Source organism: Esox lucius, chromosome 5, assembly GCF_011004845.1.
Source record: "Esox lucius isolate fEsoLuc1 chromosome 5, fEsoLuc1.pri, whole genome shotgun sequence".
In the NCBI taxonomy this organism is placed as follows: domain Eukaryota; kingdom Metazoa; phylum Chordata; class Actinopteri; order Esociformes; family Esocidae; genus Esox; species Esox lucius.
This window is the reverse complement of record NC_047573.1, coordinates 33,963,703-34,029,184: the sequence shown is the minus strand read 5'-3', so window position 1 is coordinate 34,029,184 and position 65,482 is coordinate 33,963,703. Positions and strand designations below refer to the sequence as shown.

The 65,482-nt window shown below is 40.1% G+C and overlaps 2 protein-coding genes across 4 annotated transcripts; both read right to left on the bottom strand.

Moving 5' to 3' along the window:
- Positions 1-691: 691 nt before the first annotated feature.
- Positions 692-28,844, bottom strand: LOC105007721 (dnaJ homolog subfamily C member 7). Its single transcript, XM_010866738.4, has 14 exons — positions 28,711-28,844; positions 21,282-21,370; positions 20,463-20,587; positions 14,949-15,062; positions 12,395-12,469; positions 12,168-12,286; positions 9,367-9,520; positions 6,230-6,394; positions 5,446-5,537; positions 5,263-5,336; positions 4,930-5,076; positions 4,386-4,538; positions 2,813-2,887; positions 692-2,692 (listed from the first exon to the last, which is right to left on the bottom strand). The coding sequence occupies exons 1-14, from the start codon at positions 28,779-28,781 to the stop codon at positions 2,655-2,657; spliced, it is 1,491 nt and encodes a 496-aa protein (XP_010865040.2). The 5' UTR covers positions 28,782-28,844; the 3' UTR covers positions 692-2,654.
- A 9,666-nt stretch (positions 28,845-38,510) lies between these two features.
- On the bottom strand, positions 38,511-58,193 carry si:ch211-126c2.4. Of its 3 annotated transcripts, XM_020046249.2 has the most exons (9): positions 58,049-58,193; positions 56,636-56,874; positions 49,366-51,441; positions 49,073-49,118; positions 44,671-44,811; positions 44,255-44,356; positions 44,022-44,129; positions 39,809-39,896; positions 38,512-39,293 (listed from the first exon to the last, which is right to left on the bottom strand). In XM_020046249.2, the coding sequence occupies exons 3-9, from the start codon at positions 51,259-51,261 to the stop codon at positions 39,281-39,283; spliced, it is 2,394 nt and encodes a 797-aa protein (XP_019901808.2). In that variant the 5' UTR covers positions 51,262-51,441; positions 56,636-56,874; positions 58,049-58,193; the 3' UTR covers positions 38,512-39,280. The 3 variants fall into 3 exon arrangements, with proteins under 3 accessions (XP_019901807.2, XP_019901808.2, XP_010865041.2); XM_020046248.2 differs by lacking the exon at positions 56,636-56,874 and having other exon boundaries at positions 38,511-39,338; XM_010866739.4 differs by lacking the exon at positions 56,636-56,874.
- Positions 58,194-65,482: the final 7,289 nt, after the last annotated feature.

Genomic DNA, 65,482 nt, shown 5'->3' with positions numbered 1-65,482 from the left:
TTTGCAATTTTTCTCTGAGAAACTCCTTTCTGATATTGCTCCACTATTTTTCGCCGCAGCATTGGGGGAATTGGTGATCCTCTGCCCATCTTGACTTCTGAGAGACACTGCCACTCTGAGAGGCTCTTTTTATACCCAATCATGCTGTCAATTGACATAAGTTACAAATTGGTCCTCCAGCTGTTCCTTATCTGTACATTTAACTTTTCCAGCCTCTTATTGCTACCTGTCCCAACTTTTTTGGAATGTGTAGCTCTCATGAAATCCAAAATGAGCCAATATTTGGCATGACATTACAAAATGTCTCACTTTCAACATTCGATATGTTATCTATATTCTATTGTGAATTAAATATAAGTTTATGAGACTTGTAAATTATTCCATTCCTTTTTTACTCACAATTTGTAGTGTCCTGACTTTTTTGGAATCGGGTTTGTATATCCCAACCACTGACAGGTGCCATGATAACGAGTAAATAGATGTTATTGCCAAATTGCGCTTTGCAATTATACCCTTCTCCTAAAAAGGGTTGCAGGCGAAGTGGCGTATTGCAAAGGTTCCTATAGAAAAAATAATAGCCTTCCATTAATCAATATCTCTACTACCCCCCATTTTATGGTGATGTTGTAAGCACACCCCTCTGCATCAAATCCAGTTTTTACACAATCATCCTATGATAGAGCAAAAAGACTACAGTAAAAGACAAGTCTTTATTTTGTTTAAATAAAACATTGTAGACCTACTAGAGTGCAATGATCATTGTTAAAATAGCTCACAGGACAGTGTTCATTTCATCACCTATTTTAGTCTCAGTAGGAGTTTATAATCAGTATACCAAACTCTGGATAACAGTCTTAATGAAGTTTTTATAATCTGCACACTATAAAAGTAGCCTAAAAATGCAGTATATCATAGAACCAAAACAACTAAAACGAGATGAAGTCTTTCATCTTTGTCTACAGTTTTTGCATTTAATTAATATATATCTCTTCCATCATGAGCACAACCAGATACTATATATACACACTATAACCTGCTGTCCAGAGTTATAGTAGACTGATGAAATGACTGAACTAAAAAGTAGCCAAAATGAACACAGTACTGTAGGATGAGGAAAATGTACATTGTTTCTGTTCACATACAGTATTTTCTACTTGCCACTGGCTGCCTCACCGGTAGAAGGGACTTACTAAACAAACATGGTACACTGTGTGATGACAATCTCTGACAAAAAAGCCTCTCCATGCCTGCGTTTACAAAGGCAGCCCAATTCTGATAATTGTTCAAAAGACAATTCTGGAAATAAAATATTAGAATATGACTGCCTGTCGCCACCCAGCAAATTAGAGCAGATTCTAAGTGCAAAAAAGGGATCTACTTTGTCAAGGGTCTACTTCCAAGATCCTTGACTTGCCTTGCCTTGCCTGGCCAACTGAGAATTAGATTTTTCCTTAAACTGAACATAAACCCTTTGCCAGCAAGTCAATTAATCTTGTTTCTTTACATTACAATTTAGAAAAGTTACACGTTACAAAGGAGTTTTTCAACTTTGCTCTGTGAGCAATGTCAATAGGAGCTCATAAGGCACCACTTAACACAAAATTAGTGACTAATGTTTGTCCATCTATTTTGAAGTTTTTTCATATTGGAACACGCAAAAACTCAGGATCAGATCTAGGCACTAAACTATAAGAATTAATGCTATAATAAGTGCTGACTAGAGTTGAAACCGGATAAATCAAAATAAAGGGCCAAAGGAAAAAATAAACGTATATACATACATTTTTCCTTTTTGGGTGCAACAATAGCTGCATTCCGAAGGAGGCTGTGAGTCAAGGTGAAAATGTTTAACAGACACTACAAGTCAAAGGGAAGACCACCAACACTGTCATTGAAATGGATACAGTTTGAATATACAATAAATATGAATATATCTAGGGGAAACTGGAAAAAAAATCGAATCAGAAACACAATAAGACACATTAGATTCCATCAAAATGTACAACGAGCAAAATGGAGACAATCATGAACCGGAAGGAATTCCGAGGTGTTGCCCTGAGGTCAATTTTCATATATTTAAAAAAAAAAAAGATCCATGTGATTCCGGGTCCAGCTGCGTGTTTTTGGAGTGACCTCTAAGTATGTGAAGCAAATGAAAAACAATATAATGACAAAATAACAATGGAGTTGAACTGCTAAATGTGTCTATACATTTTTAGATTTTTTTTTGCCAAACACAATAATCCTATTTCAGATCTTTAAATCATGTGGCGACAAATGCTCAGGAAAGAATCAAGCTGATTCCCTGTGGATTAATGTTTTTCCCCAAAACCCCAGTGTCAACTAATACAAATTGTCAGACGGCTAATAAACCTACCAAACACTGAAATGCATACAGCAGATATTGTAATTATGAATTTAGAAGAGGATGTCCAAATAAATATGGGGGCAATAACAAAAGGATTTCAGGAAAATGCTAATAATGGAGATCACAATCTCTCTCGCTAAGGTAATAACGCCAACTTTCTTGTATGCACGTGAAAGCAAAATTAGCAAAAAAACATGTTGGGGGAATATAAAAACATAGGTGTTAGGGTGTGCTTGACTTAATATTGTCCACTGCAGCATTGCATTCCCATTGCAGCATGCTTCATTTAGCCAAACTGGAAAAATAAATTTCCAGGTGCTTGGTCTAGGGGGTTGAGGAAGAAAAAAGTATTAGACACGTTGAAATCTATGACAAACTGAAATAATTTCTCTCCATATCTTTTAGAAAGGTTAAATGTAAGTGTTGTCATATCCAACCACACACTTTGGTTAGATTCAAAACTAAATCTTCCAGTTGGGCCTCCGAAGAATGTCCTGAAGATGTTGTTGGCATCGAAATCTGAAAAAAATTAAAACATCAATGTGTCCAAGTGTGAATATGAGATATTAATACACATTCATTTAAGTCATATCAAATACATACTGACTATTTATATTTGTTTCAAAGGCTGCACTGGGAATAAATGTGTATATTATTTTATTGGGAAGTCTTTAGCATTTCAACCAACAAATTATTAGAATCAAATTAAACTTGGAGAGCAAATCTACAGGGAAGTAGATCTCCAGAAACAGGGTTGGGCAGTCCTGACATTTTGATTCCAGGGGTGGTGAATAGGCCGAAGCAGACAATACACTGAAGTGTCAGAAAAACTGGTACAGTCGAGCCCAAACAAAATGCATAGCAACGCTATGTATGCACGTCACTGGTTGTCTGTCAGTGCATAAATAAAGCAATAGAGATCAGCAGAAGCATCTAGAGTGGTTTCCGCCATTGAGAATGGCAAGTAATGACAATTTAAGCAATGTTAATAGTTGGAACTCATGAGATAGGTCATAGCATTTCAGAGGTAGAAGAGAAGTTCGGATTTTCACCGTGGGAGTACGTGACCATTGTCGGCTGGCAAGAATTGTTTCACGTGACAGGCGTGCAACACTGCCTCAAATAACATCAGTATTCAATGCTGGGCCCTCAACAAACATCAGCGTGAGGACAATGCAACGTTCCCTCCAGGATATGGGCTGTAGGAGCCGACGCCCAACTCGAGCACCCCTGATGAATACTCGACACACAGCGATGCGCCTCGCCTGGGCTCGGGAACACCGCCACTGGACACTTGATGACTGGAAACGAGTAGTCTGGTCTAATGAGTCGCGTTTCCAACTGTTTCAGGCAGATGGAAGGATACGTGTGTAGAGAAAACCCCATGAAGTCATGGATCCCGCATGTCAACAGGGCATTATGCAGGCTGGTGGTGGCTCCGTCATGGTATGGGGTTGGTTTAGCTGGCATTCAATGGGACCCCTGGTATGCCTACAAACGTCTCTGACAGGTGAACGCTGTGTGCGCATCCTTTCTGACGAGTTCATGTCCTGCGTTCATTCTGATGGGTTTGCCTCTTCCAACAGGACAATGTGCCGCCACAAGTCTAGACACGCCAAATTATGGTTAGAGGAACACTCATCAGAGTTTGCCATCTTGTCATTCCCACCTAAGTCACCAGATCTCAACGTTATTGAATACATCTGGGATGCCATGCAACGAGCTGTGGAGCACAGAAATCCAACACCTCGGAATAAAACAGAATTGTGGCCCACTCTGCAGGAAGTGTGGTGTTTATTGCCTACAGAATACATCCACAAGCTTGTGGAGTCCATGCCCCGTCGTATTTCTGCCGTTCCGTGCTCCCATGGGAGGCCTGCCATGTATTAGACTGGTGTACGAGTTTTTCTGGCAATTCAGTGTATATTTGTAATGCTTTAATCTTTTGGGAAAGTAATATTAACCTGTGGTCACAGGAAGGTAAATGCAATCAGAATCCATATTGGTGCCAACTTACCTCCCATGTTATTGCTGTCGTCTTCAAGGTCATGGCCACAGTCATAGCGAGTCTTCTTTTTAGGGTCAGACAGCACGGTGAAGGCCTCGCCCACCTCTTTAAACTTTTTCTCCTCTTCCTTCTGAACTTCTGACGTGGCAGCACTGTGTCGATCTTACCGGCAAATAGGAAAAATATATATTTTTAATACAAGTAGGACGTTTTTACTTCAATCATTGCTTTGCAGCTTGTATTTTCCAGGGACACAAAAGTGGAAATAACCACCGGTCTTTGATTCCATGTTAAGTCTCCAAACATTGTCCCCTTGAGCAAGGCAACTCAACCCCCCTAAAATCTCCATCCTGGAATGAGCCAATGGGCCTCATTGTGTGTCTATATCTGTGGGTGTTGGGAAAAGCAAGATGATGGATGGTTCTATTCTATTGTTGGGTTAAATAAACATGGACGTTGGAAAAAACAAGTATCACTGAAACCATGTCAACTTGGACCTACATTTTCAGACAGGGAAAACCTTGAATGTAAGTGGTGTTGCCTGTGTGTTTACCTGGGTGGTGCATAAGGGCTCGTTTCCGATAGGCCTTCTTAATCTCATCTTCTGTGGCATTCTTTCCCACCCCTAGCACTTTGTAGTAATCTTTTCGCTTGCTCTTCTTGAGTTCCAACTGAGCAGTCTTCAAGAGATGTTTGTGTTCTTGTGAGAGAGGAAGGGAAAGCAAGAGTTGGAGAAAGAACGACAGAAAGAAAACAAATTCACCTTAATGAACAAATGCAGCAATTAATTAAAGAATAACCCACCACTAAGTAAAAGACAAGTACTTTTCAAAAATGACATTCTCTCTGGTGACTTAAGTAAACACTGGTTACTGTATCTGCTCACCTTTTGTTTTCTCTGTCTGGTAGACCTTTTCATAGTCCCGCACAGCTTCTTCATACTGCTCAATATCCATATAGCTACAAAAAGGATAGGTAGCATTTGTCTCAATTTCAAATGTAGCAGTCAAGAGGCAATGAGTCTCAGCGGATCACTGGTCACTCATAATGGTACTTTTTAATAGCTCACCACTGGGCTCGTCTTAAATAGGCCTTGATATATGTGCTGTCAAGCTTTATTGCACTGGTGCAGTCTTCTATAGCTTGATCAGGTTTCTTCAGCTGAAGGAGAGGAAGGACAGATGACATGCTAATCAAACAAAAAAACTAAACTTCCAGACTCTAGCTTGGATTGCAGACAAATCTTAGAGAATGACATGCTGCTCATTCGAGAAAATGAGCAGAACATCAGCCCAGTTAAATTTTTTGCAATTTCTTTGCCTGTATACTGCACATTCCTCATTCATCTACATTGCAGTAGTTTAATAGGCTCTTTAATCCAGTGGGTGCTTGCTGTGTCAAACTTTTACAGGCCCACCTGGGAGCTGAACACACTAAAACTGAGCTCTCTCAGCCCTGTTCCTCATGTTTATGCATTGAAGAAATGGGGAGAACAGAGCACGATGAGATCTCTTCTAATTCTGCAATACGTTTTCAAGTACAAAAAGCATTATGCATTCACAACTTCAAGCTACTTTTTGCATCCGCTAAATGACAAAGAATTGCACATGCAAATTCTCACGTTATTTGCTCCTGAATTACTTTGTTCTAGAGAAGGCCTCTCCAACCCGGTTCCCTGAGACCTAGCATTTGTCCTGTAGGTTTTAGCACCAAACCTAATAAAACAATTTTAAAAATTGTCTGGATGATTAACTGAATCACAATTTCTGTTCCATTCAATATTGAAAACCTTTAGGAAGGTTATTCTCTAAGAACAGGTTGGACAGTCTGTTTTAGAGAATCCACATTCTCACCTTAGCCCCTACGGTACCCCTATTGCAGTAAAGCTTGGCATTGGTTTTGATGTTGTTGGGGTCTATCATCAGAGCCTCCGAGTAGAGCTTGTAGGCTGCCTCAAAGTTGTTGTCCTTGAACGCTTGGTTGCCCTCCTCCTTCTTAGCTTTCAAAGCTTTGGCATTCTGATTAGAATTGGAGTGAGAAATATATTAACTAAGGATGTGCATCTTTCCCATTCACAACAACTTGACACACATCTAGACATAGAATTAAACATTGTAATAAAAAAATAAATCCTAAACTAATCTGTTGCTAATGCAACTCATGAGCAGGGCCCTCAGAGGGATGTCTAAGCCTCTCTCTGCGTTTGCGTATGTATATTGTCTAAAGTGTATAGTATATGCTGGTGTCAAAGCTGGGCCACATAAGGGAGACTGGGCATCCATTACCCCACTATCGCGTTTCTTTTGTCACTCACCACTTACTAGTCAAAATACTATTTGACATCTTCGAATGGTAGAATACTATTGATTTTTTTACATTTCAGTTTGAGATGAATAGTGAGATGGTTGTGAAAGTAGCACTTTTGAGTAAAAACAGGTCCCAGAAAATGGTGTACCTATGTCATATACACTACCGTTCAAAAGGTTTAGAACACCTCATTTTCCTAATTATTATTGAAATGTAAGCAGTTTAAGCCCAGTGAATAACGTGAAATGGTACAAAGGTAAGTGGTAAACTGCCAGAGGTTAAAAAAATTAAAATGTTTAAAAAAAAGTGTACAAAAGTATGTTCAACTTACAGAATATTTATAGCGAGATGCATATTTTCAGGGTGTTTTTCCATTTCCCTTTCCTCTACCTGCACTTTGCCCATCTAGCGCCAAACACACGTGTCATCTGCTACAGTGTGCCAGGCCAGAGTGGCTGAAGTAACAGGCTAACTGTAAGTGGAAATTAGCGATGAATCGATGGCTGAAACACTGTTGGGTAACACTGTGGGTAAGACTGCTGAATGTTTCCACAGAAAGCTTTCTGAACTTAAAGGAAGTCAAGAGAAATTAAAGAAAGCAACTGCAGTTTCAGTGAAAGCATTGGAGGCAGCATATGCTGTTTCGTTACTTGTGGCTAAATCAAGAAAGTCATTCACTATTGCCAAAGAGCTCATTTTGCCTGCTGCAGTTATTCTTGCAGAAACAATGACTGATAAGAAAGAATCTGACGCACTAAAGACTGTACCACTGTCAAATAACTGTGCCATAGGATTGATGACATGGGCGTTGATATAACTGATCAAGTGGTTGAAAAGGTAAAGCATTCCAGTTAATTTGCTCTGCAGTTGGATGAATTGAACGATATCAATGGGGAAGCCCAACTTATTGTGTTTGTCAGATACAGGGACATTTCTGAAATGAGTGAGCATATTTTGTTAGCAAGAAATTATTTGAGAAAACAAAGGGTTTATAGCGTTATTGATGCTTTCTTGTTCCGAGTACAATCTTGTCTTCACATGTGCATGGATGGCGCGGCATCAATGATTGATCGCACAAATAAAGATGATAAACCCTGAGAATAAATGAAATCACTGTATAGTTAACAGGGAGACAATGCAAGAGGATGAGTCCCAAATTGCATGCTTTAACACTAGGACCGCCAAATCCCTATGGGAATTGGCTTTTGAATATATAATTAAAACTTCCACTTTGAAAGCGATGCCCTCCTCCTTCCATGACTTTTCATACATTGTTCCGTTGCCAGAATTGTAAACTGACAAACAGAAAACATAAATGGTACCCTATTTTCTGACTTAACCGGCCAACAGCACACGGCACTTAACATTGGTAGGCAGGCAGCCCGACAATGGTACCCTAATGGCACTAATAACCCCTCATTGAATGCATGACATCAATGGATCAATGTGCGAGACTCCTAGAAGAATGATAGAGCCTTGGTTGAATTTGAATGAATTTTCAAATGAAATACAAGATTTCCATGACCATGCACCAATTTAATTAAGCTATTATTGAAACATAATACAAACAATATAGGCTACTTGACAAATCAACATATGTATCACAGGTTACCCTTTTTCAATAGGAGATTCAGCTTCTTGTGTAGGTCCTTTCTTCCTAAAATTCGACCTTCTTAGGGAGTTTTTCCTAGCCACTGAATTTCAACACTAGTGTTGTTTGCTCCTTGGGGTTTAAGCCCGGGTGTCTCTGTAAAGCACTTTGTGACAACTGCTGTTGTAAAAAGGGCTTTAGAAATAAATTTGATTGATCAAATGTAAATCAAAAATTTTAATCTACGACATTGTGTTTTCCAGAAAACTCCTCTCAGTTTCTCAAAACATTATTAATGTCACCTATGCAAAAATTATGCAAGTGCTTAAACTAGGAATAGTGATTGGCAAAATGGGGATGCGCCAAGGATCTAAAACAGAACGCACAATGTGGGTTGGTAAGGTCTGGTAAAACTTATTTATGCAACTTAATATCTTGCCAGAGAAGATTACATTTGCATTTACCAGGCATTTTAATTACACACAGAATACACAAGGCTCCACCAAGTTCTACAAACACACCACAGCATCACAGCTATCTGCTCTCATCTTGCAACCAGTGAAACAGCAGAGTGGCAAAAAAAGAAAAAGTAGCCTACTGTATATATTTTTTTGAATATAATTTATAATAGATTTGGAATTAGTCATTTGATATACTTCTCTTATTTTAATTCAATAACTTTTTAAGCACCAACTTGAGAAAACATCTGATTTTCAAGTTGTTCCATTACATAATTTTCAGAGTGCCAATTTCAAGCACTTTAAGCATCTTGTACAAACCCTGGTAGTTGTTCAAAAACATTTGAACGGAAGTCTATGTGCCCCTTGCTATCAAAACCTTTTTGACATATTCATGGCTAAGGTATGATAGTGACTCTACTATAGATTTTGCAGATATAAAAAAAGATATCTAGCCCAAAATGGGGAAAAAAGGCATCCTTTACAAAGGTCAGACTGCAACTTAAGGTGAGGTCCTGCAAATCAATGCACAGGTATCTTAAATAGTTGAACGAGCCTACCCAGTGAAATAACTCACATTTTTACAAAAACATTATTTTTTTTAAAGAACAGGTTGAAGTTAAGTTGCACTCACTCTGCAAGCTAGTCGAGCCTTCTCGTGGTCTGGGGCCATGCGCAGTGCCTGGACAAAGAACTGCACAGCTTTGTCGATGCAATCCTCGTAGTACAGACACAGGCCACGCACATACAGAGCGTCTCCATTAGTTGAGTCCATCCGTAATATATCACTGGGAGAGATTTATTTTTTTAAATTCTAAACCTAAAATGAAGTTCAAGTTCATAACACATTATAGCAGAAGAAAAAATGTATAACACCTACATAAAATCTGTCATATATTGATATGTATTCAGTTGCAGGCACTCTTTCCTAAAGCAGCTAACAGATAATGGGTCCAATGTAATTTGAGACAACCACTTAATCGTAGTAAGGACATTTCCCCCTCTCTAAAAGTTAGTTCAGTCACAAAAAGTAATTAAAGCAAAGAAGTATGTTAGTGCAACTTTATTTTGGATTATTTCATGTAGGACACTATGGAGGAATAAATAAATGTATCAATTAATATATTTATACATAAAAATGTAATAATAAATGTTATCAATTCCTTGGTCATTCATTTCTGTATTGATTTTTATAAACATTTGCATAATCTTTTATTTCCCTACTCATTTGTTTTTGTATTTCCTTGTCCTTAAGCTTATGGGGGCCGGACTAACTCAGACATAGCAATCAAACCCAGAGCAGCAGAGAGAATCAGACTGTGAAGACCCTGAGTGCTGTTTTAGATCCTTGGCCCGTCCCCATGCTGCCAATCACTATTTCTCGTTTAAGCACATAAATCGTGAATAGGCTACGAGACCGGCGCATCTTTGCGGGTCTGTCCCCAGAGTCCTTGCATTGAAATGGGTTCATCTCAGTGTCAGTGCATAGGACCAGACTCATAATTTAAGCGATTGTATTTTTTGTAGCCTATTCACTTCGCAAAAACCCCTCGTGGTCTTTCTATAGGCTAACTGGCATACATTTGCACTGGACAAAGTAGTATCCACTCGCAAAATAACCATCCATTATACAACTTTGGGGATGGTCTTATTCTAAAGGGGAGACCTTAAGATTCTAAAGGGGAGTGTTCCATGATTTCAATGGTCTCATTTGGAAGTTCCAACAAATATAGATCTACATATTCTGGGTTTGCTTTAATTTCATGCCTGTCTCACGGCTCAGTGATTGAACCTTTTGTTTTCCTGCAGTTTGACTGAGGTCTCTTCATAGTTTTGAACTGAAGTCATGCCTTCTAATTAAGCTGTTAGACATTAGCTCAGCAGTGAGCAGTGAGGGTCGAATACTTATTTCACTCATTAAAATGCAAATCAATTTATAAAACTTTTGACATGTGTTATTCTGTTTCTTTTTTTTTAATTCTGTCTCTCACTGTTCAAATAAACCTACCAATAAAATTATAGACTAATAATTTCTTTGTCAATGGGCAAATTTACAAAATCAGCAGGGGATAAAAAAATTTCCCCTCACAGTATGTCCGGTAGCTATTGTATATGGCCGAAATCTCTAACTTTAACAGCCATATTGGCTGACAAAAAAATTATAGCGTAAACCGCTGATAATAAATAACCACACTGGCCTTAACCAACTTTTGAAAGCGATTTCAAATGGTTTTTTTGTTTTTTTACCTAGGGCTTAGTATATACCTCCATGGCTTAGATATGTTAGATTACATTCAGCCTGACATTTAAACTGATAGCTAAATTATTTAGTTTGATGTCGAAAGTAATAATTAGTGCAAAATCTCTGCCTTCCAATATTGTAGTGGGCAATGTCATCTCAGCCTAAGACGAGATAAGCCTAATGAAAAAGTATTATGTTCACAAGAGCAAACAGATAACTTTTAAAGTAGATAGCTATCACCCACACTTCGCACTGTGATTTATAACTGGATGTCTTATCATGTACAGGAAAAGGTGGTGTTCCTCAAACTGTCACATTCACATTTGTTATTAAAAACTTAACTGAATGAAATCTTGTTCTTGAGATAAATGCAGATTGCGTCTTATACTAGACTGATGCATAGATATTACATAGAATGTAATTATTAAGTAACAACAATCCCAGAGAGCAATGAGCACTGGTAAAAGTACTACTTTGACCAGTGCAAATGTATGCCAGTTAGCCTATAGAAAAAATGTGAGGGGTTTTTGGAAAGTGAATAGGCTACAAAAATGGCGCTTCTTTGCGGGTCTCTCGCGGGGGTTCTGATGTGGGTAATGAGCTGATTTCAACACCAGTGCATAAGTCCAAACCAAGAGGGGTTTGGGGAAAATACGATAGCTTAAATTATGAGTCTGGTCCTATCCACTGGCACTGAAAGTAACCCATTTCAATGTAAGGACTCCTGGGACAGACCTGCAATGATGTGCCATTCTTATAGCCTATTCACTTGGCGAAAACGACATTGTGTTTTTCCTGAAAACTCCTCTCAGTTTCAAGACACATTATTAACGTCACCTATGCACAAACAATGCATGTACTTAAAATAGGAATAGTGATTGTCAACATGGGGATGCGTCATGGATCTAAAACAGCATGCACCATCTTCACAGTTGGATTCTATCTGCTGCTCTGGGCTTATACATATACAGAACTATGAGATTATGGGAATGAATATAAAATAAATAAATTAAATGAATTAATACATTTATTATTATATTCTAATGTATAAATATATTTATTGATACATTTATTTCTAATTTTGGCAGGTTAGGTCCTTTGGCATAGGACATAGATGTGCTATGACAAGGATGGTTGGATTATAATCAATCGCTTTCCATCAACCTCCTCCTTTACTCCTGATTGTTCTTTACCTGGCCACAGACTGGGCTTCCGGGTAGCGGCCCAACAGGGCCAAACACTCAGCCTTAAGGATTTTAAAGCGATGACAAGCTGATGCCAATCCCAGGGCCCGGTCCATACAGTACACCACCTGCAGCAGACTATACATCAGCTTACCATCTCACAACAGGGCTGACTGTTAATATATTTCTGTATGTGTATGTGAGTGGGGGGGGGTCGTGTAGAATGTGTAACATGCCTTCCTGAAATCCCTCTTATCGAAGCCAAATTCAGCCATTCTTTCGAACTCCAGTACGGCTGCTGCATTTTTGTGCTGCAAATGACAAAAAAGAAACAAACATGAAAATCATTGATGGACATAGACACACAAGACTATGACAAATGTAGGCAGCATAAAATGTGCATAGCACACGCAGGCACGACTCACTTGCTCCCATTGGTATAACATACATACACAGTATAGAGCTGGACATTTCAAAAAGATATGGAACAACCACAAGGTAACATACTTAAAACCAGAAAACTAATTTAAAAAACCCAATAGGTTTTTCTAGGCCCTATGGACTTGAAAGCTTCTGCGAGTGTGTGGATCACGTTGTGCGCAGGTATTCCTTGTCTTTTCAAGTGGCTAGGAAAAGGTTGTACTCAGCCTCCCTTTATTTTTCGTACATACCTGCTGCTGAACCTCCCCCTTCACATTTCATTTTTTAACTCATCATTTGATTGTGATGATTGTAGCCTACATCTCTGCCACAGTCATGAACAGCAGAAATAAAACAAAGCAGCTATTGGAATGAACAAGAAAAATAATGGATAAACGTTTAGTAGGATGAATGCAGCTGCAACTTCAGAAATACACAGCTCAAAAAAATGTAAGGAAAACTTAAATCACACATCGGGTCTCGAAAAACAATATATTAAAGATCAAGATGTTTACTGTACACAGTGTAATTCGTTGAGAACAAAATGACGTAACAGTCAACGGAAAACCATAATCACCAACCGATTGAGGAAAGGATTTAAACTCAAACTGAAAATCAAAGTAAACAATTGAAATCCTAAACTGTTCCAACATCATAACGACAACTCATTGTGACTCAGTAGTGTGTATGGCCCCCACATGCCTGTATGCACTCCCAACAAAGTCTGGGCATGCTCCTGATGAGACGGTGGATGGAATGCTGGAGGATCTCCTCCAAGACCTGGATCAGGGCATCAGTGTCTCCTGGACTGTCTGTGAAGCTTGGTGGCATCTGATGCACTGATACATAACCTCCCAGAGGTTCTCAATTGGTTTCAGGTCTTGGGAATGTGAGGTCCATGGCATCAGTGCCTTCATCATCCAGGAACTGCCTACACACTGGCCACATGAGGCCGGGTATTGTCCTGCACCAGCAGGAACTCGGGGCCCACTCCACCAGCGTATGGTCTGAAGATGGGTCTGAGGATTTCATCCTAGTACCTAACAGCAGTCAGGGTACTGTTGGCTAGCACGTAGGTCTGTGCAACCCTCAAAGAATACGCCTTCCTGGACCATCACTGACCCACCGCCAAACCGGTCATCCTGGATGATGTTGCAGGCAACACAACATTCACCACGGCGTCTCCAGACGCTTTCAAGTCTGTCACATGTGCTTAGTGTGAACCTGCTCTCCTCTGTAAAAAGATTGGAGCGCTAGTGGCGGACCAGCCAATTCTTGTGTTCTTTGGCGAATGCCAATCGAGCTCCACAGTGCTGGTGTCCCACTAGAGGATATCAGGCCCTAATGCCACCGTCATGGAGTCTGTTTCTGACAATTTGGTCACAAACATGCACACTGGCAGTAGAACGCTGGATGTCATTTTGTAGGGCTCTGGCAGTGCTCCTCCTGTTCCTCCTCACACAAAGGAGCAGATACCGGTCCTGCTGCTGGGTTGATGCCCTTCTCCTTGTGTAACGGCCTGTCTCCTTGTATCTCCTCCATGCTCTTGAGACTGTACTGAAGGACACAGCAAACCTTCTTGCGACAGTACATATGGATTTGCCATCCTGAAGGAGCTGGACTACCTGGACAGATTGATATCCTTGAAGTTTAATTTGCTTGGTGTTATACTGTGATGATTACGTGTTCCCTTAATTTGTTTGAGCAGTGTATATTGTAAAGGGGAAAAAATGCAGAATACACACAATGGGACAAAACTGAGTTTAGTTTTAACTCCACATAGATCTATATTTGTACCTGTGTAACCTCATGGATACACTGCAATATTGTAGCCTGAGTTACAACACTTTGACCAATTGGCTGTACCCTGCTTTACCAAAATGTACAGTGATTGCGCAGCAGGCTACCACAAAATGTTTATGCATTATTTGCAATAGTTCCACTTCTGGGTAGCCTCTCAGTGCCTGAAGGTAACCAGAGTTTGCCTGTGGGGATGTATGTTTTAGATGGCTCAATCTAACTCCTAATAAAAAATAATATTACTATGTTACTACAACTGCTTGTCTGCATCTTATTTTTGTAACAGAATGCCATTACAGTTTACATCAAGTTAAAGTTGTACTACAGGGAAGAAGCAGCAGTAGACATTTATATAGGAAATGTTTGATTAAGGAGCTGCAGGATTTTTATTTTTGCTGCTCAACATTATGTAAAGATGTACATTATTCCAATCAAAGTAAGGAGCAACGTGAAGCATAAAATGACAAACATTAATAGTGATGCACAGGCTCAGGAGGTCAGTAAAAAAGCCTGTTCAACATCCACTCTGCATAAATTTCACTTTGCTCATCTAAGGTCTGTAGTACCCACCTCCTGCTGTGCCTGGCTGTTGCTGGGCTCCAGTTGAAGAACTTTCTGAAAGCAGCGGCTGGCTGCCATAGCATTGCCCAGCGACAGGTGACACTTGCCCTCTCGTAGATGGCCCTGTATTGCAGAAGGAAAACAAAATTTTCTAGTTAAAACTGATGGTTGTAGTTGGGGTGCAGTCACACTTGTAGCTGCACAAAATAATGGAAACACCACATGGAAAAGGACCGTTACTTTGAAGCAACTTAATCAAAATTACAAATGCAGGGGGAGAGGTAGATACGGAGCCATGGGGAGCAGAAAAGAACGGTCACAAGACCTGTGTAGCAAGATAATGGAACTTTATAAAAATGGAAAGGGATATAAAAAGATATCCAAAGCCTTGCAAATGCCAGTCAGTACTGTTCAATCACTTAAGAAGTGGAATATTTGTTTCTTTGTTGACATATTTTGTTTTATGATTGTGCCACCTACAGGTGAATATGAACCCCATAAGAAATAAAATATGTTTTGCCTGCTCACTAATGTTTTCTTTACAAATGGTACATATATTACCAATTCTTCAAGGGTACGCAAACTTTTGAGCACAACTGTGTAACCTAGCAACTGGTCTGTGGGTAAATTAATGTTAACTACCCAGCGTGCTGTAATCTTTCTTTAAAACTAGAAAGCCTGCTTATCTCAGTAACATAGCAAGACAACGTTATGTATCCCTCTGCTCCATTCTTTGTTCTCTCTCCATTCTCTAACACAGATGAGCAGACATTTGCCTTTCATATTGCAGGTAAAGGAATGATGCCTGCAAATGTATCTAATATATTTCTTAGATACAAGTTCAGAGAGCACCACTACACCTCCGGTTCAACCACACTGAGCCCCCTCTAGTATAGAAACACCTTTCCCTTTAGCCATGAAGGTGAAGATGAGCAAGGAACAAGCGGAAGATTTGTGTTGAAGGGGTTACTGTATATCCGTTAGCGACGGTTGAGTCTCCATCATTTAGTAGATATTTTTCTATCATCGACATCCCAGGGGGAACAGGGGGGACACGACCCCCCCATCCTGAGAAAACTATGATTTGTCCCTAATATATCACTGTGAACATAACTATGTAATTTCAATAATATTATTAATATTAAAACACGCAATGAAAGCACTGATTATAGACAATTAATAGCGTGTTTAAATTTCAAAAGACTGCAACCCCCCCGCCCTTTGCCTCACAGTGGCTGGATCCACTACCTCCCAGCCCTCAGCAACAGCAAATCATGCAGGTACAGTGCGTGTGTGGGAATCTATGGGAGTCTGTGGTTGGCGGCTGAATTCAGTAACTAGTTCAAACAAAGGCTGTTAGACATTTCTTTTGAAGGGTATTATAAATGAATAAAACTGAACCCTGTCACCATTGACAGTTGACTGATTATAGCCTAAACATGCAAAGAATCAAAGTTTGGCACATTTTCCTTCTTAAAATATGTTGTACAGTAAACCCCCAGCTATCCGCGGTTCCACATTCGCGAACTCCTGCTAATTTCAGCCATCCAAGCGTCGATCCGGTTAATTGCATGAAGATTTTTTTTATATAAAAACATAAAAACACATTGTTTTATGCATATTTAATGTATTTATAAGTGTTTTATATATTCTATATGCTAATCAAAAAAGTAAAAGTGAAAAATAAAGAAAATATAAATTAAACTGTCCATTACATAAAGATTATGCACATAAATGGTCACTCGCACGATATGTTGTTTTCCTAGATGCGATTGTGTTATCCACGATTTTTGCTCACCATTCTTGTGATCATTTTGACCCCACAGGGTGAAATCTTGCGTGGAGCCCCGGATCGAGGGAGATTATCAGTGGTCTTGTATGTCTTCCATTTTCTTATAATTGCTCCCACAGTTGATTTCTTCACACCAAGCTGCTTACCTATTGCAGATTCAGTCTTCCCAGCCTGGTGCAGGTCTACAATTTTATTTCTGGTGTCCTTTGACAGTTCTTTGGTCTTAGCCATAGTGGAGTTTGGAGTGTGACTGAGGTTGTGGACAGGTGTCTTTTATACTGATAACAAGTTCAAACAGGTGCCATTAATACAGGTAACAAGTGGAGGACAGAGGAGCCTCTAAAATAAGTTGTTACAGGTCTGTGAGAGACAGAAATCTTGCTTGTTTGAAGGTGACCAAATACTTATTTTCCACCATAATTTACCAATAAATTCATAAAAGATTAGATTTTCTGGAGAGAAAAAAATCCGTAAGATTAGATTTTCTGGAGAGAAAAAAAAATCTCATTTTGTCTCTCTATGATGAAAATTACAGGCCTCTCATCTTTTTAAGTGGGAGAACTTGCACAATTGGTGACTAACTAAAAACTTTTTTTTTAATACACAAAAGTGGGTACACCCCTCACACTGTTATACAAGCTGTACACTCACTATTTACATTTTAGCAGTGTAAATTTGCTGTCCCAGCAAAATAACTAAACACACAGCCATTAATATTTAAACCGCTGGCAACAAGTGAAAATGTCCAAATTGGGCCCAATGTGTCATGTGACTCGTTAGTGTTACAAGGTCCCAGGTGTGAATGGGGAGCGGGTGTGTTAAATTTGGTGTTATCGCTCTCACACTCCCTCATACTGGTCACTGGAAATTCAACATGGCACCTCATGGCAAAGAACTATGAGGATCTGAAAAAAAGAATTGTTTCTCTACATAAAGATGGCCTAGGCTATAAGAAAATTGCCAAGACCCTGAAACTGAGCTGCAGCACGTTGGCCTAGACCATACAGCGGTTTAACAGGACAGGTTCCACTCAGAACAGGCCTCGACATGGTCGACCAAAGAAGTTGAGTGCACATGCTCAGCGTCATATCCAGAGGTTGTCTTTGGGAAATAGACATATGAATGCTGCCGAGGTTGAGGGGGGTCAGCCTGTCAGTGCTCAGACCATACGCCGCACACTGCATCAAATTGGTCTGCATGGCTGTCGTCCCAGAAGGAAGCCTCTTCTAAAGAAAGCCCACAAACAGTTTGCTGAAGACAAGCAGACTAAGGACATGGATTACAGGAACAAGCAGACTGGATCCAATTTGGACATTTTCACTTAGGGGTGTACTCACTTGTGTTGCCAGCGGTTTAGACATTAATGGCTGTGTGTTGTGTTATTTTGAGGGGACAGCAAATTTACACTGTCATACAAGCTGTTCACTCACTACTTTACATTGTAGCAAAGTAATTTCTAAAGTGTAGTCACATGAAAAGACAATCAAATATTTTCAAAAATGTGAGGGGTGTACTTACTTGAGGGGTGTAAAATACTGTATGTATAAATACTGTATATAAATAAAAGAATCTGCACATAATCTTGGGTTGTCAACAAATACCATGTGAATTATATCGGTTTCCATCAGTTAGGTTGTCTAACCCAGGGGTGCAGAAGTGTGTTTGACAGCTCTGTGGAAAGTTTAAGGCAGATATAATTTACTGAAATTAATTTGGTTCTTAATTTGAGTATGTTTAAACGTAGTTTTACAATGCAATGTTATGTAATTCACAACAACAAAAAAATTTGCAGACAGATGCATATTCGTCTAGTTCAGTTGCCTATCAACTCTGATCAACAAAAAAGAAACTCAAGCGTGTGTAAAATAAGTACATTTTGTCATTGCTGTCACTCTAATTAGATAATGGCCATTTAAATGCATGGATAGAAATCTGTCGTCCGATTGCATATTTACGTTTGAAAACAAAACGAATCATCACAATGGGCAGGAAACGGTGATGATCATCACTTAGCAGTTGCATTTTGTGAAGCGCAATCGTTAACAACATTTCATTTAGTGGCAGTTCCAAAGACAAACAACGACACTGCTCCGGGCGCATTTTGGTTTTAAGCCAAATGAGAGCCCAGTGATGTGGAGGCGAATGGTTGAATTTGCTCCAGAAAGGTGGCACTCAAAAGCACGAACAACACAAATCTGAAGGACCATCTCAGAATCCACCACGTGTATTTTTACATTATTATTAGGCTTATACAAAAATAGTGGCATTAAATTTAAAATACGTTAATCACAATTATCTGTGTGACAATCGTCAACTAAAATGTCTTAGTTGTGACAGCCCAAGCACTATGTTTGTTAGGGGAGAACATCGTTTACATCCATCAGCTAGCTTTTTAGCAACTATTTTCCTGGCAAGCGGTGCTAGTTACTTTGAGGAAAAGAATGGGAGTTCTCCCTTCCTTCCAGCCACCTTATCCTCAACAGATCTTTCTTGTCCCTGGCCAGATTTGATACCCAGTCTCCTATGTGGCAGTCTGCTTCTCTAACCACTGCAATTTTGACATTGGTCGCTTGCTCGCGGTGCCTCTCATTGAGTCTTTCTTCTTGGCCGGCTCCAGCTTACGTGGACAAGCAAAAATAAGAATTTTTACTTTAAAATTAGTATCAAGACCAGGCACATATGTAGGGAAGGATACCAAAATATTTCTTTGATGCATTGATGAAGGTCCCCAAAAACACTGTTCACAGGTCTCTATCCTTCTTATATGGAAGGAGGAACTATCAATCTTCCTAGAGCTGGCCACACAGACATATTGAGACAAAGTCACATCTGGAGGAAACCAAGTACCACTCAATACCATCTGCCCAATACCATCCCTATGAGGATACATGGGGGTGACAGCATAATGCTTTGGGGATATTTATTTTTTGTGCCAGGGATTGGGAGACCAGTTCGTATCTAGGAAAAGATTAACATAGTAAAGTACAGACAAATCCTTGACGATGTCCTTGGGGCTCTGCTGCAGGTTCTCACAATGGGTCAAATGTTCATCTTCCAACAAGACAACAATGCTAAGCACACAGCTAAGACAACGCAGTTGTGACTTCGTCTGTGAATTCTTTTAATGTTCTGAGTAGCCCAGCCGGAGCGCAGACTTCAATCTGATCAAGCATCTCTGAAGAGACCCGAAAATGCTCAATAGTGACCCAACTTGACAGAGCTTGAGAGAATCGCTGCCAAAATTGCTTAAACAAAGTACTGGGTGAAGGACCTGAATATTTGTGAATATGATACTTAGTAAAGGGGTCTAACGAATATCCCAGAGGTCACATTAAAAAATTTTGACAATCCAGGCCCTCCAAAAATCTGTGTTTTAAAGTTTTGACCTGTGTTCAAACTTAAGAAACAAACATGGTGCAGTCAGTACTTACAGAAAGCTGTGTAAACAGTTTTAGAATAGTAGTAAAATACCTTGCTACCTAGTTGGGTGTTTGCCTGGAAAAGGTTACAGGAGAGATGAGTGGAACAAAAGTAACAAAATGTTACCTAATGACATGGAACCTAGCAACAAAAATGCCACTCCCAGCTCCTCCCACCACACACAGCACCCCCACTGTGCAGAAAGGCAAAGACGAGAGAGCATGTACCTAAGGTTAGGACGATATGACACGGATGTTGTCTAGCTGTTAATCTGGACAATTAATTTCCTAATGAAATCTAGCTGAACTGACCTTCATGAAGCAGTCGTCAAGCCGCACGGCCTGCTGGGAGTCCTCCAGGGCCTCTCGGAAGCGGCACAGCATCATAAGGGTTGCAGCCCGATTTCCATAGTAACTTGCATTTTTAGGACATGAATCTGCCCAAAAACAAAAAATTTATCGTCCCAATGTTAAAGTCAGACCTGTAAAGATTTACCTTGAAACAACAGTGTACAAATCCAAAGAAAACTATTACCATGATACTGAAAGAAAATTGGCAGTTCTTAGCTGTGTTCAACTCTCATCAAATAACATGTATTGTTAACCTTCCTACTCTTCCTTCCCTATTTGTCATATCCAGTAGTATATACAGTCCTGTGTCATCCCTGCCACGCCCATCAGATAGGAGTGCCAAGCCACTTTCTACACACTGCTCTCCAAACCACAAATTCTGGTAGGTCATGCTCCCTCACCAGACAACCTCAGTTAGCGCCTTAGAATGTCACTCCATTCCATAGGCAATTCTGTCCAAATGACATCAACCTGGGGCTTCCCATCCACTCCTCAGCTAGCAGTGCAGGCAAGGCCAGCACCTGCACTGCTGCATTCAGCTTGCTGTTATGAAAAGGCCATTTAGAACACTAAGCCACCTGGGTTGACCAAGTGACATTTTCTTTTCCTTTCAATATAATTTCACAATTCTTTCAATTGTCCTTCACATGGTTACTACACTTTAAAAATGTATGTATTTGTACGAAGTGTAAGTCGCTCCAAACAAGAGCGTCTACTAAAGGACTAAAATATAAATGTTGTGACTTTTAATGGGGTACAAAGCAAGTGTTGCATTCTCACCGATGGCCTTTGTGTAGTAGTTAAACGCCTCGGAGTAATCCTTCTTTATGTAGAATGTATTTCCTTTCTCTTTAAAACCCTCAGCCTCCCTAGAGGAAACACAAACAAATTGACATGTAAGTTCACAAAGAGACACAAAGAGACAAATGCAGTGAGAAGGCTAGCTTTCTAACACTATGTCATGCCCTTATCAACATGTTATATGTGAAAGATTATAATCTTTGAAATATAAACAATATCCCTGACTATTCAACAAATTGTTATTGAAACATAATGCAAACAATATCCTCAACAATTAAACGTATTACACGTTACTGTTGTTCATTGGGGGAGAAACAAAATATCAAACATCCCATCATCTGTCAGATTTTTCACTTAAACAGCACATTTCATTATTTAGACTACTGTAAAGGATTATTTGAAATTGTTTAAATGCATAGCACTAAAGGGCACAGATATGGCTATTTATGTTATTCATCCGTGGCTGCCTATATACGGCTAATTATGTAAATCCTCTGCTCTTCACAAATTGGTTGATAATGCTCCTTATTTTACCTTCCACATCAAAATATCATTAAAATAAAAAAATGTAATGAATTAATCTGCGGTTAATATAAAAGTGTGGTGTAATCTACTTTTCATTTCGAAAATCTATAGACCGAGTTGAAATAATAGTTTTTTGTATTCTAATGATAAGACCTTTGGTACAACCACATTCTTGTATTCTTCATTATGCTTTTAATTAGGGCTGTCTCAAACACCATTTGTTTTGGTGCCCCAAAGCTCAGGGAGTAATCCGCAGCATATTTAAACTAAATTCATCCTGGGCATTTAAATCATTACCCATCCATACACAGTAGTGTGCTGTCAGTGCAGCGAACCGTAATAAATAGAACACGGTAGGTAGCTAAATTAGCGCAGTTATAACATCAGTAGAACCTCAGATTCAGGAGGAACAGTGTGGTTTTTGTCCGGGCCGTGGAACACTGGACCAGCTCTATACCCTCTACAGGGTGTTGGAGGGTTCATGGGAGTTTGCCCAACCAATCCACATGTGTTTTGTGGATTTGGAGAAGGCATTCGACTGTGTCCCTCGCGGCATCCTGTGGAGGGTGCTTCGGGAATATGGGGTCCTGGGTCCTTTGCTAAGGGTCAGGTCCCTGTACGACCGAAGCAGGAGCTTGGTCCGCATTGCCGGCAGTAAGTCAGACTTGTTCCCAGTGCATGTTGGACTCTGGCAGGGCTGCCCTTTTTCGCCGGTTCTGTTCGTAGTTTTTATGGACAGAATTTCTAGGCGCAGGGTGGCTGGGCGATCCCTTAGAGATAGGGTGAGAAGCTCGGTCACCCGGGAGGAGCTCAGAGTAGAGCCGCTGCTCCTCCACATCGAGAGGGGTCAGCTGAGGTGGCTTGGGCATCTGTTTTGGATGCCTCAGGAACGCCTTCCTGGGACACGCTGGAGGGACTATGTCTCCCGGCTGGCCTGGGAACGCCTCGGTATCCCCCCGGAAGAGCTGGAGGAAGTGTCTAGGGAGAGGGAAGTCTGGGCATCTCTGCTTAGACTGCTGCCCCAGCGACCCGGCCCCGGATAAGCGGAAGATGATGAATCTATTTATTTGGAATATTTTCCCACAGAAATATACCAACATTTGCCGGCTAATGTAAACTCAGAGCTATGTATATATTTTTAGCTACTTTCCCCCCATAAAGTCAGTTATTCCAGTTGAGAAGCCTGATATTATAATGGAGGAAACAGCATGTCTGCATTCCCTCTAGAAAGGTGGCTCCTCTTGTATATGTTGGTAACAGATCACCATGAAGTGTAATTTTGTCAGGGATTTTCCTAATTATAAAACTCAAAGGCGGCCGTCTTCCCAAAATCTCGCACCGCCTCTGGGTCGGCATGGTAAAACGTAGGTTGCCGCTCATACACTAAATAGCCTACCAGAGAAATACTGCAATGTGAATGCGAGGCAACCTTTTTCATATTGGCAGGGTTGCCAGATGGGTAGGTTTCCCAAACAATTGGGCTATTTTATATGGGCCTAGGTGGGTCGATATACAGATATGGTTGTATAGAAAAAATAGCGTTTGAGCAGTTCGGATTTCTTGGTTTACTGTCAACGATCAAACAACTTCGCATACAGGACCTAACACGTCCTGACATCACAGAGTAATGTCGAAATAACAAGTGTAGTCCAGTTCTTTTACACCCAACCATGACTAAATATTTAAGTACAACTTAACGCCTAAACTACATCCAAACTGCTGAACATCCGTTAATGTTTCAGATGATGTCTAGTAGGATCACCGATTTTTTCCAATAGAGTTTGTGAGACAGAAGATGATAAGATTAGGGTATGTAGGCTACTGTCCCCAACAACATTGTATATACAATATACAATTAATGTATATATGTCACTAACAATATAAATATATGAATGTGACACTGCGCAAGCAGCATAGCCAAGTACAGCTGAAAGACGTCAAGCGAGGTGGATAAACGATGTAGCGTCAAGGCAAGGATGGAGGAAGTAACAAAAAATAAAATCATGGTTATAATATATACAGTTCACTTGCATTTTTAATGCAAGTCAAATTAACAGGAACATAGCAACGAAAAGAGGGGATATGCTCTGTATGTTACAAGCATTGTGGAGCCAATGTGTTTGTGGGCTTATTAAACAGCTAATCAGAAACTATAGGCTGGATGCACTTAAATCCAATATAAATGTCTACAAGTACTGGACAGGCAGAGAACAAAAAAAAACAAGGGTAAAATTCTACATATGTTTAAAAAAAAAAATTATATAAAATAATATGTAACATGTTATATAAAGACTAGATATTGTATTTTTGTTGGTCTTAGGGAAGGACATTGTAGTGTGCATTAGCTGCCCTACTTGACATGGACAACAGGGTAGATTTAACACTGTAATCGTGTGTATCCAGATTATATATAAAGTATATCAGAGGGGTATCTGGTTGAGCGCGGGGTAGCGGCGGTTGTGGTACCACCTTTGCTTAATTCTGAGCCAGCAAAAACCCTGATGGTGGATTACATCGCTGGAAAGAATTATGTTCTACAATGGGCAATGTTTGTTGTGTGATTTTGGCCAGGAAGGATTACTCCTGTTGCGCGTCCCCTTACATTGTAATACCACTCTTACAAACCATTAATATTCGTGCATATTCCTGGGGTAAGGAGGACCTTCAAGTGTGAGATTTAATTTCAAGAATGGATAATTACATGGCTGGAGTATTTGGGAGAGAGAGAGAGAATGCCACATTGGTAAGTAAAGTAAATGTTTTCTTTTCCTCTGTCTTGTATCGTGAACAAGCAGCTGATAGTGTTGCATTATACGGTTGAAAGACAACTTGTGGGGAGAAAAACTGAAAACCAATACTACTTGAATGCCACTTGTCAGCCTTGCTGTACAATCAGCTGTTCCAACGTTTACCCCGGGACCACAAGGTTTTGCCCACTTTTCTAACACTATCATCAGAATAACGCATTGAAGGTTTTTTTATGGAGAGAATTGCTTTCTGAGGAAAATCTCTCGGATTTAGTCTACACTGAAAAACATAATTCAAAGGCTATCGTGCATTTGTGGCATCTCCTCACCAGCGCTGATGTCTCATAAAATCAAGGAAGAGTGCCATTCTATAGGGTCTTTAACAGTTTAGATTACTATCAGGAGCTAATCACACACACATTTTCAATAAAATATGGCTAGACAAATTCAACCAACCATGCTTTCAGCAGTGCACAAGTTATTTCCAGTCTAATGCTTTAATAATGTCTGTCTATAATATAAAACTTTTCTCAGGTACTGTACAGTGACATTACCTTTACCTTCATGCATGGAGCCTCTGGCTTATCGCAAGGTGATGTAAGTCGCAAGTGACCAGTAGAGGCTGCGCAGCCACTGGCCACTATCGGAGCCCCAGGTCTGCAGATAGCAATAGTTTGTAAAATATCCTATCAGCGCCCCTACAAGCTAGCTAACAACTCTCAGGCTAGGCTATCTGCAAACTAGAAAACTTAATGCAGCTCAAGTTTACTCAATCCGCTTCACTCACAACATATTTGTAAACGTGAAGAATACGCCCAAGTTTGCCAAGACCACTTCTGACACCATGTTTTGCTGTTAAATGATGAGGCAGAGTCATTGACGCGAGTAACCAGTCATGTTAGGCATGTTGCATTACAGTACACTGCCCGAACTCCCACACTCATTGCAATAATCACAAATCCCCACAGACGGCAACAACGTGCCATCTTATCACACAATGAATTATGCACATTATTGCAGAGATTTCAAATTGCAGTTTTCCATTTGAGAAGGTATGTTTATAAATGAACAATGCCATAGCTGTCAGTTCACCACAAAGGAACTAATATTCAAGTCTGCACATACAGGTGCTGGTCATAAAATTAGAATATCATCAAAAAGTTGATCTATATCAGTAATTCCATTCAAAAAGTGAAACTTGTATAATGTATACATTCATTCCACACAGACTGATATATTTCAAGTATTTATTTATTTTAATTGTGATGATTATAACTGACAACTTATGAAAACCCCAGATTCAGTATCTCAGAAAATTTTAATATTGTGAAAAGGTTCAATATTGAAGACACCTGGTGCCACACTTTAATCAGCTAATTAACCCAAAACACGTGCAAAGGCCGTTAAATGGTCTCTCAGTCTAGTTCTGTAGGCAACACAATCATGGGGAAGACTGCTGACTTGACAGCTGTCCAAATGACGACCATTGACACCTTGCACAAGGAGGGCAAGACACAAAAGGTCATAGCTAAAGAGGCTGGCTGTTCACAGAGCTCTGTGTCCAAGCACATTAATAAAGAAGCAAAGGGAAGGAAAAGATGTGGTAGAAAGAAATTGTACTAGCAATAGGGATAACCGCACCCTGGAGAGGATTTTGAAACAAAACCCATTCAAAAATGAGGGGGAGATTCACAAAGAGTGGACTACAGCTGGAGTCAGTGCTTCAAGAACCACCACACACCGACGTATGCAAGACATGGGTTTCAGCTGTCGCATTCCTTGTGTCAAGCCACTCTTAAACAAGACAGCGTCAGAAGCATCTCACCTGGGCTAAAGACAAAAAGGACTGGACTGCTGCTGAGTTATGTTCTCTGATGAAAGTAAATTTTGCATCAAATCAAGGTCCCAGAGTCTGGAAGAAGAGAGGAGAGGCACATAATCCACTTTAAAGTCCAGTATAAAGTTTCCACAATCAGTGATGGTTTGGGGTGCCATGTCATCTGCTGGTGCTGGTCCACTGTGTTTTATGAGGTCCAAGGTCAACGCAGCCGTCCACCAGGAAGTTTTAGAGCACTTCAAGCTTCCTGCTGCTGACCAACTTTATGGAGATGCAGATTTCATTTTCCAACAGGACTTGGCACCTGCACACAGTGCCAAAGCTACCAGTACCTGGTTTAAGGACAATTATGTTCTTAATTGGCCAGCAAACTCGCCTGACCTTAACCCTTAAGAAAATCTATGGGGTATTGTGAAGAGGAAGATGCCAGACCCAACAATGCAGAAGAGCTGAAGGCCACTATCAGAGCAACCTGGGCTCTCATAACACCTGAGCAGTGCCACAGACTGATCGACTCCATGCCACGCCGCATTGCTGCAGTAATTCAGGTAAAATGAGCCCCAACTAAGTATTGAGTTCTGTGCATGCTCATACTTTTCATGTTCATACTTTTCAGTTGGCCAACATTTCTAAAAATATTTTTTTTGTATTGGTCTAAAGTAATATTCAAATTTTCTGAAATACTGAATTGGGGATTTTCATTAGTTGTATAATAATCACAATTAAAAGAAATAAACATTTGATATATATCAGTCTGTGTGCAATGAATCAATATAATATACAAGTTTCACTTTTTGAATGGAATTACTGAAATAAATCAACTTTTTGATGATATTCTTATTTTATGACCAGCACCTGTATAGACTGTATAATAAGCCTGGTCTGAAAACATGGAGGCACTCACCACACAAAATAATTTATTGATTTTCTTGAATAAAGGACTAAACGCAAATATCATTTGACATTATGGTACACGATTACTTGAGATAATAGGATTGGTCAGTTACTGTATAATGACTGACAGGCTAATGTTATATAGTGATGGCCATTCAAGGCTTCATTACCATTCTTCTAGCAGCTGGATATTATGCTAGCTGCTAAAAAATTAAAAAGCCATCAATGAAATATATAAGGCAATATAGTTAATCTAGTCTGTCTATCTAACCTGTCATTTTATGTTTAATGTCTGTTCCAATATTGTTCTTCTCTGTACTTTTTCACAGACTAGATTGTTAACTATATAGCTTTATACATTTCAATTATGGCTTTTGTGATAAAGAAAATCTGAGTGCTGCCAGCATAATATCCTGCTGCTAAAATAACGCAAATGAAGCCTCGTTTGGCCATCACTAATGTTATATGCTGTTGAGTGACACTGACTATGCCATACCTCACTATGTAATTATAGAACGTCTCATTAAATCTGTGCCTTCTTGGCATAAGTGACCAACACGTGAATATAGAATCAAATGACTTATCTTAAAGCAACTAAGTAACTTAGTCAACGCCTTACTTTCTATAGCAAGTAACTAAGTAACGTAACCAGTTACATTAAGGAAACTAACTAGTAACTGTAGTTGCCCAACACTGGTTACATGTACATGACTAAAACCTGAGAAACTCATTTTGTCATTCCTTTGTAGTTATTGTCAATACTTAGAAACAAGGGGTTTGGCTGGATAGCAAACTACAAAACCATACTAAGTTAGCTACAGTAGCTAGCGGTGGTTTTCTGGAACGTTCCAACTCTCGAGTTGTACAACGGTGGGTCTGTTCAACGGTGGCACTCTACTTCATTACCCCTTTGATTAGTTGGCTACATTACTTCAGAAAAGGCAAGAGTCCAGTAACCACCAAATGTGAACGAGTTTAATTCAACCAGATAACATAAGCTACAGTACCGATATCTCTACAAGAGCGTTAGCTATCAAATCTGGATAAACAAGTCTAACACAGTAGTTACTGTAGCTAGCTATGTAGCCACTGCACTGTCCGCATTTGTAAAACGATGTACTACGTAATACTCATTTTATACAAAAACAACTATGCAACTTAAAATAAACAAGCAAATGGACGACCATTTATTACCGAATATTAGCCAGCATTAGCTATTAAGTCACATGCGGGTAACTATAAAGCAAAGGTTCAGACGTTAGCTAGGAACCGTAGCTATCGCGTAAGCTACCTACCCCCTCGTAGGTAGAAATAGGTTATGACGGTTTAGTGAAAATGTTCGGATTAAGACTAAACAATGATACTTTCTTAACAACAGTTGAAATACAGTCATTAATAATTGTACCTCTCAATGTCTTCGTTTCTGATTATTTGTGGCTCTATTTCCATTGGCATGTCGACATCAACAGCTGCCATTTTTTTTTTTTTTTCTTGAAAGGACCAGGCCGACTGACCGTGGTTTCCAGGGGTCGGCTTCTTCTATTAAATTAATGGCTGATCGCATCCATTGAAGGTGCATATACCGCCTCCTACCGTACCGGAGTGTGAGGCCGCTCACGGCCTGCCTTTCCTATATCTTCCCGCTCGGACCTGTAGCCCTGAGAAATCTACATACAGCCTTTGCTACCATCCAACTCACCTTCCCGCCGCCCAGCAACCCCTCTACATCCCACTTCCTACCCTCCTCTCTAACCTTCTCATACAACCTTTCCCTCTCAACATCATACTGTTCACAATACATCAACACATGTTCAACTGTTTCCTCCACTCGACACCATCACACAGCCCTGTTTCATGCTTACCTATCACCTTCAATGACGCGTTGAGTCCTGTATGCCCTAACCGTAGTCGACACCACATCACCTCTTCTCTCCTACACCCCATATTCCTCACCTCTACCCTCACTGTCCGCTGCACCCCATAATACCCTCTCCCCTTCCTGCTACCATCCCACTTCCTCTGCCAACAGTCAACACCTACCCCCTTTATCAATGTTTTAATTTCCCCTGGTCCTAATGGTACCTGTACACCCACTCTCTCCTTCCTACATGCACTCCTAGCCAACCTATCAGCCCCTTCATTACCGTCCACACCAACATGAGCCGGCACCCAGCAGAATGAAACCACCAAATCCATCTTCTCCAATCCCAACAACACCACCATCACCACCAACAAGTCACCTCTGTCTTCCAGTCTGTAAGCTGCCTAACACCCTCCTCCATGATATGATCACACTGATGCACACCCTCAAACGCCCCACGTATAACATTGGCTTTAACCAGATTTGTGACCGCAGGAACACCACCTTCCACCAACACTGGAATCCCACCCTTATCCTTCCCCACTGTCTTCTTAAACATCCTCCACACCCTACTCAGATCCATCTCACTCCCAGTAGTGGAACAGTACTCTTTTAGCTGTTTTAATTGTCCTCCTTGCCACCGTTCGTTTCCTTTGATAATCCCTCAACTTAACTTCAGTCAGACCCTTCTTCAAGACTCTCAATGCAACATCCCTCTCCACCACTCCTTTTGTGCATTCATCCGTCCACCACGGAACCACCATCCTTTGACCACCACTTTTATCCGAGCCGTCACCCTCTCTGCACACACATCCACAGACTCCTCCCCTACCAAAACGTCCCCCAATCCTCCACACATACGCTTATACTCTTTCCAATCTGCCTTCCTAAAACTCCATCTTTGAGTCACCACTCTACCTTGTCTACATACCTCAAACCCTAATTTACAAACACCTGGATAATGATCACTACCTACTGTAGTCTCCCGATGCACCTCCCATCGCACCGTCCCGCCAGCACAGCAGACACCAGGGTCAGCTCCACACACGATTCTGAACCCCTTACAACATCAATCCTAGTACCCCCCCATCATTCAAGCACACCAGGCCACGACACCCCATAAAGTCCTCCCCTGTTCTCCCATTGCCATCTGTCCGCACACTCCCCCACACTTCGTAATGAACATTAAAGTCCCCACACCATATCACCTTTCCCTCATTGAATCTCCGATCGACCTCTTCCAGCGTCCCCAACACCACCCGCTCACAGGTATTATAGAAATTCACTATCCCTATGTTCTCTTTATGTCCTACAATTTCTATACCCACACACTCTGACATCATTACCTCCACCCTTCTGTAGTTCACACCAACTTTAACAAATGTAGCACAGCCCCCACCCCCACCCTCCACTCTGTCACACCTAACTGACCTGAAGCCCGGGATCACAAATTCCAACATGGGCTTAAGCCACGTTTCTTGTACACACACATCCGGTACCACATCCATACTATACAAAAACGTCTTAAACTACTGCCCATTAGCCACCAAACCCCTTGCATTCCATTGAAGCACCACCAACACCATCCTAAGCCTGCACACTCACCCCCCCTTCACTTCTTGTCCCTTTCAACACCTCATAAATCATTGCCCCGGTAACTTCAGAGATACAAAGAAACTCCCTAGCACCAGGTACCACTAGATCTATTCGTGCAGACTTTTTCTTAACCTGCTCACTAACATTCATTACACTACAGTTGAACGCCAAGAAGCCAACCCTGTCCACTACCAACGTCCCTTTACCCACCAGAAATTCATTCTTACACGTCTCTGACAACACTACCTGAAGCCTCTCCACCATCACTTCTGACACCAACCATGCACAGTGTTCCTTCTCCCCACTCTCACCTGACCCCATCCCGCCCACTCTCACCTGACCCCACCCCGCCCACTCTCACCTGACCCCACCCCACCCACTCTCACCTGACCCCACCCCACCCACTCTCACCTGACCCCACCCCGCCCACTCTCACCTGACCCCACCCCGCCCACTCTCACCTGATCCCATCCCGCCCACTCTCACCTGACCCCACCCCGCCCCTCGCCGGACTGCTTCAGCATACATGACCTTGTTTATGACTCTATACCGCTGAGCCTCTGCTGCCTGCATCTGCACCCTACACCCACCAAATGCAGTACTGTGTTCCCCACCGCAGTTACAGCACTTCAACTAATCCCCTTCACACTTGCAATACTCATGTGGACCTCCACATCTTGCACACCTACCTTTCCCTCTACACACAGCTGCTACATGTCCCATACACTGACACTTGAAACACAGCAGCGGCGGCGGTACATATTCCCTTACATAGTAACTAATGAAGCCCTCCTGCACCCTACTTGGTAACGGACCTCCAAATTCCAACAACACCGTCAGGTTCACCTGCTCGCTCCCCCCATCTCTTCTGTTCATCCGCCTCGCGTTCACCACTGAACCTCCCGACACCACACTCTGAAGTTCTTCCATTGTCAGTTCTTCAGGCACTCCCGTAATCACCCCTCTCTTTTTCCCTGTTCTTCCCGGCACCTGACACTTCACTCGTCCACCATTTAACACATCCATACTCAACAATCTATCCCTTTGCGCTTCGTCAGCCACAACAATAAGTACCTTATTGAAATAAAAACAGACAGAAAAGTACTCCTTTTTATTTGATTTTATTAGCCTATTGAACAGTTCATTTGGCAGAGCACAAATATTGCAACATGCATGTGAAAGGGAGCATTTCCAGACGTTGTTGGGAGTGCATACAGGCATGAGGGTGCCATGCAAACTACTGAGTCACATTGAGTTGCCGTGATGAAAGTCACACAATTTGGAACAGCCTAATTTCAATTGTTTACTTTGATTTTCAGAGTTTGAACCCAGCCCTCAATCGGTTGGTGATTTTGGTTTCCATTGACTGTTATGTCATTTTGTTCTCAATGAGTTACACAATGTGCAGTTAAGATTTTGATCTTCAATATATTTCATTATTTGTGACACGATCTAAAAAGAGCGCATGTCACTGACAAACATTCAAATAGCGTAGTGATTAAAGATGCGGGCTCTGGAACAACAGGTCCCGTGTTCGCCTCCCGTAACAGTCAAAACGCGTTATGCCTGAGGTTCAGGACAGAAAAACTTTGCTGGCGACAACTTTACGTTGCTACGTAATAGGAAGCTTAAAATAAAATGGTTCTGGTGGATATTAGGATAGACAAACGCTTCACAATTCACTCATCTTTTCACATGACAAAAAAGTCAAAATAAAAGCCATCAGTGAAATACATAATATAGTTAACAATATTGTCTGTACATTATGTTTAATGTCCGTTTCAATGTTATTCTTGTCTGTTCTTCTTCACAGACTAGATTAAATATATTGCCTTAAACATTTCAATTATGGCTTTTATTTTGATAAAGAAAATCTTAGTGCTGCCAGCATAATATCCTGCTGCTAAAATAATGTAAATGAAGCCTTGAATGGCCATCACTAGCTATTGTCAATATCTATATTGATAGATACTGTATCCATGTCATTCACAAATGGCTAATTAGCTTTTACAACGGCCAGTGGCAAAAGTCATACATTTCATATATACTACTTGTGGTGGAGGTAAACTTAATAAGAAACATTACTCAAGTTAACGCTAGTATCTAACAAAATATTCACACTTGGGGTGATGTTAATGAGTGAAAATAATATAATGCGAAGAGGCTACACTAATGCCTATCGTGTGTAGTTTGGTGGCTTAGTGGTTAATGACATTACCTTTCATATGGGTGACCTGGGTTCGATTTTCGAAAAGGCAGCCATGGTGAACACATTTTATTGTGGGCCGGCTAAACTAGGCTTGCCTGGTTTCTTGTTTTTGAGCAGTGTATATAATATCTTTTATGAAACAAATCCACATTTATCCATGTATACATTCACATTATTCATCCATACCAGCTGTTCTTGAACTTGGTTAACAGCCAATGTCCTGGACTAGCAGCAAGGTTTCAGATTACCAAAATGTTTGTTTGGGCTGGTGTGCTGGTCTCAGGGAAGTACTAAGTGTTCATCATAAGTTCTTATAAGTAAAAATATAGTTGATCATAAATAGTGTACATACACTTCTGTGCTGGTTGACTGTGTACCACAGTGAAGGAACTGAAAAATTAATATTCCATGTTTATTTACATATTCAATTATTCTTCATTATTTATTATAGACATGTATTACTATGTACTTACTTTCTGTCCTAGTAGGCAATCATTGGAATGTTAATGGTTCACATGTTTCTGTATGGCGTGAATGCAGGGACAAAATGTTAGCTTGTTACACTCTAAGCTTGCTTGCTTCTCGAGATAGCCCCAGAACAGATTCAGTGTTTCCCAATCCTGGTCCTCGGGACCCAAAGTGTGTGCACATTTTAGTTTTTGCCCTAGCACTCACACAATTGATTCAAATGTTGCCCTACCACTTATACACTCGAATGATGTAATCAACCTATTGTCAAGTCTTTTATTTGAATCAGGTCTGTGAGAGCCTGGGCAAAAACAAAAAGGTGCACCCCTTTCTGGCCCAAGGACCAGGACCTCTAGTCTATTCTTTAGGACTAGTTTTGTTATCCTTAGTTCAGTAAACAAACCCCTGCTCCTTTTCTTTGGGATATAAACCAGAGTAGGGTTTCGGAAAGCTATTTTACATTTTCCTCACTTCTGCCTGCATCTTTGCTCTTGCAAACATCTTAAATGTCCAGACAACATTTATCTTTGACACTTGTACTGTACTGTAATACTCTTTGTACCTTGAATTCAGTTGTTACATTATTTAATTGACTCTAAAAAGGGTCAAAATCCAGTTCCTTCAACAGTTTTACCAAGTTTTAACCAAGTTGGCTTGATTGTGGCTGATCCTGCATTGTTTGCCTAAAATCCAGAAGGGGCAAGCCCTGACCATCAGAAATGTTAAATATTTCCATGACATGCTCAACTGAGATGTCATTCACAGAAAAAGACTGTTGACATTACATTTATTATTCTATGACCATAATCATATTTAAACTCTTGTAAAACAAAAAGAATCCGAATATGTTTGCCAAATTAGAGATAATTTCCTTTCCAAAAACAGAGGAACAGGTGACTCTGAAAAGCAGATGATTTATTACATCTTTAAATGAAAGACCAATATGTGGGCTGGGCTATAGGGATAAAAGGAATGCTCATACAAGGTTTGTGTTTGTTAAGCAATGTGTTGACATTATGTCCCATATTTTGCATTAAAGGAATAAACAACCAATCTGTCTAAAATTCTAATTCTCTTACCATTTATCAGTCAGTTAACAGTTTTTCATTATTTAGGATTACCAAAATTATATTGCACAGTGTAATACTGCATTATTCATTCCTAAGTTTATTTCATCATTGCTAGAGATCCTGTGTCCTAACTGCAGGTACTAACGTTTAATGACCAAAGTGACCAGCAGAGGGCAGTGCAATTGATTTGGCCAAAAAAAGCTAAGCACTCCTAGATAACTAGCTATAATACTGATCTTTCTTGGTTTCCGTTTATTAAGACAAAACAGCTATTGCATGCATTATATCAGGGGCATCGCTAGGCCTGGGCGTTCAGGGCTATAGCCTCAGATGTTTATTTATTTACAGAAAAATTCAAATAAATTGCCACTGATCTATTCATCTGTAATTCCGATCATGCATTAAGGCCCTCATAAAATATGATATTGTTAATTAAAACAAAAATGTTTTGGGTCCTCTGTGTCATTCAAGCAGTAGATCTACTTCGCACTATTTGGCACATGCACATTGTGTTAACAATCATTTTTGAATAATTATTCTAAGAGCAATATAAGAAGTGAAGCTAGAGAGTTTGTCTGATTGACAATGTATCAGTGTAAGCAGCTAGCATGTACATTCAAATTTCTTTGGGGTGGGTTTGGAGGGGCTAAGCCCCTAATTTATTGTGATCAAAGGTATAGCACCAAATTCTGGGCACTGTACACAGGCAGTCTCTGAGAGCCCCTCCCCTCTTTATTCAAGATTCAAATATTGTTGAGGTCCCCTCTACACGTTAAGGCCCTATATACTTAGCATCCCTTTTCCAGCCCGGTCCTACTCCACTGATTGTGGTCCTAGCAATGCCTCTGCATTTTGACTCATTCTTTTCCATCTTTTGAGTTTCAAGCACTGTATTGAAAATAAAAATTATAAATCTTGTTGGTTGCAATCTGCGCCCAGAGTACCGCATTAAGTTCACATTAAAGACATTACTGACAGATTTCACATAAGGTTGAAAGGAGGCCCTACAGCAGTGGTCACCAACCTTTTCAAGCCTAACATCACATCCCAAGTCCAAATGTAAACCAAGATCTACCACTTCCCGGGAAGGTGTTCCGGTCCCGTCCCACCGGGAGGAGACCCCGGGGAAGACCTAGGACACGCTGGAGGGACTATGTCTCCCGGCTGGCCTGGGAACGCCTCGGTGTCCCCCCGGAAGAGCTGGAGGAAGTGTCTGGGGAGAGGGAAGTCTGGGCATCCCTGCTTAGACTGCTGTCCCCGCGACCCGGCCCCGGATAAGCGGAAGATGATGATGATGATAATGAATACAAATATTATTTTGAATTTGAAAACTCTTCGCGATCGACGTAAAATGCTTCCAAGATCGACTTGTCGACCACGATCGACGGGTTAGTGACTCGTGCCCTACGGTAACACCTGTTCCACCAGCTCTGGTATTTGCCTAGGGGACATCATTGACAGGTATCAGCAAATTAAAGGGTTACTCATTCATCTGTCCATCTGTATAACTAATCAGGGCATCTATTGTCTGTCCGGATTCTATTAGACCTCTTAGAGTTGAAGAGGTTACCCATGTGGGGGAGGACTGCTTGCCCCTTGTGAGAAGTCTAGGTATTGACAGAACAAAGGGAATGTGTTTTATTGACATATTAAGACAGATGGGCAGCATCTTACCATCACCCCTTTTAACTGTAATAAATATCTACTTTTTAGAGACTCTGAATTATTATTTTTGTAAGTGTTTCACGCGTCTCTCTATTTGCAAATAAACTGTCAATTGTGAAAGAATTTCATCTCTGTACTACCTCCTCTAAGAGTTCTGATCAATGAAATTTCCATCACATTATAAATCAAACCATTGCTGAAGAAGACTGAGCATCATTAATGGGGAGTAAAAAAAGATAATGACATAATATGCAAATTTGAAGTTGTAGCTTTAAGGCTCATATTTATTACTTATTAAAATACTATAATACTGTTTCTCAGGCTTAATGTAAAATTGGGGGAAAATGGTAGCTAGAGGAGTAATGGAAAGTGAGGTAGCTAAAGGGGTTAGCTGGATAGACAACCAGTAACACTATAGCTAGATAGCTATCTATAATAATTACATTCATGAACTAAATGTTACTTATTTTTTATTTTATCTGAATGTGTTTTTATTAAATGTGTGTAATGTTCAAACATTTTAAAATACTAACACATTGGCCACAGTACTGTATAAAAAGCGTATTGTTCAAACTTAACTTACAATATCTCACTATTTTTACATGGTGCAGGAGTTTATTGTTTTAGGGTCTATAATAATGGACAGCACAGGAGTAAATGAAAAAACTTCTAGTTTACTGGTCAGGCGCTAAGTCAGGTCAGGTCATTAACAGCTTTGCAAGGCTGTTCTGGTGAGTGAGATGACCACAACTCTCATTAGCAAGTTAACAGGCTCAGTAACGCATGAGGAGCACCCTGAAAAAAGCAAGAGCTCTCTGACCTCATGTGCCACCGAGTGGAGACTGCAGCCAGATCCTACAGGCTGGTGGAGAGGTCATGAGTAACAGCTGCAGGGATCTTTTCAGACATTTTCTGTGGGCCAAAGACGGAGGTGAGGGGCAGGGAATGGAAGTGGGAACTTTCAACCCAGAAGTGGGTCCAAAAAACAGGAGGAACCATAGGAGGAAAGATCTTCACTACTGAAGAGGTTGAGGTAGATAGTGTTTTTGGAAATGTTTATCTATGCTTATCTAGTAATACAGCTTTTGTGTAGATATACAGTGGATATAAAGTCTACACACCCCTGTTAAAATGCCTGGTTTTTGTGATGTAAAAGAACGAGACAAAGATAAGTAATGTCAGAACATTTTCCACTTTTAATGTGACCTATAATGTGAACAATTAAATTGAAAAACAAACATCTTTGAGGAGGGAAAATGAAAAATAAAAACCTTACGATAACCTGGTTGCATAAGTGTGCACACCCTAAAACTAATACTTTGCACCTTTTGATTTTATTACAGCACTCAGTCTTTTTGGGGTCTATTAACATGGCACATATTGACGTGGCAATATTTGCCCACTCTTCTTTGCAAAAGCGCTACAAATCAACCAATTGAGGTCTGGATTCAAACTCACACCAAGGATCAAGATATCAGTGAGCTCCTGGACAGTCTGTGGTGCTACTTGGCAGGCAGCATCGAATGCACCGATGCATAACGTCCCAGAGGTTCTCAATTGGATTAAGGTCTGGGGAACGTGAGGGCCAGTCAATGGCATCAATGCCTTCACGTTCAGTCAAAACACGGCAGTAATTAGCCAATGGGCTTACAGTGCTGTGTATTCTGGACTGCGATGTAATGGCCTGTCTCCTGGTATCTCCTCCATGCTCTTGAGACTATGGGGAGATGTTAATCCATCTCCCTCTACAGTTATGCATCGGTGCATTCAACGCTGCCAAGTAGCACCACAGACTGTCCAGGAGCTCACTGATGCCCGGTGGTTTTTAAAAGTGCTATATAAATAAAAAGGTGACTTGACTTTTCGCCAAGTGGGATATTGGTTACATTTTTCTCACACATACAAACACAGTTTGCAGATACAGAGGGGGGGGGGGTCTTCTGCTTACAGAACTGTCAACTTGTGTATCTGGGAGAACTGCAACTCAAAGTTACTGAGCGCCTGAGTTTCCGTAACCAAGGCAACAATGACGTTGAGTGACAACTCATCAGTCATTCTGATTTAATACTTCTCCGCTGTCTCATAAACTCGGTTTCACTATTTCTTGTGTCAATCCTAGCTTGTGCAAACAGTGCATGCATTAGAGTAGGGTGTTTCAGTGCTTACTGAAACCAAAAAATAGACTCCATTGGCAAAAGCAAGAGATGGAACTGAAACTACAAATTCACAGCTCTTTCACATGTGACCAATCATTTCAACAGGAAACATCTGAGCAATTAAAAACACCTGTAAGCCAAATGTCTAAATAAAATTGGGGGGGGGGGGGGGGGGGGGGGGAAACTCTGATTATAACTCTGTTATTCTGAGTTAAAATAAGCGCTGAAATTGAATTGAAAGAAAAGGTGACATTCTGAAATGTTGCCACTTCTAATCCTATTTTCATATGCCTTGGGCAATTTTTACTTTAAGGTCTCAATACTTAAGTAGATTAAAATCAAAATGGTATTGTAGCACCTGACACATTTCTGAAAACTGATTAAATCTTCCTTGAGCTAATAGACCTCAAGCTCGTGTGCCACCTCACTTTCCTGCAATGCCCTGTAACAAGCCCTAACAATTCTATCCCTCTTTGATATTGGACACTTTACAAGAAAAATAAAACATGCATGATTACTTTTATTTTAACTGACATCTGTTTTAATTGTAAAGAATAAGTACATCAACAGAAAAACTATTAACTACGGTCTTATTACATAAACTAGACAAAGATTAGAAGACATGACTTGCAAATTTGCTAGCTAGTTGCACAACTAATGTTAACTTTACAATAAAAAACCAATTACTCAAAAAATAACATCCAATGACCAGATGATAGCAGCAAGATGATCCAAAAACAAGATGATAGCAGCTGCCATTGATGCAAATAAACCTTAAGTAGAGTTACTTTAAGAATTCCCCACAATATTATTACCTATTACCTATTACCTTCATTACCTTTTCTTATAGCACACATTTTATTAATGCAAGGTTAAAAATCTGTTAGATTCATCTTTGCTGGCAATAATTCAGCTGGGCTATCCATTGTAATGGTGTCTTCCAACACATCTCATTTTGTAGTTCTGAAATACATTTTGGATATAGGTTGAAAAATGACAATAGATCACCTGAAAAGACAATAAGCATCAGCAATGGACCATAGAAAATAGGTGACAAAATACATTTGCCTTACAACCACACTTGCAGAAATCCCATTCCACATAAACATTTTAGTTCCCAGAGATCCAGATTATGGTAAAACCACACTATCCACATTTCCATCCACAGTTTGTAAACAAGCCTACTTGTGCTGTATTTGAAAACTGTGGGATTATCCAAAGTTGAATACAAACATAGTTTGGGTAAAACGTGGGGCAAATTGCCAACTTAAAAAGAAATTTATGTCGAGAAAATCGTATATAACATACATCATTACCCCATTTACAAGGCAGTGGATACACTGGAATATTGTGTCTGAGTATTTTGGATTGCACCAATGCTTTTTGTTTTGAGTGGGAATGGACACATTGGCATTCAAATACTGTGGCACATCCAAAATTAAATAACTATGATATACAGTATTTTCTTTGACTAATACCTGCTTCTGGCATCTTTTTCTTGGTGACACTTGAGCTCTTGCCGACACTTTTCCAGCTCTTGTTGAAGTAGCACACAGTTTGCACAGCCTGCAAAGACAAAGCCAATCAAAATAATTGCTAATTGCTGGTTACTGAACCTTTGTGCATTAATGAATACTTTCTTGAATTTCTTTGTGTGTGGGGTGTTACGCAGGTAGTGGCATGGAGGGTCAAGTATCAATAGAAGGACATTTTGAAAGGCCAACAATAATTTCTAAATATGCTAAAAGGTAAATATAGATAAAAAAGGTAAATATTTCACAATTGCTAAATGTAAACATGTGGGTGTGCCAGACCACTCCATTCAGAGTTTCCTCCAGTTTCCAAGGGCCTTTTGATACTGTAGGAAACTGTTCTCACGAACACATTGGTTTTCTTTGCAATTTCTCTAACGGAAAGACCTACACTTTTAAAGACTATAATGGTCTGTTGGATTTCCTTTGATAATTGCATTGTGTCTCGCCATTATGATATCAATATAATACTTCCTGCAGTACAATGCTGTCCAATGCTTAAGAGGGTGTAGTAACACAGTCTGTTCCAACACTGCTTTTAAACAGACAGTGGGTTTGTAAGTACACAACAAAAGTTGGGACAACTCTAGGAATTGTTAGTATCGACTTCCAAGGCGTAATTTACGTCCATTACTGCAGAACAGTTGTAAGTTGTTAACCCATTACTTGTTCCCCAAAGGTCTTTTTTATAACTCTAAAATATAAATGTTTCCGTTTTTGGCAACCTAAACTTCTCTTAACCTCTAGCGGTTTACCACTTTTGTACCATTTCAGGTAATTCATTGGAATTGATCTGCTTATGTTTCAATAAAAACTGGAAACATGGGGTCATTCTAAATCCTTTAACCAGTAGTATATGTTGTTAGCACAGCAAGTTAAATCATTGCCATAAAACTTTTACCTTCTATGCCCCACAATCCCGGAATGTTCTACAGCATGACCTAAGGTTGAAGGACCATGTGCCCATATCCCAGTTTAAACATTTTGCTAAGACTCAAAACTCTAACAAACTGTGCTTCGATTTCAATGTTACACAAAGTCAAATAGGTGTATATTAGGCCTGCATTGTTCCATTCAGAATTCAAAACTATTTGGAGACTATTTACTCTTTTTTTACACCGTATTCTTGCTTAACGCGCCATATAGAATCAGAGTGTGAAGACGGTGAGTGCAGTTTTAGATCCTTGGCTCTTCCCCGTTTTGCCAATTACACAACATTTTCATCAAGTGAATAGGCTATGAGAACGGTGCATCTCAGCGGGTCCGTCCCAGGAGTCCAGGCATTGAAATGGGTTAATTTCAGTGTCAGATCATAGGACCAGACTCATAATTTAAGCAATCGTATTTGCACTGACTCCTCTCAGTTTGATTATCTATTGATTTCTATCTATTTTTAAAAAACCCTATAGGCATATATGCATGCATTGAATGCATTTAGCCCCCAAAAGGTGTTTAGCTGTGGAAAGTGTGGTGCATTTGGGAATTGTAGTATGGGAATTCTATTTTTCCACTGCTTTCGTTCCTTCGTGAGTCACCCTGCCGAAACAAGTGCCTTTTGGGAAACAAAACTCAGAACGCTATTAAGATATAGTTCTGCAATCAACACCCCAAGGTAAAGCGGAGAAAGAATTATAACATAATACTTTTGAACTCATTCTTCGCTTTCTTTAGGACATGGCCAATACGTAGGAACACACTGACATGAATATCGAAATTAATGTCAGTCTTATAGGAAAGGGCTGTCAGGTCTTTGCTAAGGGCTGTCAGGTCCCTGTATGACCGAAGCAGGAGCTTGGTCCGCATTGCCGGCAGTAAGTCAGACTTGTTCCCAGTGCATGTTGGACTCCAGCAGGGCTGCCCTTTGTCGACGGTTCTGTTCGTAATTTTTGTGGACAGAATTTCTAGGCGCAGCCAGGGGCCGGAGGGTGTCAGGTTTGGGGACCACACAATTTAATCTCTGCTCTTTGCAGATGATGTTGTCGTGTTGGCCCCTTCTAACCAGGACCTTCAGCATGCACTGGGACGGTTTGCAGCCGAGTGTGAAGCGGTGGGGATGAAAATCAGCACCTCCAAATCCGAGGCCATGGTCCTCAGCCGGAAAAGGGTGGCTTGCCCACTTCAGGTTGGTGGAGAGTGCCTGCCTCAAGTGGAGGAGTTTAAGTATCTAGGGGTCTTGTTCACGAGTGAGGGAAGGATGGAACGGGAGATTGACAGACGGATCATTGCAGCTTCTGCAGTAATGCAGTCGATGTATCGGTCTGTCAGCTGAGGTGGCTTGGGCATCTGTTTCGGATGCCTCCGGAACGCCTTCCTGGGAAGGTGTTCTGGTCCCGTCCCACCAGGAGGAGACCCCGGGGAAGACCTAGGACACGCTGGAGGGACTATGTCTCCCTGCTGGCCTGGGAACGCCTCGGTGTCCCCCCGGAAGAGCTAGAGGAAGTGTCTGGGGAGAGGGAAGTCTGGGCATCCCTGCTTAGACTGCTGCCCCCGCGACCCGGCCCCGGATAAGCGGAAGATGATGGACATGGACTTATAGGAAAAAAGATATAGGAAAATGCCTGCAGTATATCTGTCTCTATAGGCACACACTCCTCAGTCATTTAAAATTATTTCAAAAATATATTTATAGACTTTACATTTATTGATCTCACATCTGTTACATACATTATACTTGATACAAGTACATTTTCTGCCCTCTTATATTTGCTCTTCTTGTTAGATGGTAACTGCATTTCGTTGTTCTGTACTTGTACTTTTTCAGTGACAGAGTTTAATCTAATCTAAAAAAATAAAAAGTGAGATATATGCTCCACCAAAAATAAAAAAAGTAGTCAGGAACATTTCAGTGACTGGCAAGAGATTTTTTAAGTCACATATCTGAGGATCAGTGGTGAAAATAGACTTCAAGTCTTACCAGTACTGACCTGTGGGGGCATGCACTTTTGTACGCATTCTATGTGCTTTATTAGCTAAGGATAGGCCTATTTGATGCGTTGATTCATTTTAATAATTTTATAATTCATAACAGCTCCCCGTTATATTGTGTGCATAATGTATTGTGCAGATCATGCAGACAGAAAATTTAATTTTGGCCCAGGAAAATGATATTCTATTTGTCTTCTCTTGTCATTTTCAGTAGGAAAGCATTAATTAGCCTACAATATAAACAAATGTATAATTAGGATGAGATACGTATAATGATGTAGATCCTATTCATATTTTCTACAGTTTGAAGCTTTTTAACATGTTTTTTCTGCATGCATCTCTCGTAGCTACATATCTTCCAGGATAAATATCATTGGTTTGTTTCAACTGCTTCTTTTCTGTGGTAATGGAATGGACAGGTATTTGCATATAGAGGGAATTGGAGCCGTGATCAGAAGCTTCTTTTTGTAGACTAAGTGTAGTGGTTAGACTAGTACCGTTGTAAAGGAATTGGAAATAATTATATCATCACAATGCAATCCCAACTTATAACAACATTTAAGAATTTAATGTAGAATTTTATTGTAATTGACAATATTCTATGTTCGCTAGCAGAGATATTCGGCTTCATTTACCATACATTGCAGAGGATGTTTAGTAGCGTAGTGCAACGTGTACAAGCTGAATAGCCAACCACTATGCTTTGTGAACTACCACATAAATCAAAAGCAATGGCTGAATCTCAAATCACATTACATCCTACGTACTACAAGTACGTACTTTGCGGATGGTGAAGTACATACAGTTTTGTATATAGTAATCTAGCAGGCCAGTATTGGGACCAATTGGGGTATACTACATTGTCATAAAATTGCATCTTGACATTAGATCATTTTTGTAATGCATTAACATTGCGTCAAGTTTGAATATTTAGGTAGACACCACTAAGCATTGTGTTAAACTTACTAAGGTTTCTTATTAAGTTTACTTCCACCACAAATAGCATTTATGAACTGTATGGCTTAACAATGGGTAGTCAGTCACTCACTCACTTACTCTGAATGAGATGTTACGAGGTCCGGCAAAAGGCTCTTTCTAATAATTAAAATGCCAGAGTAATACTGACATGGTATTACCTTCAGTTGGTCTCTATAACGTGACACTGTAAAGCTGAGGAGTAGAGAATCAAAACTAAACTATTGTTATCTTTGGTTGCAGTGGAGCCGTAACTTACCAGAGGTCTGTTTTTTTGCTGGTGCGGCCTTCAGGTTGGTTACAGGCTTCATCCCACACCTAGCAGAGCTTTTCCTGGCATTACTGTGATTAGCCAGACTTGGACAATCTAAATATATGGAGAGAATTATCAAGCATTTTGTTTTTGGCCTCACATTGAAGGGGCAGTCGTGGGCTAAGTACAAAATTCAAGATGATTGCTATAGCAAGTGCACATGTCGAAAAGAGAAATACCCTCTCTAAGTTTTTTCCTCTTTGCTACTGGTAAAGCACAACTGCTGGTTGCCAAGTGCTTGTGGCTTTGGCTGGGTGCTTGTAAACTCTTCCGACTTATACCTGTGAGACAATAAAATAATCAAAATGACAACAGAGTAAGGCATTTCATTCTTCCAAATGTTCAACTAAAACCACTTTGTCAGGGAATTGGTAAATGAAAAATAGCATGCACAATTATTGGATTCACTGAAAGGTAGATGATGCACAATCTAGCATCCTTTCTAGACTACGAAATTGTTGCAGAATAGGACAACACTACAGTAACAGTAACTGTCCATTCATTTTATGAATAGATCATAGAGCAACTTCATACTGAACCTGGGGTACAAATGTCAATTTAAAAGGTTTGGAAATAAATCAAACTATGTACATACCTGCAGACAGGCTGGGTTTGGTAGTGGAGCGGGTGGCCACTATTACTGCGGGAAGCCGGAGATTAGGCATGCATCTCTGAGTGCCAGGCTGCAAGCCAGATGCTTGTGGTTTTATCAGACCAGTGCTCATCAGCTTGGACTCTATAGATTCACCAATCAGAGGAAAATATTGAGCGAAGAGTTACTGAAGAAAGCAGGGAGCCGCTCCGGTACATGGGTACTTGTACAGTAAATGGCAAATTGGCATTGATGTGCACATACTGTACATAAGAATACAGTGGATATACAGTAACATGTTATAGCTCACATGTGCCACACCCTCCAAGATTCTGGTTTGGGGAGTGAAAAGGCAATACGGTCATATTTTGAAAAGTTTGCTGGTTATAGTGCTCACAGATTTTTGCAAGCACTATAACAAGTAACGTTTATGTAATGAAAAGGGTACATAAAATAAAATAACTTTCTGATAAAAATACTACACTATCCACAAATAATTGTAATAGGGTTATTTTACATGTGCGATAGCATTATTTAAGTTGTTAATTGACACCTAACACCTAAACAGCATTTCATAACAGTGGCATCAGACAAACCCATTTCTGTTGCCTCCATTAACACAGTAATCTCCTTTCAGGGGCAGATGAAAATGTCTGATCTTTTTTGGCTTTAGCTTAAAACCCAGGCTTAAAAACCTAAGTTTGAGCAGAAAAACATCAAGTTACTGGTTTAATATAAATACTTGAATTCTTTAGAAAACATTGGACAACATAAACATTTGTTTTATTTATGAAAATACATGTTTCTAGAAATACTTTTAAACATTTTATTTTCCTAATGTGAATGTTCTACTGCATGCAAATATGTTCCTTGGGAGGATTTGGACTTGTGTATCGATTTTCAAGATTGTATCTCAAATGGGGTGAGCGTTGTGAGCTCACAAATGTGGAAGTCTCAAAGGCGTCACAGTGTGGTTGACCAAAGGTTGCTTTCACTTGTTTCTGTCGTCTCATGGTTGGCAAGATATGAACCAAGTAGAACTATAATACCATTATGCATGTAAGACTTTGGAAAACCACACACAAGTTCAGTGGTCATGTTTTTTAACATAATGGTCTGGTTTTTACAAGTTTTGAAGACCATCATCCATAAATGCCGCATCTCACAAATTAAAAACGTCCAAAAAACAATTAAGGCCGAGGAAATGAGTCCCAATTGCAAATATGTTCCTTGTGAGAAGGTGGACTTACCTACCACTTTTCATGACTCTTTTCATGAGCTTGCAGATGTTCAACTGTTTGGTTGACTATTTATTTTTTTGTGATATCAACTTGTTTAATATATGTACCAAGTAGAATAACTATACCAGTGAATGTAGGTGAAAAACCATGCGACCACACGTTCACTGGTCAATAGCAAAAAAAAAAAAATTGAAATTCTGGCATGCTAATCTAACTTTTGAAGACCTCGGTCCACAGATGCTAAATATCAAAGTACGTGAAGATCGATCATTTGCTACCATAGGAATTGACTTATGTGATTATCAGAAAATCCAAAATGGCCGAAAATCCATCATGTCATACTTTATGAGTCCCATTGCCAAAAACTTTCACAGTGAGAAGTTTTCAAAATTGGTAAGTCAAATCGGTGGGCGTGGTGACCTTTCAAAAAGTGCAACTTTGCAGGCTTGTGACAGCGCCAGCATGAGGCCGATTTGCATGCCACTGCACCAGAAGTTGTGACCCTTGACTACCATATACATTTGGGCACCTTTGCATCATTTTAATTCATGGGAATTTGCAAAAAAAAATACATTTTGAAGAACATAAGATTTATAGCTGTAAGCAGCATTTAGGTTTCAGCATTAAGCTATTACTAGCCAAATTGCGATTTATTTTCATAGGACACATCCAGCTCATGTCCATAGCTGCAAACGATGTCATGTATGGCATTTTCTGTCCACTAGTATCCTCATTTGGCAGAGGAAACACTATTCATATATAAACTCAAGTCACAACCCTGACCATGTGTAGAAAAAGTAATCACAATCAAGATTGGTCATTTGAAACTATAGACGTAACATTTAAAGAGCTTTTATGAAATTCTGAATTTCCAAAGAAACATAATCAAATTAATGGGTCCCAACTGAAATATTTTTTCAAAAACGGATATTGCCTTTTGTCTGAAATATTGTTATACTATGACACAGATTCTCATACCAAATTACACTGATGAAAAAGAAAAAGGGAACACTTAAATCACACATCGGGTCTCGATCAAAATCTTTACAATACATTGTGTAAATCATTGAGAACAAAAGAACGTAACAGCTGTCAATGGAAAACAAATCACAAACTGATTGAGGGCGGGATTCAAAGTCACACCAATTATCAAAGTCAACTATTTAGATAAAAGGCTGTTCCAACTTGCGTGAATTTCATCACAGCAACTCAAAACGTGTCTCAGTAGTGTGTATGACCCCCACGTGCCTGTATGCACAACATCTGAGCATGCTCATGATGAGACAGCGGAAGGTTTCCTGAGGGATCTCCTCCCAGACCTAGATCAGGGCATCAGTATTCTCCTGGGCAGACTGTGGCACTACTTTGCGGTGTCGGATGCACTAATACATAACGCCCCAGAGGTTCTCAATTGGATTCTGGTCTGGGGAATGTGAGGGCCAGTCAGTGCCTCCCAGGAACTGCCTACACACTCTGGCAGCATGATACTGGACATTGTCTTGCACCAGGAGGAATTCAGGGCCTACTGCACCAGCGTAAGGTCTGACGATGGGCCTGAGGATTTCATACGGGTACCTAACAGACGTCAGGTAACCATTGGCTACCACGTGGAGGTCTGTGCGACCCTCCAAGGATATGCCTCCCCAGACCATCACTGACCCACCGCCAAACGTTCATGCTGGATGATGTCGCAGGGACCATAACGTTCTCCAGACTCTTTCACATCGGTCACATGTGCGCAGTGTGAACCAGCTCTCATCTGTGAAGAGAGCAGGGCTCCAATGGTGGACCTGCCAATTCTGGTGTTCTCTGGTGAATGCCAAATGAGCTGCATGGTGCGGGGCTCTAAGCACAGGTTCCATTAGATGATTTAGAACCCTCATGGAGTCTGTCTGAGAGTTTGGTCAGAAACATGCACACCAGTACCCTGCCGGAGATCATTTTGTAGGGCTCTGGTAGGGCTGCACGATTAATCTAATTATAATCGAAATTGCGATATTTACATGTGCAATATTCAAATCACCAATTTCACTGATTTTCAGCTACAAAAAGGTGAATGATAAGTGCTTCGCGCTTATTTTGCCCAGCCAGCTATGGCAATGGCATAAACATAGCAAACTCCATTGCATTAAACGAGCAGTTAAACAATCAGTTCGACCCAGGCTGCACCCTCTAATTAGTAACAAGTGTAAAATAGTAAACACTGAATTGTATTCAGTCTAATAGCACATTATGTAGGCTATGGTCTCTAGTTTTAAGTGAGATTATCTAGGCTGTTTACACCCATGTTTGAAAATCGCATTTCATAACTGTAATTGGAATGAAATCGTGATTCAATATTTTATCCAAATCATGCAACCCTAGGCTCTGGCAGTGCTCCCCCTGTTCCTCCTCGCACAAAGGAGCAGATACTGGTCTTGCTGCTGGGTTGATGCACTTCTACGGCCCTGTCCAGCTTTCCTCGTGTAACAGCCCGTCTCCTGGTATCTCCTCCATGCACGTGAGACTATACTGGGAGACACAGCAAACCTTCTTGCGACAGCACGTATGGATGTACCATCGTAGAGGCGCTGGACTGACCGTGCAACCTGAATGAGCTGCAGGTACTGCCGCATGCAGTAGTGACAAAGACCCTAGCAAAATTAAACTAGTGAAGAATCTGTCAGGATTGATAAGGAGAGAGCGATTGTCTGTGGCCACCACCTGAAAAAACATTCCCTTTTTGGGGGTGGTCTTGTGGTTGCCTCTCCAGTGCACCTGTTGTCACTTTCATTTGCACCAAAACAGGTGACACTGATTGAAAATCATTTATCCTTCATAACTCGACAGATTGATATACACAAAGTTTAATCGACTTGGTGTTATACTGTGATGATCACATGATTTTGAGCAGTATACTAAGAGTGGTGAAATATTACAACATACTTGTGTGAATAATACCAAAGTGTCTGGGAAAAAAATTAAAACAGAAAAAACACACAAACACATTATTCCATAAGACTGTACTTCTCACTATTCTAGAGCACACTCATGTTGGTATCAGAAATTAGACCGTTGGTAAGATCGTTAAAAAAAACAATTTTTTGAGGGACTGTATTTTGAACTGAGACAAGCAATACATATCCAAACGATAAAAAGGATTATGAAATTTTTTTATTGCTCACCTGGAACTGTGTTCTGCCGAATACTGGAAATCTTATCTGCCAAAGCCTAAAAGAGATATGAAGATAGACATACCAAATGCGCTTTCCCAATAGAAAGACATTTTCACGTGTTTTGTGGCAACAATAGCAATGCTAATGCAGTTATGATAAACGACATTTCATTTCTTCAAATACCCTTCAGGTCTGTGGAGTCAGCTTCACACGTATGCCTGTAATTCTTCTACCATCTTTATGTTTAAGAGCACACACCATACTGCATAACCTGATAAGATGTAGCATTACTCATAACCTACCTGCTGAGTAACAGTGGCTGCAACATTCCCCAAAGGACCTTCACCTGTTTTGCTTCCATTACCAGGCATAGCAGGGAATGGCTCCGAGTGGGCTAAGGCCACAGGGGCCAGAGGCATATGGGCCGGCTTGGTCTTCGACTGTCCAGCCAGCGCTGGAAGCTGTGACACAGTTCTTGGTGGGGGTAGACGTGATTTGGGATGGGACATGGCACTCAGTGGCTGAAGTAACAACTTTCTATTAGTGACAATGTTTGAGGCAGCTGGCAGTTGGGCTTGTTTTGGCTGGAAGCCCGAAGATTGCCTTTTACGGACGTCTGAGGTCCTCTCTGGTTTCCCAACAGCCATGGGAGTGGACGTTACCAGTATGTTTGGATCTAACTCCAGAGTGTCATCCAAGGTGAAGGTGTCCATTTTTTGGTTCTCCAAATCAACACTTTGACTACAAAGACCTCCGGAAAGCCTATGTTCCCTGGATGAGCCTGGTTGAAGCTGTGCCAGGGGTTCAGCAAAATCAATATCAGCACTCGTTGGTTCAGTGTCAGTTTGAATCTTAGTCTCAGGATTGCTGAAAGGGTGCTCATTGCCAACACAGGTCACATGAGAATTTTCACTGCACATCATAGGGGGGCAAGCTTCAAATGTGCCATTCAGGGGTCTGATTTCCACAGATCTCATTTCAGCAGTTATGGCATTGGGCTTGGTAAGGAAGTGGGTTCCAGTCTTGAACTCCAGTGTTGGTTCAGCCAGACATTCAAAAGTGCCATTGTTAGAGTTCATCCTCTTGTCATCACACCCTGAATCAAACAAGGAACCAGATACCGAACAGGACAGCGGCACTGTGCAGGAAGCAAACACCTCACCATCAGGCACAACTATGTGGGTGAGGTTTGTGTCTGTGACACCAGAAGAGGCAACACAAGAACTTTGGACCAGAGCCGGCATTGCAACCTCTCTGGTCAGGTTTTGTACCTGATGTTCTAATGAATCCTGACTTTGGGTGCTGCCCTCAAATAAGTCATGTGCTCCCTTTTGGGACAATCTGGAAAAGCTTGAGCTAATGAGCGATATAGTCTCCCCGAGAGCTTTTGGCACTGGACCTTCCTGCAAACTGAGACAAAAAGAGCCCTTATGCAACTCTTCACAGCAATCATCATCTTCTGCATTACTGACACTGTCTTTCATAGAGACAATGTTGCGTGTATCCTCCAGCGAAGATCTGGAGAAGCTTGAAGCATTGAGCAATTTCTCCCCAAGAGCTTTTGGCAGTGGACTTTCCAGCAAACTGATACAAGAATTCAAGCCCTTATGCAAATCATTATGGGCATCCTTTTCTGTTGTATGAAAACTCTCTTTCATAGACAGAAAAGTAACTGGTTGTGTGCGAGACATATCCATTGCAGGACGGCCAAGGGAGGGCTCTACCACCACAGGTAAGAAGCAAGAAGTGTCTACAGTGTCCTCAAAACAACTTATTCCACTGCAGTTTGGTAAAGTTTCATCTTCAATATTCCAGTTCTTTGAGGCATGCATGGAACTCGAGCCTGGGCAGCAATAGCTCTGCCTGTGTAATGGCAAATGGACGTATTTAAAAAATGGGGAGAGCATGGTTCTTGGTGTGAATGTGGTTTTTGGGTTAATGGCCAGTGACTTGGCTCCGAACACCCCATTAAACTGTGATGGTGTAAGTGAGTGACTGCTGTCAGGAAGAGGTGATGTTACAAAATCAGATACTGGCAGGGTCTCCATATTGAGAGACATGCATGGGCTGTCTGTATTTGGCCAAGGGGGAGTCAAGATTGTTGGGTGCGGACCAGTCTGAGCTGTCAAACTAGTCATTTTGCTGCTGCTTTTAGACATAATAGACTGGTTATTTTGGAATGTCTGGTTGCTGGACATAGCACAAAAGGGCTTGGAATTGGAGGAATGGCATTGATTGACACTGACATTTACTCTTAAAGGACTTCTTTGTTCCACAGACCCAAGAGGCAAATTCAGTGCTTTCTGCTTCAAAGCAGAATCACCTGCATGACCCCAGAGATGACTACTTGAGATGTTCAGATTCTCCTTGTTAGTGGCCTGTGGGGTAGATATTGAAATCAAATCAATGAATCCACAAAATCAAAAAACCCTAACAAGTAACCGAAACATTTTATAAACATTTAGAAATTGTAAGGTAGGTGGCCGCTGCTGCGGTTACGTCACCCTGAGCAGTTGAAATGAAGCTGACACATAAAGTACCCAGTGACTTGCGTTGCCCGTGTCCTTCTCATCACCACAGCTGCCTTAAGCAAAACATTTCCAGGAGACCCACATTTGTAATTGTGAAACGTTACTTCAATAGAAGCACAACTAAACATTAAGTGAGCTTAACATTAAGCAGAATTTTCTACAATTTCAGATTGATGATAATTAATGTCCGAAATTAACACTCGCCAAGCACCAAAAGCGAGTAGATTTTAAGTTAGGCTTCTGAGACATACTCGACAATCTGTATGAAGGTAAAACAGCAACATGCGTTCTTTACAGTTGTAAATTAGGTTGTACACTTGCAATTACTATTGTAACTGTAAAAACGTCTTGCAAAGGTGTAGAAAATATTAGAAAACTTGGAATTACTTTTGTGCATAATTGTAACTAACTTGATATTTGGAATCATGCATCTTATTAATAACACTTGCTAATGTAAAATACTGATGCTCAAAAATTTTGCTAGAACTATGACAATTTTTTTTTGCAAATGAGAGTCTGCGGTAGCACGTTTCATGACGTTTTCAAGGGGAGACACTAATTTACAACTAAAACAAAACTTATGTCGCTGTTTTACCTTCATATATCTGGCACACAGGGGGGTAAATGTTTTTACCCAGTGTTTCCCTCTTGCTGTAATCAGAGCGAAGGAGAGCGATGCTGCTAAATTGTGACGTGCTTTTCTAATGCTTTTCTCGTGCATTTTCCATCGCGCACAGGTAACTATCACGAGCATCAGAGCAGAGCAACAACACTGTGCAACGGTCATTCGGAGTATCAAGCTAGCGAACGAGGTCAGAGAATTGTAACTGTGTGCACGCGCACGTTTCTGTTTAACTTTCAGCTAGTAGTCATCACATTGGTGCGTATACAGGTAACCATCGTCTGACTGAAAACCCAAGGTAAGAAGCTAGTAGGGGTGAGAACAAAGTCGAATTGTCGACAAGGATGGCATTTATCGACAAGTTAATCAAATGTTACGAAACACTACAGATTGATTCACTTGGTGGAAGTAACGACGGGTTATTTCATATAGACTAAAATCTGGCTAACGGCCAGGTACAGGAAATTATCACAGCTGGCAAAAGCATTCCTTTGCATCCCAGCGACCTCTGTACAGGTTCTCGGCTGCAGGCTCGGTAGTCTACGTACTATGTTAGCCAACTCCCGGAGCACGTGGCCATGCAAATTTTTCTAAACAATAAATGATTATAATAATATGGCCAACTGATTCTTTACATTATGTTAAGATCTCGGATCTATGGATGCGTTAGACAGATTGTTCGTTTGTTGTTCATTCATTTTATATAATTGATTCCTACTAAGCTTCCTTCCAATTATAATTCTTATTCACTGGAACACCAGAAGTAGGTTTGTTTGATTTAATACAGACTGTAACATAACTCTGTTAGTCTACACAAAGTGTAGTGTCGTTTGGAAAGTATAGTTTTAAAGGACTGTATATATAAAAAACAGCTGTGTAGATAATCTAATACATTTTGTGTGTTTTATTGGTATGGCTAGAAAACATTGACACAAAGATGTTTGCTAATGTAAGGCAATTCATATATACCTCTGTGCTGGGAGACTTTTTTGATTACGTTTATTGTTCATTTAAGATTGTAATTAATGGAAAAGCTTGTAAAAATAATTTGAAATAAATCACTTGTTATAAAATACTAACGACTTGACAGACCTGTGCATTCGGTTATTTGCTGCTGTTATGGCATTTTTAAATCTGAATGTCTCCCGAGTAAAATAATGTCTAGCCTAATTGTTTATACTAAAACGTTATTGAGGTTGTACACTAGATTTTAAAAAAAGTTGAATATATTGCATAACATATTACAGTACATATTTTAGTACCTCTTTTTGGCACGAGTGGGAGTGGTCGAGGATTCGACGACAAAAGCTGAGGAATTATCGATAGTGAAAATATATGTCATGCACATCCTTAGAAGCTAGCTAGCGAACTGTCACAACTCGATAGCCACAATCATAGACTGTAAAAAAAATGGACGACGCCCTTTCGCTCTTTTCCATTGGTGAAAACTGAAGCCGCCAGTGTCCCGATACGGCGCTGACATCTTGGACTTGCGTCTGCGCAGATAGCGATCTTGGGACCAGTTCTGCGCAGTAGTTATGCGCAGTAGCGAGCAGGAAGTAAAGCCGTAAAGCCGCGAAATCAACGGCCCCACCCCTGTGCCCCGCCCTCACTCTCCCTCGCAGAATGCGCCTACCGTAATTAATCGCAAGTCCAAGTACAGTACAACCTTTGCTTGTTAAACCTAGACGATATGTTATAGCCTAACTTACATCATGTTTACCTTAATTTAGAATAGGCCTAATACAAAAATAATTGGTAACTTCTAGCTAACGATCACCTGCTAGCTATTAGCATGGCTATTAACGAGGCTTGTTGTCTTTTAGCTAACGTTAGCTAGCCCATTACATTTATTTACTAATTAAATAGCTTATAAATTTAACTTACCGAAAAAAATTCAAAGATCGATTGGAAATGCCAGATCGGTTAGCACAATGTACTGCAGAACAACCCATTATTCCGTGTGAAATTATATCAATTCTAGAAATTTTGAGATTAAATGTAAAGTTCCAATCTCCTCAGTCCTCCGAAGATTTAGTGGCTCCTCGGCTCAGATAGCTGTCAATCACAGCTGTGAATCACGACGTCACACCACCGTTTTTAGAGCATTAAATAACTAAAAACCAACTTATTTTAAAAACAAACTCTTGAATTTACATTAGCGTGATACAAACTACAGTAAATGACAGAAACCAGCTTCGGAAAAAATATATTTGAAGGGTAATTTAATTGTTTAGTTGGTCTCGCGTCCCATTGAATAACATGGGGAGGGCGGGGTTTATGACCTATACTGGGACCACTCACCAGGGGGCGAGCGAGACGTTTTGGCTTCACTTTTCAGGGCTTGTGCGGCACGCTTGGCCACAATGGATTAGCGTCATGAAGGAAACAGATTTGGCAGCAACAATAAGACATCTCATATTCGTATTTTGCCTTCAAAGTAAGTCAGCGATGTCTAGTGGGCATTGTGTAAATCTTCAAAGGAAACATTAGGAGGGGTAAAATATAAATGAAACAAGTTACTAATTAAATAATACATTATATAAAGGTAAAGAATAATAGGCGGAGCACATGGAGAAATTTTTAGAGCATACGTTAAGGTAAAGAACATTTCGAATACAGTACATTCCCCGTATCAGTGAGGGATCGGTTCTGCGAACCCTCACGGATGTGGAAAATCGTAACACAAATAGCAGATAAGTATTAATTCAACACAATCGCATCTAGGAAAACACCGTATCGTGCGCGTGACCGTTTATTTGCATAATCGTAATGTAATGGACAGTTTACATTTTCTTTATATTTGCACTTAATGCAATTAACCTGATCGACGCCTGGATGGCTGAAATTAGCGCATTTTTAGAATTTCGGACTTTTTGAAAAATTTTCGCGGATACATCAGTTTGCGAATGTGGAACCGCGGATAGCTGGGGGATTACTATATATATAAAAAAACAGATTTTTGATGTTATTGTTGTTAATTTGCTTTAGCTGTGGAGAGGGATTGTGTTATAAATCTGGGAGGCGATTCATGAACAGTTTTGGAGAATGGTAAATGGAGGGGGAGTACTTAGGTTATTATTAGGGAATTATGTTAAGATTAGGTTAGAATAGCTTTGTCAATGAACAAATACAGTACAACAAAATGCAGTTTGCGTCTATACAGATGTGCAAATAGAGGAGGGCAGAAAATGTAAAAGTATTAAATACATGTATGTATAAGTGGGATGTATAGATGTGCAATTAATGCAAATGCATTAGACTAGTGATTATTTGTTTATGTAACTAATGGTGGCACCACATTCAAAAGCCACACACTCCAGCAGCAGCTCCAGCACACAACTCTGAAATGTCGAAAGCGAAGCAGACATCCCCGGGCCGCCACTGAGGGAGAGACAGCTACATCCCTGAGTGCGATGTGGGCGTCCAGCACAGTGACATGAACGTCCTCGCTAAGGCGAGCCTTTGAGTGGATGTTGAGCAAGACCGATTGGCGATGAGTGATGTTGTATTGCCGGCAGAGGGTACCACCAGGATGACCAACTCACTCAAGAAGTCAGAATTTCTTATTCTTAAAAGTCCCAAGATTTGTCACATTCTGTTTTTTATAGGCTATATTAAAATACTATAAGGCCCCATTGATAATAAATACTTATGAAAAGATAAACATTTATGACACCTTTGAAAACCATTCCATTTTCAGCCTCCGTCTTTTAATGCTTTCAGTTCATCAAAAACTTGTGTGTGTGGTGGGGGGGGTTTGGAGCCCTGAATCAGTCACTCCAAGACTGCGCACAAAGCACACGGTCACTGTGACAATTTCATAGGGTTCTATATGGCTAGACGTCGCTGCTTCCTAGTTGTCTTCCTAACTACAATATAATCGTCCGTTGTTTTTTCAAATGACGAATGACCAAGCCGAGTATTACTGCAGTCTACATTTATAAGTAGGCTACTTTTGCTATTTTAAGACAATAAATGTTTACTATTCAAATGTCCAGCTTTGTGTCTCAAAATCTGTCAAACTACACAATAGATTGTTCTGATCACACCTCTCACTCGTCCCAATTTATTTAGAGTGAAAGTGAGTATTCTTAAAATATCCCAATTCCTTAACGACTCTATAACTAATGAAAGTAAAAGCCAAAACCTACTGAAGTTACAACACGTGCAGGTCTGGAAAAACAATATTATCTGTGCAGGCACTTTGAACAGCAAATTCTAACCAGTTAGAAACATCCAAGATGCGGCATAAAGCACACTGCGAAATAATTGTTTGGAGTAGGGAGTGCTGTTAGGAAGAGGATCAATGAAGAAAATGAACCCAGAGGACAATGTGATAGAGGGATGATGTGGTGCCGTTGGTGGTTAGAAGAACACGAGACAACGCCATAGGGAGTTCCATGAAAAATGTCTCACCGGGGGTGTAGGGGGGGTTGTATTGTGATTCTAGCAACGCCTCTGCGTCCAGGCCACTTTCCTGTTCGTCCGGACTGTGCCCTCCATCCTCATCACTCTTTGCCCGTCCGTCCTGATCAACGTCACTCATCGCCCGTCTGTCCGCATAAACATCCATTCGAGGGCTCCCCCTAGCGAGGTAGTCCATGTGACCGTACTAGAGTGTCCACGTCGCTCCGAGGGATGTAACCCCTACTGGACTGAGGCCAGCAGCACCACAAAAAAAAGCATCATTTTTTGAAATAGTCTAGTTATCTGAACTAGCCTCCCTTACAAAACGCGTTTCATCGTTAAATATGCAATGGGCCAACATATAGGCCATAGGCCTACATTTTAATGTGCATTACCTAATTAGGAAATATGGTTGGAAAATTGGAAATGACAAAATTCGAATTACAATATTAGTCAAAGTATGTTACACGCGCTTGAGTGTTTTTTCCTTTGGTCGATCAGAGTTGATGCGAAAAATAAGCGACTGAAACGGGTTTGTCTATTCAGTAATAATGTTGCAAAACTATGCTACATTATGGTGCATTGAAAAACTATTCTAATCTAGATTTAAACATAACCTACTGAAATGTTGAATCAAACGAGTTTCAGTAAATTACACATATGCACATATAACTTTCCGCTGAGCTGTCAAATGCTCTGACATCCTATGAAAATGTACATAATTCGCACGGTAGGCTATTCTATTAGCTTCGAAATCCCTTATTCAGATTGAAAACATGATTTTGGAATCAAAATACTGTGCAAATAGATCATTGCAGTCTGACTAAAATTATTTAGATCAGGCTATTATGACTTTTCCGAACTGGTCCCAGGTAAGATGGCGGAGCTATTGAGACGTTAGATAGAACTATATATCCTATCTATACATTCATACTATATTGTTTGCAAACTAATTTGACTTTGATAAATAAGACGGTCAAATACGGAAAATACTAATTTTGAAGACGTACGTAAATTTTCTTAGTGAAATACGGAACGATTCCGAATTTTATGGAAAGGGTACCAATCTTATCAGCAAAGTACAGTACTCAGTAGCCTATACACAGAAGATGGATACAGTAGATACATTTTCCTAACTTAAGGTAAAATGTTTGCACTCTGGTGACATGGATTTGAAAACTGTACACGTTCTTCACCGCAGTACCAGTATTGTTGCATGTTAACATGTAACATCTGCTATGTAGCTACCTTACTAAAATCATTCGGCTGGCTAATTAGCTTTATCGTTTACGTCGTTACTGTATTGAACCCAGGTAAAAAATAAAAACTTCGCTAGCGTCCGCTACGTCGAAACATTTTTGGCTAACTTGTAACGTTTACGTGGATAGCTCAATGGCAACGTTAAATGTTTAGCCGACTTACCATAATCTTAACCACTGAGCGCTTGGAGGGTTTACGGTCAACTAACTCAGGTAGCTGGAACAAATACTCATGTATCAAATTATCCAACAAAAGTTGCTCAGACTTTCAATATACTTAGCTACCCTAACCAACTCGTTGACCGTTTCAAAAAGATTACTTGTGTTCTCATTGGACAGGACGTGTTTTTGTGAGGGAGTTGGGTTATCTATCCCGAACGCCCGTTGTATGTGAGTTTGCACCGGTTGAAAGATCATATAATTCGTTTTGGAAACAGGCGCGAGCTAGGTGGCTTATTCAGGCCGATGTGTGAAATTGACTCAAAAGTCACTTGGATAGCGCGTGGGTTAACGAGTATGATTCTTTAACGTAAGTTAACGTGATTGAATGACGATTAATTTGGATCTCCAAAGTAAATTAGTTAAGAACTGAAATTATTTATCATAGAATCTACGCTTTTGGACTATGCACCATGCTATCTTGTTGACAAAATAACCAAGCGACGCAGATAACTGTTTAATTTGTGAAAGTTACTCCTCTCCTCTCCCTTTCCCCCGATGGCAGTAGATGTTTACACCGGCCAAGATGAATATAACTCCCTCATGTGAAAACCACGCCCTGTATTTACCACAAACGTTTCATAGCGGTATGATCGATTTCATTGGTTAACATGATGAGTATGGCGTTAGATGTGTCTCAATATTCGTAAAGATATCTAGAAAATCTGTGGGTATATTCATCACAACTCACAAATAAAAATAGGATTTGTAAATAAAAACATTCTGTAAATATGTAAACATGTTTCACAAGTATAAATAAAAGCTGTGAATATGTAAAACATATTTCACAAACAAATCACAAATCTGTAAAACATGTACAACTGTTGCTTAAAATTTACAAGTGTTGACTTACAAGTCTTTTCTTACGGATCTACATTTAGTATTTACAAATTTTTTGACACACATTTTCCTTCGGTCAACAAGATCTCGTGTGCGTGGTTTTAGTCAGAGGGTTCGCTTGGTGGGACATATGAAATATTTGGACTGGAGCCTGGTAGATTGGAGTCTGTAGGTAGCTAGGACACGTTTTTCCTGAAATGTGCGTATAACATTTATTTGTTTAACAATATTTGGCTGCATCACCAATGGGTAAAACAACGCCGAGCGTGTTTTCGACTTCAGGCAACTAACTTAAGCACAGTTAGTTATGTCAGCATACATCTGGTTGGCTACTGTGGCTTAACTAAAGTAATGAAGGTATCTGACCCAAAATGCTTTACAGTAGAGGCAGATGGATTAACATCTGCCTCAAAACAGGTATAGGTGCAGACGTTAGAAAAAACATTTTGGATTGGCTTGTGACTGGTAGTCAGTATGTCAGTATTACCCTAACCAACTGTTGGTCTGTCTGTATGCTTTATTTAGAAGTTGGTTGGTGTTGTATGGGAGTGACTTTATGGACTTGAATTAATAATTTTATTCAGTTCTTTGATTTGAGCGGGGGGCTCCGGGTGGGGGAATAGTCAGGGTTAGTTTGGGCTCAGGGCATGTGGTGTGGAAGGATTAAGTGAATTTCAACGTCATTAGTTCCACCAATAGTCGTGAGCGTATGTTCCCACAGTCACAGTCCGTTGTCAATCGCCCTGATATATTGTGTAATAGCTTTTTAATATGATCTATTGTGATATGTAAAATAAAGCAAGGCTTGGCCTTTGAACTAGAAAGCGTGACTGCTCTCCATTTGTTTGGGTGCTTGAGTGGGACCGGAATGTCGCCACGTGTGGTCTGTGTAGGATCACCCAGGGATGGCTACGTGCCATAAGCCCTTTACCGCTTCTTGTCACACATGAACGGGCACATTTTGTCCTACTTATCATCATTGAACAGTAGCTAAAGCACGACGGACAGAAAGTAAATTATCTTTGCATGCATGGCTTGCTGAGGCTATATACTAGTAAAATAGACAGCTGTCAATCAAATTTGAAAGCTTTAGTAACTGCAGTAGTTACACATTCTTTGTAGCTTAGTGATCACATCACTTAAAGGACTGCATATGCAGATGAAGGCAAGAGAGCTAGCCTACATTCCCAACAGTAATTAGTGAAGTACAGTATTGGGAAACATCTTACCCAAACAATTTTTGGGTGCACATAATTCTTGCTGGGGGGCAATGCCCCACTTGCTGCAGTGTCTTTATACATGATTAAAGGAATAGTACATTAAAGGCAACAATATATAATACAATAGTACATAGAGGGCAAGACTAAAATGGAAAACACTTAAGACAACTACAATTATGTAAAATCAAAGTAATGCAATAAAAGTTAAGAGATATTGAATAAAACCAACAACAGATTAAAACACAGTAAGAGAATGTTAAAAATAAGTAAAGAGGTGACTTGACAAAAACCAAGGAACAACCTCAGACTGAACTAAAAGCAAGAGAAAAAGGTGGGTTTTTAAATTTGATTTAAAATTGCAATGGTGGAATGGGACTTAATGTGGGATGGGAGACTATTCCAGAGCATTGGAGCAGCAACAGACAAAACTAAGCTACCCCATCCTTCTTGGAGGGTAGGTTCTTGATTCTTCCAAAAATACCATAGATTATTTTGAAAGACCAAACATCTTGCCCATGTCTATGATCTGTTTTAATCCTTAATATAATTAATGCAACGGTCCTTAACTCTTATTTACTCTATTTCCATTACATTCATGTTCACAGTAGCAGAGGACTTTGAATGCATAAAAATTCACCAGAATGCTGGAAATTAAGCATTTGACACTCATTCGGGAGGACCCCCAGACCCCCGCTTCGTGTCCCCCAGGCTTGGGGCCACTAGCAGGGTGTCCCTTATTTTTCCACAATGAAGGTGGCAACCCTAATTTAATACCACAGTGCGACTGACTAGATAATGGTATGTTGTTAACTTGCACAGCTGCATTTGGTTCATTCTGTATGAGTCTGGCACATCTTGCTAATGTTAGGGGTTATACAGTTGTGCTCATAAGTTTGAATACCTTGGCAGAAATTTTGGCATTGATTTTGAAAATATAGACAACGGCCTCATAGACAACTATTACAAAAGACTGCATGCTGTCATTGATGCTAAAGGGGGCAATACACAGTATTAAGAACTAAGGGTATGCATATTTTTTAACAGGGGCCATTTCATTGTTTTCTTTGTTGCCATGTTTTGTTTTATGATTGTGCCATTCTGTTATGACCTACAGAAGTAAAATAAATGTGTTTTGCCGGCTCACTCATGTACATCTTTTTCTTTTTTTTTTTTTTTTTACATATATTACTAATTCTCCAAGGGTATGCTTTTTGCTAAATTGCACATATTGTGATTGGAGAATGACATCAGGATGACATCAGGTATTCAGGTATTCAGGACATCAGGTATTCTCAAAGCAAAGTTGATATTTTTTGATACATTTCTTTAGGAAACATTTCTTAAGACAACAGTTAATCTTTTGACAATAAAACGTATACCATTATATTTATTCTAACAAGGATACTCCAGTATGTAATTAATAATAGTATTTTGTACAATCATACAGATAACATGTCAAACAAAGACATGGTTCATAACAAAAAAATATAATAATAAAAGCAATGTTAATAACTATACAGTATATTTTATGTTATGGTCTCCTCTCTGAAAAGTAATCCTGATAACTTGGAGATTATTTTAGGAGTTAAAAGACAGGCCATAATTTGGTAATGGTGGCAAAGAGGATGGTCGTTAAAACACAATGCTAAAAAAAAGACAGAGGGTAATGTCACATGATTGATGGATCTTTTTTGTGCAGTTAAGTAACAGTATGAAATCAATGGTAAGAACACTAAGATTCAGGTAGTGTAGAAGTCAGTAGAGATGACTACAGTATAGTTTATGCATTTGGTAACTTTAACACTTTGAATATTAGGGAATGTCATTCTAAAAATACTGCAAAGGAACTGAAGAGTGTTCACCTATTTCCTTGAGGTTTGGTGTGAGGGACATTGAAGGACATTGTGAGGGGACACATGGTACAGTAGGAGGGAAACAAAGAGAAATACAAACATTATAATAAGTATTACTCTTGATAAAATCATCCAATATTACAATTTGTTTTAAACTTAAAGCATGTTGGGAACCCTTCTCAAATAACCTGTGAGAGCCATAAGTGCACTGAGTGTTGCACTTATAAAGATGTAAGTGAACCATGATGTTGGTGTACAATCATTCTGTAATTTCTAAGGACCTATAACACATGCATACAGTTTTCCTTTTATAACCACTAACATTAGCTAGATGTGTAAGACTCATACTGAATGAACTGAATGCAGCTGTGCATGTCAACAACATACCGTTATCTAGTCAGTCACACCGTGGGGTTAGATACCTTCATTACTTTAGTTAATTTACAGTAGCCTAGCTGGCTAGCTAGCCAACCAGATGTATGCTGACATAACTAACTGTGCTTAAGTTAGTTGCCTGAAGTCGAAAACATGCTCAGCGTTGTATTACCCATTGGTGATGCATTCACATATTGTTATACAGATATATTCACATTTCAGGAAAAACGTGTCCTAGCTACCAATAGACTTTAATCAACCAGGCTCCAGTCCGAATATTTCATAAGTCCCACCAAGCGAGCCCTCTGACTGAAACCACGCACATTTGTTGACTGAAGGACAAGGACAATTTGTCAAAAATGTGTAATTACAAAATGCAGATCCGTAAGAAAACCTAAGAGTTGTAAATGTAAGTCAACATTAGTAAATGTTGAGCAAAAGTTATAAATGTTTTACAGATTTGTGTTTTATTTGTGAAACATGTTTACCTATTTACAGAATGTTTTATTTACAAAATATTTTGTGAGATGTGATGAATTTACGCACACATTTTCTAGATATATTTATGGATATTGAGACACAAAAATGAATTATTGTGAAAAAAACTAGTGATGCCAAACAAGGCTTCATTAAAGTTATTTTAGAAGCAAGATATTATGCTGGCAGCACTCAGATTTTCTTTATTATAATAAAAGTCATTATTGAAATTTATATGGCAATATAGTTAACAATCTAGTCAGGAAAAAAGAACAAACAAGAACAACGTTGGAAAGGACATTAAACATAAAATGTACAGACAAGATTTTTAAGTATATTGCCTTGTATATTTCAAGGGTGGCTTTTATTTAGAAAAATAAAATCGGAGTTAGTGCTGCTAGCATAATATTCTGCTGTTACAAGAACAGTAATAAAGACTTGAATGGTCATCCCTTCAAAAAACTTTTAGGTTTCATCTCAGAGCAAAAGCCATGGTCCACAGAGAGCTTCCAAAGCATCAGAGGGATCTCATTGTTGAAACATATCAGTCAGGAGAAGGTTACAAAATAATTTCCAAAGCATTAGATATACTGTGGAACACAGTAAAGACAGCCATCATCAAGTGGAGAAAATATGAGAGACATTACCAAGAACTGGAAGTCCCTCCAAAATATATGAAAAGACGAGAAGAAAACTGGTCAGGGAGGCTTCCAAGAGGCCTACAGCAACATTAAAGGAACTGCAGGAATTTCTGGCAAGTACTGGCTGTGTGCTAATAATCTCCCGTATTCTTCATATGAATGGGCTATGGGATAGGGTGGCAAGACGGAAGCCTTTTCTTACAAAGAAAAACATCCAAGCCTGACTGAGATTTGCAAATCAAACATCAAGTACCCCAAAAGTATGTGGGAAAATGTGTTATGGTCTGATGAGACCAGGGTTGAACTTTTTGGCCATTATTCCAAAAGGTATGTTTGCCGCAAAAACAACACTACACATCACTCAAAGAACACCATACCCACAGTGAAGCATGGTGGTGGCAGCATCATGCTTTGGGGCTGTTTTTCTTCAGCTGGAACCGGGGCCTTAGTCGGAGTGGAGGGAATTATGAACAGTTCCAAATACCAGGCACTTTTGGCACAGAACCTTCAGGCGTACATTAGAAAGCTGAAGAAGAAGTTCATCTTTCAGCACCACAATGACCCAAAGCACATATCCAAATCCACAAAAGCATGGCTTCACCAGAAGAAGACAAACATTTTGGAATGGCCCAGCCAGAGCCCAGACCTGAATCCAATTGAACATCTGTGGGGTGATGTGAAGAGGGCTGTGCACAGGAGATGTCCTCGCAATCTGACAGATTTGTAGCGCTTTTGCAAAGAAGAATGGACAAATATTGGCACGTCAAGATGTGCCATCCCAGATAGCAGCTGACTCTGGGCCGGATCCGCCTCCAAACCGGCAGATCCGTGTAACAGTCACGCCCGTTTTACTGCCCCGTTCCAGATACGGCCCGCATGTAGTCTGTGTAATCAAGAGTAGGCATCAGTCGGCGGAATCATAATAGTTCTGGCCCGGACTCGTCGGAACGAGCGCGCGAATTTATTTTTACCGGTTCATACCAGACCAGAAGTCAGTTGGCGGAATCGTAGTTGATCGGGCATTTGGTCTTTCTTTGGATCAATTCGGACTGCAAGCGTCGTGGAAGAGTTTAACGGTAAGTTGAAGGATGTCAAACAATCAAACAGATTAGTGTGCTTGTTTGTAATGCTTGTTAACATCATTTCGGAATGTTTTGACCAGGTTTTAACTTCTTACGATGGCTAACGTTAATTGAAGAGTGTTGAGATAAATGTAGTTTAAATAATGCTGATTTAATAACCATGTATTCTTATGTTTTTGTTTTATTAAATTGTATGCTGCAGCCAGGTTAGGGAAATATGATTGAATACAATAACCATAAAGTTTAGAACTCCTTAAATTACACTCAGCCACACTCACTCAGACTTTACACCTGGCTCTGATAGAGAGACAGGATTAAAACCCCACAATTAACATACAAATGAAACTGCCCCCTATACAGCACAAAAAGACCTTCTGTCTCCAGCCCCCTGATGTTCTAGTCTAGGTTAGGACAATAGAATGTAAATTACTGTAACCTGGTTAAGATTTCACACCTGTATGCAAAGAACCTGTTGATCTATGACCGAGAGTTAGAGCATGTCCGTCTTCATTGGATTGGATTCGTCCAACATATCACCATGTCAACAAAGAACCAATAAGGATGGGTTTTACTCACGAGAGTGAAAAGTAACCGCCCCTGTGGCGGGAGTATTAAAACCAATGTTCGATCTTTGTTCAGCGCGAATATTTTGTGGAAGCTCGAGGGTTAAGCAAATATTTGACCACTGCAGTGTATTTCATGTATTTTGACTTATCAATTCTTATTAATAAATCTTTATGCTAAATTTCAATTTGGACCGGAGCCTCGTCCTTCTTCAGAAACTCTGATACACGTAAAATTCTTAACAAGAGGCATTGGCTAACGTACGCTTTTTAGCTGGGTTAGCTAAATTAACTGAATGAACTGATAAACTAGCTAGCATAAAACAT

Coding starts and splice junctions, on each gene's coding strand:
- LOC105007721 (XM_010866738.4), bottom strand. CDS start 28,781: ATGGCAGCTGTTGATGTCGACATGCCAATGGAAATAGAGCCACAAATA. Junction 21,371..28,710: donor AGAAACGAAGACATTGAGAG/GTACAATTATTA, acceptor TGTTTCCTCTAG/GGAGGCTGAGGGTTTTAAAG. Junction 12,287..12,394: donor ATAAGAGGGATTTCAGGAAG/GCATGTTACACA, acceptor AGTCTGCTGCAG/GTGGTGTACTGTATGGACCG.
- si:ch211-126c2.4 (XM_010866739.4), bottom strand. Junction 44,130..44,254: donor GAGGAAAAAACTTAGAGAGG/GTATTTCTCTTT, acceptor CCATATATTTAG/ATTGTCCAAGTCTGGCTAAT. Junction 39,897..44,021: donor AGCAAAAAAACAGACCTCTG/GTAAGTTACGGC, acceptor TTGTCTTTGCAG/GCTGTGCAAACTGTGTGCTA.